Here is a 52,132-nt window from a genome sequence, read left to right on the forward strand (position 1 = left end):
AGGAGGGGTTTAGGGAGAGTCTTGAGGAGGAGTCTAAGGAGGATCTTGATGGGACTGCTGTGACTGGGGTGAGGTCAGACTCCAGGAATCAAGAAAATGGGATTTTGATGGGATCAAAAGTGGGAAGTAGCTGGACGATGGAGGACTAGGCTAGGTTAAGAGTAACAAGAGATTTGGGCCTAGAGATAATGAAAGGCTTATGGCCACAGGCAAATGCCTCATCAAGTGGGAAGCTTCAAGGAGAGTTCAGGGGGGCTCTCATCATCTGCAGGTGGAATAACAATATATGAATTTGTAAAAAATGGGGCATCTCCGTGTCATTATGTGTTAGCTCAAGGAAGGCTGTGCGGTTCAGTGGAAAGAACATTTTGAATCAGAAAAGTACAGTTCAAATTCCTCTTCGGCTACTTGGATGACCTTGGATAAATCACTCAAACTGCTGGGCCTCAATTCTTCATCTGTAAAATGAGAGAGTCAGGCAAAATAACTTCTCACTTCCCTTCTAGCTTTAAATTTATGATCCTATGATCTATTATAAAGACCATGTTCTGCCTAGTCTTTTACTGCTATGGAAATAGTCTTTGTCAAATGCAGCATCATTAAGAACTAACAAATTATTTACATAGAAATATATTTATTGTGTAATAATAAATAATCTATTTGCAACAAATTACATCTCTTGCACATGCATGCAAATCGTCCTTGGGGACACAACAGCCCCAGTTCAGGCCCTCATCCCTTTCCCCTGTACTGTTACAATGGCTTCCTATTTGAGTCCTCAGCTTCCAGTCTCTTGCCTTTATAACCCATCCTCCCTCACACAACTTCGAAAATAACCTTTGCAAAGCATAAATCTGACTATCTCACTCCCCTTTTTCAGAACCTTCAGGGGCTCCCTATGGCCTTTAGACTAAAGTACAAACTCTTCAGGGGTGGCTAGATGGCTCAGTGGGGAGAGTGCTGGGCCTGGAGTCAGGAAGGCCTGAGTCCAAATGTGGCCTCAGACAGTCACTAGCTGTGTGACCTCTTTGCATTAATCCAATGGAGAGGGAAATGGCAAACCACTCTAGTATCTTTGCCAAGGAAACCTCACGCACAGCATGGTCAGTGGGGTCACAAAAGTCAGATATGACCGTGCAACAACAACAAACTCTTCATGTTGGCATCTAAGCCATTCACAATCTGGCTCCAGCCCGCCCTCCAGACTGATTTTACATTATTCCCCTCTATGTATCTATGTCCTAGCCAAACTCGGCCCTCTGTCTCCAGCTCATGTATAGAATGTACTCTGTCTTAACTTCTTCCCTTTAGAATCATTCTTACAGAGCTAAGCTCAAACGGCACCCAGCCCAGGAAGCCTTTGATGACTTCTGTAGATCCTAGTGAGCTCTCTCAGTTTCAGTGACCATGTCAAGTCCATACTTATCTGTTAATATGTTCTATTCCCCAGTAGAATGTAAGCTTTCTAAGGGCACAGACTGGTTTCTTTTTTTTTAATTTTTTTGTCTGTCTCCAAAGCCTAGTACAGCGCCTTACTCATGGCAGATAAATTGCAAAGTTCCTTTTGGATTAGATTGAATATGTCAGTTCACAAATTCTCCCATGGAATCTTAAAAAGAAAAAAGGAAAAAAAAGGCCTCTCTTTTTCACTGACTGGATCAGAGCCATTTTCTAAAACTTGCACATTTGTCAAATATGAATAGTATGCAAAGTAAGGAGCTGAACTTAGAGATGATAATAGCAATGGCAAGGTATTATAATTATATAATAGTGCTATTTATAGAGCGCTTTAAGCTTTACAAAGCTCTGTACACATGTTATCTCTCCTATTTTATTACAGCCCCGCCACAGTCCTGTGGGGGTAGGTAATATTATCATCCTGTTCCACAGATAAGAAGCTGAGGTGAAGGGGGGTTAAGTGACTTGCCTGTAGCCAGACAGCTTGACAGAGGTACTCCTTGATCCATCCTGTCTCCTGCCTACTAGGCTACTGTTTTTCTCACTATACCATTCTACTCAAGGCCAAATCATCCTATAACTGGATTACAATAATAGAATCTCTCCGTGATAAACTGACTAATTTTAATCACTAATATCAGTCCTTGAGAAGAGATGATAAGACACACTTCCTTTTGGTAGAAGGGTGGGGGACTATGGGTACAGCAAGTTCTATATACTTCAGACACAGTTGATTTATCATTTGCTTTTGTTTAATAGTTTTTCTTTGTTACAATGGAGGGCTCAGGGAGTGGAAGGACATTGAGAAATTACTAGTGCAAAAAATAAAAGACTTCTGATATAGGAACTTTCCCCCTTCCCCCCAACTTGTATTCATTCTAGTAGGTTGGGCCCACAGCAAGCATGTTCTACTATACTCATGATTCTAGGCTTGACCTTGTGTGTGGCTACTACTACTTTAGATCCTGAGCCCCCACTGGTGGGCTTGCTATTAGTAATTATGTCTTATTTATCTACATCTAAATATTAAAATGACAAAATGCATAATTTATTAATAAATAAGAACAATAACCAAACTATATATTTAACTATTTAAAATATCTTGGCTATGACAAATGTCACCGCCAAAATCACTACAAACCCTTAAAATATCAAGAACTGAATCTTCTTCACAGATCTGGAAACAAGGTAGTAGGACTTCATTCAGTATCTCTTAAGATAGTAAGTAAAATCACTTCTCTTAAATCCTTTCCGTTAAAAAGTTGAAAACATCTCAATCTCTTTTTTTCTTCAGCTTCTCTCCAACAATGACAAATAGAAATATCTCTTCAGCTTCTCTCTAGCTAATATTTTAATATTAATTTAATGTTTGTATATTATTTAATATACTACTTTAATATATTTGATACTAATATTTAATATTATGCTTCCTCATTTATCAAGTAGATCCTCACAGATAAAATGTCAAAAGCACATGCATTCTCCTCGACTCCGTAGGAAGAGGTGCTTTAATTCAAACCATCTCTACTGTTATTCCCATTGCCAATCCCATTATTCTTCCAATATTCCACTGTATCTTAAAATTGCAGTCGCATCTGAGTTCTTATTTAGCTCTTCAAGAGAAAGTAAGCCGATATAGTCTCTATAAGCTAGACACACAGAACAAAGATTATATTTGACTTTGTCTCATTTCATCGGCAAAACTGCCAAATACCCAAATCAAGAAAGTTTTTTTAAAAAAATTCTCTATATCCAGTCTCTCTCTACTTCCATCAATTCTACATATTGTTGTCAAATAATTTTTTTGAAAACAATGCTTCCATACTTAGGAACTTTTAATGATTCCCTATTAATTAAGACCAAGTTTAAACTTCTTAGATTATTCTATCTCATAGTACTTCTCAGTTAGGCCTTGTCTTAATCACATACAGCTATGCCTATACCTGCTATTGTGCCCTAATTCATGTTGTTCTTTCAGCCTGAAATGCCCTTTCTGCCAATCCAAATTTTGTCTCTCTTTTAGATTTCAGGTCAAGCCCAACTACTATACAAAGCTTTACTAGATTTAGCCCTAGCCTATAATTAGCTTTCCCTTGCCTTGATCTTATAAACTCTATTTCACATAAGGGATGCTTCATCAGGAAAGTACTTGACCAATTTCATGAGTTTGCCCAAATCAACTTAGGGAAACATCTATGACTAGTGGATGGATGGAGCATTGGACTTGGGGTCAGGAAGACCTGGTTTAGAACTTCACTTGCTGCTCAGTAACCCTGGACAAGTGACTTAACATCTCTAAGCCTCAGTTTCTTCATCTGGAAAATAAGTGTTTGATAACATCTAAAGTCCTTTCAGGCTCTATCTCTAAGGTGCTATAAATGATCAGATTACAGGGTGTGGACCCAGCAGCAAGTCGTTAAGGTCGGACTGGTGGATTTTACACCTCGGTACCTTACTGATGAGGCTTCTTGAGGCTAGGACTTGTTAACAACAAGAAGAATGTTTTCTTAAAGGAGGAGCTGCCTTCTTTATATTTCTAGAAGCAAAATGTGAAAAGCCCCTTTTATTGTGCTCTCTCTTTTGGTCTTTTAACCTGGAATGTAGCAAAAGGGGAAGGAGGATTTCTACCTTCCTGGAACCAAAAATGTTGACTTTCTGAAGGCCATGACTAGTGGTCTTTGCTTGTCCAAGAAAGCCTGAGAGAGGAGCTAATGAACCTCTAATTCCTAAACTGACTTTCTGTCTTTTCTGAACAGAAGCCAAAGACTAGCAGCCCTGAGAATGTATGTTTCTAGTCTTGGAGTTACCTCATGGGCTATTCTGAGTCTGAGGTTCCTAAATGATCCAGAATTCCTAAGTTAGAAAGCCAGCCTTACAGAGAGGAAGAAAACTTCCTTAAGAGCAAGTTTCTTAGAGAAGAGGCTCTTTCTCAGGAAACTGCCCTCCTATAGCCAGAGGACTACAGCCATTCCATGAAAGAGATATTGACATTGTCAACTCTCCATGAGTTGCTTATATAGTACAGAAGGTGAATGAGTAGTATTGATTTAGGTGACTTTACCTTCTAGGAAGTTTAATGAGCTGTTTGCTTTACTTTTTATTTTTTTTTCTAATGAATTAGAAATTTTTTTTCAATTAGTAAAAATCTGCCTTCACTTCTCCCCCACTGCCCCACTGAGAAAGAAAGGAAAATCAAACATGAATAGTCAAGAGAAACAAATGTATTGGCCATGTTGTGTGTGTGTGTGTGTGTGTGTGTATGTGTGTGTGTGCATTGATCAGTAATTTCAGTCACTTCCAACTCTTTGTGACACCATTTAAAGTTTTCTTGGCAAAGATACTGGAGTGGTTTTCTATTTCTTTCTCCAGTTCACTTTACAAAGGAGGAACTGAGGCAAACAGGTATTTGGGGACAAATTAAACCAATAAATAAAATGAGGCCATTTCTCCAAGCATAATATCAGTTATTAATAAGGACATGTGATCTACTAATAAAGGATAAGTACTAATAAAAGGATAAGGCAATCATGTGCTTCCATTTTCACCAAAGACCCCCAGTGAGAGCTGGCTGGGTCTTTTATACCAGCTGTGTCTGATTGGCCTGACAGTACATCAGTGGGACCTCCCTTGGTAATCCCAATTGGTGGATAGATTAATGTTGTTGTTGCTCAGTCAATTCAGTCTGAGACTCTTCATGAGTTTTCTTGGCAAAGATACTGGAGTGGTTTGCTTTATCCTTCTCCAGTTCATTTTACAGATGAGGAAACTGAGGCAAATAGGAAATTGAGGCAAATAGGGTTAAATGACTTGCCTAGGGTCACATAGCTAATAAGTGTCTAAGGCCAAATTTGAACTCAGATCTTCCTGACTCCAGGCCCAGCACTCTATTTACTGTGCCACCTAGCTGCCCTAAGTATATGTTTGTTGTTGCTGTTCTTTAGTTGTTTTTTTTTTAATCATGTCCTACTCTTCATGACCCTTTTTGGGGGTTTTCTTGGCAAAGATACTGGAGTGGTTTGCCATTGCCTTCTCCAGCTTATTTTACAGGTGAGGAATTGAGGCAAACAGGGTTAAGTGACTTGCCTGGGGTTACACAGCTAGTAAGTGTCTAAGGCTGGATTTGAACTCATGAAGATGAGTCTTCCTGATTCTAAGCCCAGTGGTCTATTCACTGCACCACCTAGCTGCCCTATGTGTGTGTACACACTTGCACAAATATATGTATGTAAGTGCATAAACATATACACACATATGTATACATGTGTGTATTTCTGCACTATGAGTCTTTTACGTCTCTATCAGGAGGTAGGTAGCATATTTCATCTTTAGTCTTCCAGAACTGTGGTTGCTCATTACACAGATCAGAGTTTCTAAGTCTTTCAAAGTTGTTTGTTTTTATAATACTGTTGTCATTGTATAAGTTACTCTCCTGGTTCTGTTCACTTCATTCTCCATTAGTTGATACTAGTTTTCCCAAGTTTTTTTCTGGAACCATATCCTTCATAATTTCTCATACCACAATAGAATTCCATCACATTTATATACCATAATTTGTTCAGCCATTCCACAACTGATAGGCATCCCCTTAGATTCTAATTCTTTGCCACCTCATAGAATTATAAATATTTTTGTACCTCTTTAACATTTGTTTTGCTTAGGACTAATTCTGCTCTTAGTCTACCTTCCTTCTAATCCCCCCCTTTTCCTTTTCTCCTTTACCCCTTATTTCCCTATTGAATAAAACATATTTCGGTATCCAGCTGTGTATGTATTCTTCCTTCTTTTGTCCAGTTCAGAGAAGAGTTCAAGTATTATATACTCCTTGTATATACTCCTTTTTGTTTGTATAAATTTCTATTTGCTCACCTGAATTATGTGGGGTAATTTCACCTAACCTTCCTTTCTTTTACCCTGTCACATATTCCTCTTTTCTTTTTCCATTCTTCTTTTAAAATCATCAAGGTGTAACAGAATCATTCCAAAAACCACTGTCTAATTAGACTCCCTCTATGATGCCTGATGATGAGAGGGTCCAGAGGAGACACATGTATTATCTCTCCATATTAGAAACGTAAGCAGTTTATCCTTGTGTGCTCCCTTATGATTGTTCATTTATGTTTACCTTTTTATGTTTTTCTTGACTCCTGCATTTACATTTCAAAGTTTCTGCTCAGCTTTGGTCTTTTCATCAGAAATGCTTGGAAATCATCTATTTCATTACAAATCCATTTCCCCTACCTTGAGCATTATACTTAGTTTTGAGCATTATACTTAGTTTTGGGGGGTAAACTATTCTTGGCCATAAGTCTATAAACTTTGCCTTTTTGACTACTGTACTCCAAGCTTTCTTCTCTTTCATATTAGCGGCTGCTAAATTCTGTGATCCTGAGTTCCTTAGTACTTGAATTCTTTCTTTCTGGCTGCTTGTAGTATTTTTTTTTCTTTGATGTGGAGGATCTGGATTTTGGCTATAATGTTCCTGGGAATTTTCATTTTGGGATTTCTTTCAGGATGTGAACTGGATTCTTTCTATTTCCACTTTTGCCCTCTGGTTCTGAGATAAGAGCAGTTTTTTTTTTTTGTGATTTCTTAAAATATGACGTCTGGACTCTTTTTTTGGTGATGACATTCTGATAGTCCAATTATTCTTAACTATTTTCTTCTTAATCTGTTTTCTAGGGCAGTTGTTTTTGCTATGATATACCTTACATTTTCTTCTATATTTCTTGTTGTCTCATGGAGTGAGAGTTGATCCATTCTCATTTTTAAGGAGTTTGTTGCTTGGGCAAGGTTTTGTACCTCTTACGTCAAGTCGTTAACTCTTTTTCCATTTTTCCCCCCATAGTGTCCATTTCTAATTTTTTCCTCTAGTGCTCTCATTTCATTTATAAAACATTTTTAACTCTCACTTCATCTGTTTCAGAAATTCTAGTTGAATTTGTGCCCAAGTTGTGTTTTACTTTGGGGTTTTCCTTGTAGATTTTTTTTGGAGTTATTCTCTTATTCTGGGTTTGCTTCTTGAGTATTCTTCTCACTATAACAGTTTTTAATGATGAGATTATTTGTTTGTTCATTCTTCCAGTCTCCTTTTTGACTTTGTACTTTATGTTAGGTCCAGACTCTGCATACTTCTGGAAGGAGTATTTAGCATGGCCCTGCTACTGCTTTCTTGAGATAATGAGAGTGGTGTTATTTCAAGCTTTAAGGGAAAGCTCAGAGGGTTGACCTGCAAGTTTTCAGTGCTCCCATAGTGGTCTGATCCAGAGCATTCTCTTTGCTGCCCACCTTGGTCTGAGTTCTGAAAGGTTCTGACTTGGGTTTAGGTCTGGACAACAATGGAATACTGCTATCAACCAGTTGGAAAGTTCAGCTATTTCAAGGTGACAGAACTCATTCAGTCAGTTATCAAGTGAAGCTTGTAGGCTTCCTTTTAGACAGGGTTTCCTGCCATGGTTATACCTCTGCAGGCTTCAGATTGGTCTAGAAGCTGGAAATGAGATCCTTATCTGCTTCTTCAGTCAGAGCTACACAGCTGCTACTTGCTTCTGAACTTTCTTTTATCTCAGGGCACAGCACAGGGCCTGCAACAGTTCCTTACCACTGAATGCAGGGGTGTGCTTATAAATGTTTAACAATTGGCTCTCCAGAAAAAAAAAAGGTATGCACAGCACGCTTTTAGGTTTAATATGCATCATTAACATTTTTTCCATTGCTTTCTTAAGTCTAAGCAATCAGTTAAACAATAAAATTAAGTCTTGATGTGTAGTGTTTGCCTATTTCTAAGGTGCAAATACTCATGCTGAAAATTTGATAATCAGCTCTCTTGGTTAGAGCTGGCTCTAGCACACTTCTGCCTGAATGCCTCCCTTGGACATATGTCCCTTACTCTCTTAGGCCTGAATGTCTCACCTCGAATTAGTTGGTAAGTGACAAAGCTGCCAGATGGCACATGGTTCTGTACCCTACGTGAGTCTAGGTGCTTCCATGATGGGTCTAGAACCTCTTATTGCTCAGGTGCACAACCTCTTTCTGAGCCTGAATGACTGTTGTTGAGTGCTCCTGGTTTGAATCTAACCCCAGTGTCTACAGACTTCTCTCTCTGTGTTGTCTTGGGTTGGAAAAATTGCTGTGATTTTTTCTTGAATTTCTCAATTGGAAATTGCTCTGGTGCATTTTCTAGCTCTGTTTGAGGAGTTTTGAGGGAGAGGTACCTCCTTCTACTGTGCCATTTTGGACTCACCTCCAAGTGTTTTCCTATTCTATATTTGCTCATGGGATGCTATGAGTTCCTTGTGTCTTATATATTTTCTATAGTGGGCAAGATAAAACTATCTTTTACCTAATACCAAAATTGCATACTGAGCACCTATATAAGAGTGAGGCATCTTGTTATTCACATTGGAAAAAACCTAAGATGAGAAACACCTAAGTTTTATTCAGATTTCCTTAGAGCTTTACTCAGAGGTGAGGACAATAGACCAAAGAAAGAAAATGGTACCTTGAGGTCAAGCCCATTCCTGGACCCAAGTCTGTATGATCCCAGAGCTGGTGAGGTAGTGAGGAAAGAGAACAGTCAGTGTATGCTTATTTATTATTTTTAATTTTTTTTTGGTTACTTTATCTATGTACATTTTATCTATCCAACTAGACTCTGTATTTTGTTTCTTTTGTCTCTTCCACAGTGCTTGGGCCAAATGCCTATGGATAGACAAGGTAGATAGCTACATAGGATGCAATATGCAGTGGTGTACAAGGGACATTTCAAAATGTCACTTTTTATAAAAGTATATCTTTTTTAGTGCTGGAAAGTTTTTATCACCACAGCTCATAGACATTTATTTTGTGATATCAAGTTGTGTGTGTAAAAGGCTTAAAACTGATAGATAGGGTCATATCTTTTGAGGTTCATAACAATAAAGTTAAAAAGCAGGGTCAGGACTAAGGAAAGAGGGAAAGGATGGGGAAGGGAACAAGCATTCATATAGCACCTACTGTGTGCCAGTCACTGTGCTAAGTTTATAAATATCTCATTTGAGCCTCACAACAACTCTCTGAGGTAGGTGCAATTATTAAGACAAGATAAAGTGGAATAAACACTATCAGAAAGAGGGCCATCAAAGGCTGCAGAGGATAACAACAGCATTGATAAGGGGACCTATGACAGCTGACCGAGGTTCAGGAGAGGCAAGCTGCCTAGGAAAGAACAAAGTGTCTCAGACAAAGACACCTGCCTATCTTATAGAGGTCAAGCCTGGCTTCTGGCTGGTGCCCCACCTAGGGTGGTATTGTCAGGCACAGAGAATATACAGACCTCTGAAGGATGGTGGCCCACCAGGGTGTTAGTCCTTCCTTGGTATTTTATGTTTGAGCCTTATGAGCCCATGTGTTTTAGGGGAGTGTAATATCAATTAAGTTGGATGTCTTTGATTGAGTCTTACTAGTTGCTAAACCCCAGGCCCAAACCCCTATTAGGCGCTAAGCCTATGTGGGCGTGAAGCCCTCAGGGTCCTAAGGCGAGTTGCTAAGACCAGAGCCAATAGTAAGAGCTTAAGTTCTGGTCTCTCAGATGATGTTTGATGACAGCTAAAGACTGCATAAAAAGAGAGAACAGAGCTATTTGCTTAGGGCTCTCACTCTTGGTGGTGTGCTTATGTGGAGACTCTGGGCAGCTGCAGTTAAGAGCCCTTCAGCTTGTAAACCTGAATGTTCAGACTTTGTTAAACTCTGGTAACTAGGCATTGAGATTTGAATCAGACAAGGTCTGTCCGTTGATGTTTGTAATTTGTATTTGCTCTGAAGTTCAGGGTGCTGCCTTTTTCCCCTGAACTAAGTGAATGATATTTGTATGCTGGATTAAAGTAAGATTGTTAACCCTTTAACGTTGCTTTCCTTAGTAAAGCAGATCAAAAGAACCTGGGCTTGCAGCATTCTTGTTGTTGGGCTCCTGTTGGTTTTTCACCCCCACAGCAGCTGCTAGCCGAATTGTTGAAACCGGGAGCTAATTGCTACCCTTGGGAGAGTGCCAGATACTGAAACTGGCATGTTCCTCTTGAGCGGGGACAAAGTTTCAGAGAAATGAGAGGTTTTCAAAGAATAACCAGGCCCATTGAGTAAGAAGAGAGCCTCTGACAAAATGAATAGAAATGCATATGTGTACACACACCTATGAAAGCATTTTAAAAGGTGTAAAATGCTAAAAATGTTGAAGGTATAATAGAGGGTAGTCTGATTGAAGAGGTTTGGTTCCCCATGAGGCACTAGGCCTCAGGCATGTGCCTGATTGTAATTCCCAGTACTGAAATCTTGTGAGACATGTTCCACATCCTGGTTTCAGAGACTGGTTCCATGATCTCTCCCCACCTTAGATCACGACTTTATGGAAATGTATTCTCTTCTCTACCCCACCCTCACCCAGGACCACCCTAATTCCTTGAGTGACATTGAGATTATTTTCCTACTTGTTTTAATCCTAAACAAATGCTTTACTTTTAAAATGCACACTTCTTGTCCTGGGTTGCTAATAAGTTTCTGTAACTGTTTAGATGATTTTAAAGATTTCCAGCTTATCTGAGACTTGGGCTAGTTGAGGCTTACATCATTTAAGTTATTTTTATATTGAACTCAGTAACCTGTGGGAATTTGAAAGTGAATGGGAAAAAAAAAGGTTCTACAACAAGATTTAACAATAACAGCAGACATATCTGTAGTGCACTAAGCTTTGCAAAAGTATTTTACATGCATGATCTCATCTGACCCTCACAACAATCCTGTGGGACAGAGGCCATAAGTATTATCATAACCATTTTGCCGATGGGGAGACTGAAGCTTAGACAAATGGCTTGCCCATGATTATAAAGCTAATGGGTATCAGAAGTAGGACATAGGCCCTCTTCACACCAAGTCTAGCATTGACTATGACGTGCTACCTCTGCCTTTATTTCTAGTAAATCTCATCTTTTAAAATAAAGACCGAAAAGAAGTTATAAATGAATGAATCAGGGAAGGCAGAGAGACAAGAGATGTAGTAAGAGTATAACTAGAGTTTGGTAGCAGAAAGGTGCTTCATTGAAATAGTTTTCATAGCTGTACAGAAAACTGTATTTTTGCTATTTTGCATGAGATCTATATATCTTGCCCCAGTCTTCCCCCCTGAACTTCAGTCCTGTGTCACCAATTATGTATTAGAAATTCCAAACCAGACATCTAGGAGGCTTCTCAAATGCAACATGTCACAAACAAAGCTTTCCTCTCTCAGGGCCCAGGTCAGCTACACCTTTACCTCAGGATTTCTGAAATGGAAAATATCTTTTCTGATGCTTATTTGGTATGCTGACTTGTCAGGGTTTTGCTTGACTAGGTATGTGGAACTGGGGGGATTTGGGGGGAAAAGTGTCAGTTTCCTGTTTAAGGTGGCCATCTTGTCAGGATCTCCTCTCTTTAGCGTTAAAAGCCACAGATGGCATTCCATCGATGCCCAGGCACTAGAATACAGTCTCTCCTCATTTGTATTTCACTGAATTTCTCTCTTCCTTCAAGATACAGCCTAAACACCATTTTCTACATAAAGCTCTTCCTAATTTCCTCAATTGTTAGTACACTCCCCTTCCTAATTTGTACTTTATTCTATATATATGTACTTAGTGTCTCCCCATTAGAATATAAGCTATCTGTATTCTTTGTATTTGTATACCCAGTGCCTAGCTCATAGTAGGAGCTTAAATAATTCTTGTTGACTGACCACAGATTGATGATATCAAGATTTCAAAGGAGTATTTTCCATTTATCTTTACATTTGAGGTTCAGTTGTGTCTGGCTCTTTGTGACCCCTCTTGGGGTTTTCATAGCAAAGATACTTAAGTGGTTTGCCATTTCCTTCTCCAGATCATTTTACAGATGAGGAAACTGAGGCAAACAGAGTTAAGTGACTTGCCCAGGGTCACACAGCTAGTAAGTATCTGAAGTCAGATTTGAACTCAAGGAAATGAGTCTTCTGACTCCAGGCCCAACACTCCATCCACTGTGCTGTCCGCCTGCCCCTATTTTTATATTATATAGTAAGAAAAGGACTTGTTTTAGTATTCTGGAAACTAGGTTTGAACCCCGGTACTGAACTTATTTCTTTTGTGATCTTGGGCCAGTGGATAAAGCTTCCTGAGTCTTAGTTTTCTTATCTGTAAAATGGGGATAAGGGGATTATTGCACTTTCTGCCTCACAGGAAAATGCTTTGCCAACTTTAAATAAAGATATAAATGAATTGTTATCTAGTTTTTAAAGTCTATCTAGGGTATTATAGTGTAATGGAAAGAACGCTTGAAAAAAAAAGAAAAAAAAAAGAACACTTGACTAGAAGTTGGAAGACCTGGGTTCTGTCTTTAATCTGTCACTAAGTGTGTGACCTTGGGCAAGTCACTGGGTTTTCTCTGGGCAGGGCAGTCTTTTCATCTGTAAAGTGAGCAGGCTAGACTAGATAATTCCTATGGTCCAGCTTTCTGTGACTCTGTGTTTCTAATGATTCACATAAATGAAAAGATCAAAAAGGCCCACAGGTTAACATTACTAGACTTTCTTCACCCTCCTTTATTTGTTTTTGGGTAAAGAGAGGAAGAAGGAAAGGAAAAAGGGGGCTATCTCATTCTAATATATTACATAGCTATGTAGAAACACACCCTTGAGCCTTAAAGAATGGCAAAACTACCCATAAACAGCACGAGAAAGCAAGGTGTTAGTTCCATCAGCCAGATTCTGAAACAGAAATTGAAACCACAGAAGTTCCAAATACCCAGCTATCAAAAACAAATGTTTGTTGCTCCACCAGCTGCCCCAGGTGGTTTCCACGAGAGAGCTGGAGAAAACAAGCTTTAAAACTCCCATTCTCTAAATGAGGCAGATGAAAATGAAGGATTTGTTTCTTTACACAAACAAGTGATTTTTTTTTAAAGGGGAGTATTTGGAGGCACAATCTGCCAGTGATAATGTCTGTATGCTGGCACATTTTGCATTAAACCCACACTCACAACTGTAAGCATCAGGACTGCCACCTGCATTTACTTCAAGATTTAACCAGCTCCTAAAGAGGCACAGTTGAGACATACCTCATATAACCACAGCCATGTTAGTCGCCGCTATTAGCTAACCTCGAAGTGACAGACACACCAGGAGGTGAAAGGCAAGAGACTGAAACAATAGGGCTATAATGAGGCTAGGAGATTGGCCCTGTCTACACTGATACAGACCAGTGTTAAGAAGGAAGACTTCTCGTACAAAGACCTCACATCCCAGGAACCTTCTAGCAACTGAGTTACTTTTTACCTTCTGTTTTAACACTTGTCTGTACAAAATGTGAAGCCAAGTTTTATTTATTTGGTGATTTGTTTAGCAGTTGAGATGTGATGTCCAAGAACCAGGAAATAATCCCTATGCCCTTCAAGATGGGTGGTGACTTGTGCTAAGAGGATAGATCATGTCTAGGCTTTCCCAAAGGAAGATAACATATGAAAATGAATATAGCATATAAAAGTGAAAAATGCAAAGTAGTTCAATAAAAGGTAATTTGGAATGGAGGGCACTAGCATTAGGAGGGAGCAGGAAGGGTTTCATGTGAAAGATGGCACTTGAGTTGTATCTTAAATAAAGAGATGAAGGACTCTGAGGTGCAAGAAAGGAAGGAGTACATTCCTGAGTAACATTTAGAATACATACAAAGTTTTCAAGATACATGTACACAAGAGCAATAATGATAAATACATGTGAACCAAACAGAACAGAAGAGAAAGTAAGTGCATGTAACTAATTATATTTATAATACAATTGTATATATGTAACGCATGTTCTAGAGTTACTCTTCCAACTTCTATTGATACATGGCAGATCTGATCCCCAGATTTGAGCTCTCTTTTCTCCTTTAGAGTTTAGTGTGTGTGTTGTATCCTTAACACTAAGTAACAATATGAGTTATGGAATATATGAGAGGGCAGCTAGGTAGTACAATGGATAGAGATGGGCCTGGAGTCAAGAAGACTCATTTTCCTGAGTGGCCTCAAATGTGGCCTCAGACACTTATTAGCTGTGTGACCCTGTGCAGGTCTTTTGATCCAGTCTGCCTCATTTTCCTCATCTGTAAAATGAGCAGAAGCAGGAAATGGCAAACCTCTCCAGTATCTTTGCTAAAAAAAAACATAAATAGGGTCATGAAGAGTCAGACACGACTGAAAAAGACTATCCAACAGCGATGCGAGTGTAGAGTATAGGATAACTTTTATTTCAATGCACAGAAAATGCGGAAGATGCAAAAGATTCCCAGAAGCCCATAAATAGATAAAACAGCCTAAAAACTGCTCAGATAATGAATCAGCTCTCCCAGAAAGGGAATTGAACTTGAGGGGGTTACCAACCTGTTGATGTTCCTGGGAATCCCCTCTCCCCCGAGTTCTACATAGTTCTTTCAACCTCTGTACAACTTTGTGGTTTAGGTTCCTTCAAAAAGGAGAAATATATTTTGGGGTGTGTATGCGGTTGACAAATAATCTCCTCCCCATCAGTCATTTCCTAACCAAATAATTCATAGCAATATCAGGGAATGGCAAAGTCTTACTGCTCCATCCCCTCTCCCACCCCCAACCCCATACATGGTGTTAGGCTTTTCCTTCTACAAGGATCCTGTTAAGTAAATCTCTGGAATGCCAATGACTGAACTCTCAAACCCAGTCCCTCTACAGGAAGCCTTCCCAGTGCCTTCTCCTGTAGATTATTTCCTAATTATACTGTACATAGCATGTTTTGTCTATATTTGTTTGCAAGTTTGTCTTCTTTTGATTAGATTGTGAGCTCCTTGAAGGCAGGTACTGTCTTTTACCTTTCTTCATCTTTTTTTTTTTTTTCGAGGCAATCAGGGATCAAGTGACTTGCCAAGATCATGTAGCTAGTGTCTGAGGCCAGACCTGAATTCTAGTCCTCCTGACTTCAGGGCCTGTGCTCTGTTGACTGCACCACCTAGCTGCCCCCTTTCTTTGTATTCTCAACACTGAGCACAGTGTCTAGCACATAGTAAGCACTTAATAAATGCTTGTCACTAAACTCTAAAGGAGAAAAGAGAGCTCAAATCTGGGGATCAGATCTGCCATGTATCAATAGAAGTTGGAAGAGTAACTCTAGAACATGCGTTACACATATACAATTGTATTATAAATATAATTAGTTACATGCACTTACTTTCTCTTATGTTCTCTTCTGTTTGGTTCACATGTATTTATCATAATTGCTCTTGTGTACATGTATCTCGAAACTTTGTATGTATTCTAAATGTTACTCAGGAATGTACTCCTTCCTTTCTTGCACCTCAGAGTCCTTCCTCTCTTTATTTAAGATACAACTCAAGTGCCATCTTTCACATGAAACCCTTCCTGATCCCTCCTAATGCTAGTGCCCTCCATTCCAAATTACCTTTTATTGAACTACTTTGCATTTTTCACTTTTATATGCTATATTCATTTTCATATGTTTTTATTGTCTTCCCCAATAGAATATAAGCATAGGGGTTGATTTATTCTTTGTATTTGTATACTCAGTGCTCAGTACAATGGGTGGAACAAAGTAGGCCCTTAATAAATGTTTGCTCATTGAGAAAAAAAGGTCTTAGTTTTATCTGATGGACAGCCTTTCTTCTAGTGGGCTGAACAACCCACTCACTAAATGGTTTTAACCATTGTTAAGGGGTCCCCTGAACTTGTTTTTGAGTTGCCACATTTTCCAGAAACACTGGATCCAGAATATGCAAAAGGCTCTGAATGTGTCAAGAATGAAGCTCCCCCAAGCTGACATAATTTGTTGTTTGCATCCCAATCTGGACTCCCTGTGTGTCCTTGGGAGTCAAGATAGATACCAGTTAGTCTGAACTAGACTGAGAAACTGTTTGTGCAGCTGGGACCCTTACAGATAAGCAGACCATTCTATGTTCATAGTCTGGCAATCCCAAGGGAAAAAAGAATGCCACTTTTGTCATCAACCTATGGGAGGTGGTGAGGGTGGAAGGGGTAGTACTTTTTGTCCCTTCTGCTCTTTTCCTTCTCCCATGCCACTCCTACTTAGGAGGAGATTTCTGTTTCTTCCTCCTTCCTTTGTTGTAATCTCATAAATATCCAAGCTCCTGTTTGGATTATGAGCTCTTTGCACTTGCATTGGGACCCATATCCACATTCATTTCTCTTGTAATAAATCCAGTTGCAACGCGTATCTCATGGACTTGTGATTTTTTTTTTTTTTGGTTAACACCATTCACATAATATCAAAGAAGAGAGCATTGTCATCTAGGGCCGGTGGACAGAGCCTGGCCTTGGAGTCAGTACAACCTGGATTCAAGATCTGCTTGTAATTGTGTATACACTGTGTATAAGTCTGGGCAAGTCACTTAACCTCTCAGTGCCTTATCCCCCAAACAACTCTCTAACACAACAAGTTAGAGGAGTTACATTTGTAGATAAATTTTCATGCCAAGATTCCCTATACCAATCAATGGATGAATTCACCAGTCTGGGCTAAAATATAATAACAAGAAGAAGAAGGGAAAGCTAAATAAGCAAAAAATAAGATACCGTTCCAAAATTCTTCTCCAGTTTGTGGTATTTTGCTCATTGGAGAAAGTAGAGGCATTTGGTTTTTATTTGTATTATTGCTTTTGGTATAAAAGTTCCCAAGAGTGGTTAAAGTTTTTGTGATTTCTTGCCCTACATAGTAATGATGATAATAGTTTATTTTTTAACTTTATATAGTACTTTGGGGTTGAAAAGTTAACCTGCTTTAATTAGCATATATTAAATGCTTACTGTGTGTCAATGACTGTGCTAAACTCTGGGAATATAAATAGAAGTAGAAAGTCCCTGTCTTCCAGGAGTTTATATTCTCTTATCAAAACAGTATCTTATTTTTTCCAATTACATGTAAAGGTAATTTTTAACATCAATTTTTAAAAAATTTTGAGTCCCCAATTTTTCTGCCTCCCTCCCTTGCCCCCTTCCTAAATGGTAAGCAATTTGATATAAGTTACATATATGCAATCATGAAAAACATGTTCTCAAAGAGGACCATGACTTCAGGATGACTTGCAAATGAATTGGATTGAGTGAGGTAGGGCCATGCAAAAGTCACCAGCCTCACTGTCTCCTCCGGAGCCACATGGGTCCAGTGGTCAGATATAGATCAGAACAACCGGAGATGGCCCAGGATGCAGAGGGAGGCCTTGGCCTTTTTAAGCTAAGGGTCTTTCCAAGTTCTCACTTTGACTGAGGCAATGTCTATCCAGTGATTAAGGCTGTTTAAGAAGTGAGCCAAGGGATGGTCCCTTTAAATAAAACAATAAATGTAAAAAAAAACGTCAAAATCAAACTGGGAGGGGAAGACCCCCAGGGTTTCTGGCCAAAAGAGAAACAGCTACTATTTACATTCACTCTGAGCCATGGGGTGGGGGAATGGATGGATGGAGGGGTGTGTGTGTGTGTGTGTGCGCGCTTAGCCAGTAAACTCCAAGATATCCGGGTAGGTTTCAGTCATCAAAATTTACCTTTCTTTGGGTAGAGCACCCTCAGGCAAGGGTATGATACCCTATGTGGAGAAAGGAGAAAAGAGGAAAGGAGAGGAGAGGGGAGGGGAGGAGAGGAGAGGGGAGTCAGTTGGCAAACAAAATGGGCTCTGAGCACTCACTTCAACCAAGTGCCCTTGAAGAGTTTGGCTTTTGTTTCCTTTGATTAATTCAGTGTATTTCATTTCATTTCATTTCTTACTAGGTGCTAAGCCCCAGGCCCCAACCCCTATTAGGTGCTAAACCTATGTGGATGTGAATTGGTAACTAAGGTGGAGCCCCAGATGGGGCTAACTAAGAGAGGCCTGATTAGATCTTTGCTCCTAAATTTGCCCCAAACCCCTAATTACTAGGTGCTAAGCCTATATGGGTGTGAAGCTCCCAGGGTCCTAAGGGGAGGTGCTAACTCCAGAGCCAATCATAGCAGCCTAAATTCTGGTCATTCAGATGACATTTGATGACGTCTGAAATGGTATAAGAGGAGAAGACAGACCTATTTGCTCAGGGCTCTCACTCTTGGTGGCTCACTGATGCGGAGACTCCGAGACTCCGGGCAGCTGTAGCTAAGAGCCCTTCAGCTCGTAAACCCGGATGCTGGGACTTTGTTAAACTCTGGTAACTATGTATTGGGATTTGAATCAGACAAGGTCAGTCTGTCGATGTTTGTAATTTGTTTGTATTTTGCTCTGAAGTTCAGGGTGCTGGCTTTTTCCCCTGAACTAAGGGAATGGTATTTGTGTGCCAGATCAAAGTAAGCTTGTTAACCTTAACGTTGCTTTCCTTAGTAAAGCAGATCAAAAGAACATATGCTGGCAGCATTCTTGTTGTTGGGCTTGTGTTGGTTTTTCACCCCCCCACAACAGCTGCTAGCTGGCTTGTTGGAACAGGGAGTGGAAGGGAGCCATCTGGGTCCAGTGGCCAGATACAGGTCAGGAAGACTGGAGATGGCCCAGCTATTTCCATATTAGTTTTATTGTGAAAGAAGAAACAGACAAAAAGGAAAAAACCATGAAAAAAAATAAAGAGAAAATAGTATGCTTTGACCTGTATTCAGACTCCATCAATTCTTTCTCTGAATGTGGATAGCATTTTCTATCTTGAGTCCTTTGGAATTGTCTTGGATCATTGTTGAGAAGAACTAAGTCATTAATAGCTGATCATCTTATGATACTGCTATTACTGTTTACAACATTCTCTTGGTTCTGCTCATTTCATTTTGCGTCAGTCATGTAAGTCTTTCCAGGTTTTTCTGAAAATTGCCTGCTCGTCATTTCTTATAGCACAATAGTATTCCATTACTATCATGTACTGCAACTTGTTTAACCATTCCCCAACTGATAGGCCTCCCTTCAACTTCCAATTCCTTGCCACCACAAAAAGAGCTACTACAAACATTTTTTGTACAAATGCTCCTCCTTGCCTTTTAAAAAAAAATCTCTTTGGGATACAGGCTTAGTAGTGGTATTGCTGGATCAAAGGGTATACACAGTTTGATTGCCTTTGGGGCATAGTTCCAAATTGATCTCCAGAATGGTTGGATCAATTCACAGCTCCACCAACAGTTCATTAGTGTCCCAATTTTCCCACATCCCCTCCAACATTTATAATTTTCCTTTTCTGTCATATTACCCAATCCAATAGGTGTGAGGTGGTACCTCAGAGTTGTTTTAATTTGCATTTCTCTAATCAATAGCGATTTAGAGCATTTTTTTATATCACTATAGAAACAGGAGTTTATATTCTAATGAGGGAAACCTACACAAAAAAGGAAGCCGAAGAGGAGGGAAAAAAAGGGAAGAAAATTTTGACTTCTGGCCCTCATTGATCTCCCTTTTCTCTTTCTTTTTGACCAATCCCTTGGTTATGTTAATCTCATTTCTAACTTGATTATCGACTTCTTGAGGGGCAGAGAATACATGTCCTACTGCCTCACTCCTTCCTACCTTTCCAGTCTTTTTATACTTTACTCCCTCCCAAGTGATGGCAGTAACACTGGCTTCCTTACTGTTCCTTGCACAATACACTCCATCTCTAGGCTCAGTGTTTTCATTAGCTGTTCTCCATACCTGGAACTCTCTCCCTCCACCCCTCTACCTCTAGGCTTTCCTGGATTCCTTTAAGTCTCACCTTAAGTGCCCCTCCTTCTCCAAACAGCCCTTTCCCTGGGGTTCCTTAATCTTAATACCTTACCTGTATGATTATCTCCAGGTTATCCCATATTTATCTTATTTGTACATAATTATTTGCATGTTGTCTCCTCCCATTGGATTACATAGATTGTGAGCTCCTTTAGGATAGGGACTATTTTTCCCTTTCTTTATATGCTCAATGTTTAGTCCAATGCTGGCACATAGTAGGTCTTTAATAATGCTTGTTAATTCATCTTGCTGACTTTGATTTCCCCCAGCACATAGAAGAACAGTTGCTGCTCAATGAACCCTACTTGTTTACTGATTGAGACCCCAAAATACCAACGTGCCGGGTCCTGCTCAAATGAATTCGACTCAAGCCTTTGCACAACCAAAGTGAAACAGAGTTTATTAAAGGTTCGCCATAATGGGTTGTGTTAAGAAATCTCACCATTTGTGACACTCCTTTTCACAAGCAGGCTAGATTCCATCTCAGGTAATGGAATCTGAGCAACTTCATGTAGGCAAGATGAAACTTATATACACAAAGATTGTAGGAGGGACCTAGGGTAGTCCTGGGGTGATAGGAGGAGGGATTTAGGGAAGGTCTTGAGGATGAGTCTAAGGAGGAGCTTGATGGGACTGTGGTGAAGTCAGACTCCAGGAACCAAGAGAATGGATTAAGGATGGGAAGTAGCTGAAGGCTACCTGGAGATAACAGACAATGTAGGGCTAGGCTAGTTTAAGGTAACAGATTTGGGCATAGACACTTTGATTGGATCAAGGATGGAAACTAGCCAGATAATGGAGGGCTAGGTTAGGTTAAGAGTAACCTAGCCTAGAGATTTGGGCCTAGCAATAATGAAAGGCTTATGGCATAAGATTCAAGGGGAGTTCAAGGAGGCTCCCACAGTCTAAACCCTATCATCAGTACTAAGTAATATATGTTGGTTTCTTTCTTTTGGAACCTTCCAGTAAGCAGCCCACCATCTTGTTTTCTATTTGTTGCTCCACAGGCAATATGACTTAGTAGCACCCTCAGGAACAAACCAGCATGGCAGTGACAGCAGTCATGCCAGTGTATGTACATAAAACTATGATACTGGCAGCATTATCTCTAAATGAACCTGGTTTTCCATTGCCCAAATCAATTCTATTGTCGTAGATAAAGAAGAGGAGAGAGTACCTTAAAAAAAAAAAGCAGCAGGAGTCTAAGAGCTAGGACAAAGCTCATAGATGGAATTGGCATAATAACAAGAGAAATCTCCATGAACTAAACAGCAAACTGATCCTGTGTTTCTGTAGAAATTGACTGACTTGGGGGCGGAGCCAAGATGGCAGCTGGAAAGCAGGGACTTGCTTAAGCTCTCCCCCAAATCCCTCCAAACACCTGTAAAAAATGACTCTGAACAAATTCTAGAGTTGGGGAACACATGAAATAGCAGAGGGAAACAGGTCTCTAGCCCAGGACAGCCTGGATGGTTGCTGGGAAGGGTCTATCGCAAGGTGCTGGGAGCGGAGCCCAGCCCAGTGTGGACCTCGCCAGGACAGACCAGACCAGGAGTCAGCTGGCTGGAACAGGCCTTAGGGCCATGAATCATTGAGCTGTGGCAGTTACCAGACTTCTCAATCCACAAATGCCAAAGAGCAGTTAGTGGGAAACTGTGGGATCAAGTTTAGAGCCATCTGGCCCCATCCCTGGGGGTGGCAGAGGTGGTGCAGTGGTGGCGTTGGCAGCAGCAGGGGGCTCCTGAGGCTGCTTCCAGAGCTCCAGCGTCAGCTGCTTCCCGAGTCCCTGGCTTACACTGTGGGAGGAATCTAGCAGTGGATCAGAGCAGGAGTGCAAGGAGCACTTTGTGGGTACAGAGGCAGTTTCTCTTGCTGTGCCCTGCTTGGATCTGGATTGTGGTCCTGGTTGGCAGTTCTTGGGGGAGGAGGAGCGCTACTGTGACAGAGCCTGTGGTGACTGTGGAGTAGGAGTAGCTCTGAAAACAGCAGTGCTTGGACCCTAAAGCTTGGGATAAAGTACTCTCTACTCTACAAGCAGTCATACCCTGACAAAAAACTCAAGGGTCAAGTAGTTGGCTGGGAACATGAACAGGCAGAGAAAATGAATTCAGACTCAAACTCAAACTCTAGATTCCTTTTTTGGTGACAAAGAAGATCAAAACATACAGACAGAAGTCAACAAAGTCAAAGAGCCTACATCCAAAGCCTCTAATAAAAATATGAATTAGGCTCAGGCCATGGAAGAGCTCAAAAAGGATTTGGAAAAGTAAGTTAGAGAAGTAGAGGAAAAATTCGGAAGAGAAATGAGAGTGATGCAAGAAAATCATGAAAAACAAGTGAATGACTTGCTAAAGGAAACCCCAAAAAATACTGAAGAAAATAACACCTTAAAGAATAGACTAACCCAAATGTCAAAAGAGCTCCCAAAAGCCAATGAGAAGAAGAATGCCTTAAAAGGCAGAATTAGCCAAATGGAACAAGGAGGTCCAAAAGACCACAGAAGAAAATACCACCTTAAAAATCAGATTGGAGCAAGTAGAAGCTAGTGACTTGATGAGAAATCAAGATATTATAAAACAGAAACAAAGGAATGAAAAAATGGAAGACAATGTGAAATATCTCATTGGAAAAACTACTGACCTGGAGAATAGATCCAGGAGAGATCATTTTAAAATTATTGGACTACCTGAAGGCCACGACCAAAAAAAGAACGTAGATATCATCTTTCAAGAAATTATCAAGGAGAACTGCCCTGATATTCTAGAGCCAGAGGGCAAAATAGAAATTGAAAGTCTCCACAGATCACCTCCTCAAATAGATCCCAAAAAGAAAACTCCCAGGAATATTGTCGCCAAATTCCAGAGCTTCCAGATCAAGGAGAAAATATTGTAAGCATCCAGAAAGAAACAACTTGAGGATTGTGGAAACACAATAAGGATAACATAAGATCTAGCAGCTTCTACATGAAGGGACTGAAGGGCTTGGAATATGATATTCCAGAGGTCAAAGAAGCTAGGATTAAAACCAAGAATCACCTACCCAGCAAAACTGAGTATCATGCTCCAAGTCAAAATATGGATTTTCAATAAAATAAAGGACTTTCAAGCTTTCTCAGTAAAAAGACCAGAGCTGAATAGAAAATTTGACTTTCAAATACAAGAATCAAGAGAACCATGAAAAGGTAAACAAGAAAGAGAATTCATAAGGGACTTACTAAAGTTGAACTGTTTTGTTTACATTCCTACATGGAAAGATGATGTGTGTAATTCATGAGACCTTTCTCAGTATTAGGGTAGTTGAAGGCAACATACACATATATAGACTGAGGGCACAGGATGAGTTGAATATGAACGGATGATATGTAAAAAATTAAATAAAATTAAGGGGTGAGAGAGGAATATATTGAGAGAGGGAGAAAGGTAGAGATAGAATGGGGTAAATTATCTCACATAAAAGTGGCAAGAAAAAGCAGTTCTGTTGGAAGGGAAGAGGGGGCAGGTGAGGGGGAATGAGTGAATCTTGCTCTCATCAGATATGACTTGAGGAGGGAATAACATACACACTCAATCAGGTGTCTTACCCCACAGGAAAGTAGGGGGAAGGGGATAAAAAAGGGGGGATGATAGAAGGGAGGGCAGATAGTGGGAGGAGGTAATCAAAAGCAAACACTTTTGAAAAGGGACAGGGTCAAGGAAGAAAATTGAATAAAGGGAGACAGGATAGGATGGAAGGAAATATAGTTAGCCTTTCACAACATGAGTATTGTGGAAGTGTTTTACATAATGATACATGTGTAACCTATGTTGAATTGCTTGCCTTCCTAGGGAGGGTGGGTGGGAAGGGAAGAGGGGAGAGAATTTGGAACTCAAAGTTTTAAAAGCAGATGCACAGATGCTCAAAAAAAAAGTTGTTTTTGCATGCACCTGGGAAACAAGATATATAGGGATGGAGCATGGAAATCTATCCTGGCCTACAAGAAAGTAAGGGGAAAGGGGATTGGGGGGGGTAGTGGGGTGACAGAAGAGAGGGCTGAATGGGGAAGGAGGCAATTAGAATATATGCCATCTTGGAATGGGGGGGAGGGTAGAAATGGGGAGAAAATTTGTAACTCAAAATCTTGTGGAAATCAGTGTTGAGAACTAAAATATTAAATAAAAATGATTAAAAATAACAACAACAACAACAAAAAGAAGTTGACTGACTTTCCATAGGCCAGTAGCTGAGACAGAATACACAAAGCAGGTGTGGTGTTTAACTCCATGATAGGACCACACTCCTAGACATTTGAGGTCCTCTCTGCGGAAATTGTATATACTAGATAAGGGTGAGCTGGAAAAGTTATGAATCAGAAAGTGAGCAAACACAAAGATAATTAGCTCCTAGATAAGTTTGTGGACTCAATTACCATAAAAAAACCAGGGTTAGGACTCTGTTTTGCTTAGCTTTATCTTTTTTATTACAACACAAAAGATCACTGGATTTAGTGTTGGAAGGAAACTTAAGGGGTGATCTAATACAACTTTCTCATTTAACAGACAAGGAAAATGAAGCCCACAGAAGCGAATCATCAAAGGTTATGTAGAAATTAAGAATCATGGTAATGATTCAAACCCTGGTTCTCAGACCCAAAATCCAGGCCTCTTTCTAGTAACATGAAATTATTTTGCATTTTGATTTTAACCATACTAAGCTTTAGATTTATTTAGTCTAGACCTGTGATTTCATAAGCATCCCTGAAAGGCAGTCTTGCATATCTTGAGTGGAGAATAATTCAAAACTATCTCTATTTTAATGTTTAGCTGCAGCTAGTCCCAACAGCTATATCATACTTCTTACCCTCTGTCACTTAGTAAATATTCTTTGAGAGTTTCTGTGGCTAAAAATATGATCTGTGGCCAATATGGTAATTCACTTCTTCAAATTTAGCTACACTAGTTGGTTCTGAGATGACAGACACATCGTCTCTGGACCAGCCCACCATGTGCCAAAGTTGCTACTTGACTATGCCTTTAAACCCAAATCACTCTGGCTTTCATTGAATAGCCAATAGCCCCCAGCCTCTATGGCTCATTGTTTAGTTTTTGATGACTTACAGGGGTGGTCTCAGTTCTGTGAAGGTTGGCAGTCAAATGGCCCCACTTGAGGACCTAGAGGGCCACATGAGGCCTCAGGTTCCCACACCTGGCTTAGAATAAGTGTAAATATCAATTGTTTTAGGTTCTGCCCAGAAACTTTGAAGGTCTTCCCCTTCCAGACAGATATTTTTGTGATGACAAAATTTTGTTGTTTTTGTTGTTGAGTCCTTTCAGTGCTATCCCATTCTTCATGACACCAGGAGAGGTTTTTTTGGCAAAGACACTTAAGTGGCTTGTCATTTCCATCTCTAGCTCATTTTTCAGATGAGGAAACTGAGGCAAACAGGGTTAAGTGACTTGCCCAGGGTCACACAGCTAGTAAGTGTCTGAGGCTGGATCTGAACTCAGGAAGATGAGTTTTCCTGACACCAGGCCCAGAACTCTACTGCTCACCACATGGCGGCCAAGCTGGAATGTCCTCACCTCTCCTTTCTAGTGTGAAAAGCAACTTGGCATCATGGGAACCCTAAGCAGTCAGGAATCAATCAATCAGTCTATGGCTGATTAATTGCCTATTCTCTGCTGGAGACAGAAATACAAAGCAAATCAACCTCTGCCTACTAGGAGTTTACATTCTAATGAGAGAGAGTATGCACATTTGTAGGTTATACACAAAAAACAAACAGAAGTACTAAGTAGTTTTGGAGAGAAGGGCAGAGAAAGCATTATGCAGAAGGTGGAGCTTTCTTAAAACTTGAAGGAAACCTGGGATTCCAGGAGGCACAAGTGAGAAAAGAGGGCATTTTAGGCATGGAGGACAGCTAGTACAGAGTCATGGAGGTGGGGGATGGAGTGTCATGTGTGGGGAATAGGAAGAAGCTCAGCTTGTCACAACTATAGACTGAGTCTCTGGAAAAGCATTTCTTAAAACACTAGGTGATGCAACAGATAGAGAGCTGGGCCTGGAGTCAGAAAGAACTGAATTCAATTCTATTCAGTTGCTGGCACTGTGTGACTCTGGGCAAGTTATTTAACCTCGGCTGGCTGGGCTGTTTCCTCAGTTGTAAAGTGGGTATCAAAGCACGTGCTTCACAGGGTTGTTGTGAGGCTCAAATGAGTAAAGTGCTTTGCTAAGTGCCTGGCATACAGTAGGAGATTAATAAATGCTTGTTCCTTTCCTCTTCTCCCTTACTATGTAGCAAGTACTGTGCTAAGCATAGTGGATATAAATGCAACCAAAAAGAAAAGCAGTCCCTTCCCTCAAGGAATTTACATTCTGATGATGGAAGGCAACCCATAAAAGGGGAACTAACAAATGGGACGGTGGGACATGGTGACTCTGTCCACCAAATGAGGGTTAGGTTGGGCCCTTCTTCAGATGGAAATTCCAAGAACTCCCCAGTGGAAGAATGGATTGACAGGACTGCAAGGAAGGCAGTAATGCATATAATAAAGTTTGAAAGGTAGGATAGGGCCAGGTTGCTAAACAGAGGAGTTCATATTTGATTCTAGGGGTAATAGTGAGCCTTTGTAACTTATCAAGCAAGTGGGGGTCACACTTGCCACAAATCACCCCTGTACTTTACGAAAATCACTGGTGGCTATGAGAAATGAAGTATAGATTACAGGGAGTGTTGGAGACTTGAGGCAGAGAGACCAATTAGGAGGCTGCTGTAAATTGTCTTGAGAGGTAATCTGGACCTGACACAGGATGGTGGCTGAGTGAAGAGGTGACACATGTGAAGAGGATGAAGAGGTTTGAAAAAAAAAAGACAAGATTAGGCAATTATTGGATATGTGGAGTAATTGGCAGGAGTCAGGGATGAGAAGGAAATGGCAAACCTGGATGACTATAAGGAAAGCAGTACTTCCAATTGAAACAAGGAAATCTGGAAGAGGGATGGGTGTGGGGGAACAGACCATGAGTTCTTTTCTGAATATGTTGCTTTTGAGATGCCTACATTTAAACATGACACAAGCTGTGTGACTACGGGCTGGTCACCTAATGTCTTTGAGTCTCAGTTTTCTCATCTGCAAAATGGAGATAATAGCATCTTCCTTAGAGTTGTGAGCATCAAATGAGATAATGCATGTAAAGGATAATGTACATAGCAGCTGCTATTATTATTAGTATTATTATTCCAGTTATTCAAATCTTATAATCCTTCAAAACTCAGTTAAAGTTCTATGGACCCTTTGCAGGGGGGCGGGGGGGGGTGGGCAGGACAATACAAGGTGAGACAAGACAATATGTTATAATATCTGGATCACGTACTAGGAACACCTATGTTTGTCCAAAAAAGGCAAATATCATTAGTTCTATTGCTAGCAATCCCTGAAGTCAGACAACAGCCAACATTTATTGTCTATCCTGAGTACAGAGTGATGTACTATATCCTGAGCCAAGCTATGCTTTTAGTCTTTAGAGCAAATGATAATAATGGCTAGAATTTATATAACACTTTTAAGATTTGCAAGACATTTTACAAGTGTTCATTGCTGTTGTTTGTCCTTCATTTTTCAAAGAGGTACAATGACATCACAGGTGATGTCTTGACCTTTGAGTGAACTGGATTTAAGTGAGGCAGAGTTGGACAAAATCGTTGAGTCACTGAAGTAGCAGGACAAAAGTCAAGGTAACTGGGGATGGCCCAGGATGCAGTGGATGACCTTGGCATCTGATGCCCGACCAAACTCTAAATGCTCCAGAGTGTGTCCTTTAGCCACTTACATGGCAGGGAAAGCATGTTCACGGAATAGATTGTTCTCATCGGACCATTCCACTAGGGCAAGATCCTCAAGATATCCCTGTGAAATAGCCATTGTTATTCTCATTTTACAGAGGAGAAAACTGAGGCTGAGAGACATTAAGTGATTTGCTCAAGGTCACAGAGTTAAGGAATGTATGAGGTCTTATTTGAACTCAGGTCTTCCTGACTCCAGACTCAAGCGTTCCACAGTGACACCTCTCCCCCACACAACACTTTTCTGCTTCCTTTTGTTTGTTGTAAATATTAAGATTGTAAACTCCTTGAGGGCAGGGACTGTCTTTTGTTTTATCCACTGAGCTAAAAAATGTTCCTGGTACTCAGTAGTTGCTTAATAAATGTTTATTGACAACTAGGTGGTACAGTGTATAGAGTGCCAGGTCTGGAGTCCAGGGAGACCAGTGTTCACTTATAAGCTGTGTAACTCTGGACAAGTCATTTAACATGATTGCCTCAGTTTCCTCATCGGGTAAATGGGGTTAATAATGACACTTACCTCCCAAGGTTGTTATGAGGATCAAATGAGATAGTTGGGAGTTTATATAAATGTTAGCTATTAGTGGTAGAAAAGTACAAAGTAGTATTAGCTCTGTTTTACAAGGAGCTTACCTTCTGATGGGACAAGATAATATATAAAAGGACGAAAAGGGGAATGAGAGCAGGCAGTGGTTAAAGGAAGGTAAATGCAGCCATGCACTGGATGAGACAGGGTGGCCTGTTAGGCTTTCTTAAATGGAGGTTCTGGAAGGCCCACTCCAATCGGAGGGAGTGGACCGAAAGGGCAGGTAAGTTCAATTCCAGTACTGGATTGAGGCTTCAGGATGAAGAGGTGGAACATGGTAGAGGAAGTCCTCCTGCAGCACAGAAAGGAATAAGGGCGTACCCTTAGGTGACTTTGCTACTGTGGCCCTTTCTGTTATAGGAGCCACCTGAAGCTAAGATTTCATCACATTCACATCAATTCCAGTTTCAGTGAGCAGACTCAAGAGGCTTCTTGTATACTAGCATACCATGCATGCTGGTACTTCAAGGAGATGCCAAATTTATAGAAGATACAATACTGATTACTGATCTCAATTTTTCTGATTTCACAGAGTTGTTTGGAGTCTCAAATAAGGTAATTTTTGCCATTGCAAACTTTCAAGGGCTGTATGTGAGTTATCATCACCATCCTTAGGGTTATTGGTTCTTGGAAGAGTAGTCTGCAAAAATGGCCCTAAATCTTGCGGATTGATGGGAGTTGGATTCCATAACCTCTAAGAGCCCTTCCAGCTCTAATTCTGAGCCTGTGAGCATGATGCAATGCCTGGGTCTGAGTACTAACTCTGACACTAATTAGACTTTGAGAAAGCCACTTAAATTCCCTGATGCCATTTCTGTATATAAAATTGGAATTTGAACTTGTACTGCCTATCTTACAGGATTCTCGTAAGGAAAATGTTGATCATATTGAACTTTATAACCACAACTGTTCATATAAGCGAGTTACCGCTGCTACCTGGTCCCAGTTTCCTGTGGGCATTCCTGTCCAGGGTATATAAATGGAGGCTCCATATCCTCTCCGAACGACTTACACAAGCTTACTAGGTAATAAGAAATTACATTTGTCTAACACTTTATGAATATGAAGTTACTGTTACTTTATCCTCCCCGTTACTACCTTGTGAAATATTTTATCCCCATTTTACAGATGAGGAAACAGGCCCTAAGAAAGTAAGCAGCTTGCCCCAAAGTCACAAAGTAAAGTGAGAGCCCAGGACACGCGGGGAGACTCGTCTAGGCGGGAGGTGGAGCTCCCTGTAACCCGCTGTGGCTGAGCACCCAGGGGGGACCAGCTCCTTCCCCACCGTTGCGGGGCTTCCCGGTGCAGACAGCGGGTTCAGACAGTTTGCAGGGCCTTTCTTCCAAGAGGAGGGGGAGCCTGGTCTTGATCTTAATTGGCGGGAGTGGGGTGGAGGGGGGAGTGACGCGCACACCTTTCTGCTACCACAGACCCCGCACTGACTGTCCCGCTGTCCAGTCATGCACAGGACGCTGGACCGGAGAAAAGGCTCGGAGAGCAGCCACTGCACGGAGAAGGGGCCCCAGCTCACACTAGACAAGGCCTCAGCTCCCGCGGGCCTCGGTTTGCGAGGACAAGACGCCTAGGCCTTTGCCCCGGGGGGTCGCGAGGAGGCCGCCCAGCCTGGCTCGGTAACTCTCAGGGGCGCCTCTCAGAAAGTACTTCTTGTCCTCCTCCTTCTCTCGCAGGTCCTCACGTCCAAGCCTTCTTCGACTCTCCTCCCCCCGTCTCCCGGCCCCTCCCCTTCCCATGCTGCAGCCCCCCAGTTTCCCCCGCCCCCTTCCTCCTCGGCTCTTCTCTCCTTTGTTGCCCGGGCTTGTTTCTAACTTGAGAAGGTCTTCCGGCCTCGCCGCCAGGTCACGTGCGTTGGTGACAGCCTCTCCCCAGGCGGCCCTGCGGCTCTCTCTCTCATCATTGGCCGCCGGGCCCGGGGGGCGGCACCGAGGGCGGAGCCGGGGGCGGTGCGGCCCATCAGCTGTTCCGTGCTCTCTACAACAACAAAAGGACCCGAGGCGGCGGCTCCGCAGCTACGGGCACAGCGGGAGCGGTGGCGCTGGTGCTGGGAGGGAGGACGAGGACACGGAGCAGGACGCCGCTCGCTCCCCTCGCCGGGCCCCCCGCAGCTACCTCAGCCGCCCAGGGGCGTTCCGAGCCGTGCCGCCTTAGCGCCTTAGTCCCCAGCTGCAGTTTCTGAGGCCAGCGTGAGTGTCCGGGCGCGGGAGGGGAGTGGGTGCAGAGGGCGCCCCGCCGGCTCACGGGTTCTCCTCCTGGTTCAAACCTGGCAGCTGGCGGGAGGAGGCTGCCCCCAGCCGCCCGGCTCCCCCAACCTTCCCTCGGCCGCGCCCGCATCGCTCTTTATGGACTTCGTTGTCTTTTCACTTCCTCTTCCCGGGCCGCTGGGGTCAAGCCCAGCTACCTCAAGCCTCAGAAGACCCTTCGGCTGCTGTTGCCCCGAGAGCGCGGCGTGGGGGGCCGAAGCGGGGGCGCAGGGCGATAGCCCGGGCTGGGGGCTGCCCCAGGAACCGCTGGAACCGAGTGCGCGGCGGGTGTCCGGTTACTCCCTCCTCCCCCTCTGGGTGGCCTGTTTTCTCTGCCTTGATGGGCTGGACCTTTTTCTCCGCCTCCTCCTTGGGCTCTCCTCATCTCCTGCACCTCCTTCTCAGGCTGGCTGTCGGGGCACCTCAACCAAGACCCAGCTCCTCCCCCGGGCCCCCTCCCCCCCTCATCTCCGCCTCCCGGCTTCCTTCAAGTCCCAGCTACAATGCACCTTCTGCGGGAAGCTTCCCCCAAGCCTTGACTACACTGCCTTCTTCTGTTGATCATTTCCCTGTTTATTCTGTCTGTAGTGGTGCATAAATAGTTGTTTGCATTTACTTTCCCTCCTAATGGATTGTGAGTTCTCGAGGGCCGGGACTGCCTTTTAAAGGCTTTTCTTTGTATCCCCAGCGCTTAGCACAGTGTCTGGAACATGGTAATTATTTAATAAATGCTTTTTGACGGACTTCCCCTGCGGAGAAGAAGCGGGGCTCTACCCCAGCTCCTCCGGACTGGGCAGCCTGGCCTGAAGTCATGGCATCCTCTGCTTCTATCGGCACTGTTTTCATCTTTTTTCCCACTGACATTATTATGTCACGCAAATCAATAAGCATTTGTTAAGCACATACTATGTGCCAGGCTCTGTGCTAAGCGCTCGGGATACAGAGAGAGCGAAAGTCGGTCGTGTACACTTCGTAAGCCCTCGATATTTTTTATTTGCTTTCTTTTGGCTCCTCCCAATAGACTGATTACTTCTCAGGATACTCTTGAGTTGGCTGCCCAGTCCGTTGGTCCATTCTTTATCCATAACAATCTTAAGGCACTTAAACCTCACCAAACCTTAGTGTCCTCATCTCTAAAATAAGATAATATCTCACAAAATGTGAGGAAAATAATGTGTCAACCTTAAACTAGTATATGTTCATTTTTTGCAATAAGCTCGTGGAGGTGATCCTAGAGCAAAAACTTGGCAGGATCGGTATGGCCTTGGTGACAGACATCAATCATTCTGTTTGCCCAAGGACTAGCCTAGTGTTTCTCTCTAGGTTGACTGATCACTTTCCGCCCAAACAGTATTAAGAGCTTTCTGCTTAGAGGAGCTCCTTGCCTCAGGGAAGTTCTCAGAGATCATGCGGAACTGCATGGAGTATTACTGCTTTTGTATAACTCAGCTAGTTGCTAGTGCTGTCCTGATGCACTGCTTTTCATTTAAAAAACAAGATAAGTTGTTAGTGTTAAATTAGTCCTCGTGTTTACTTTCTGTATTGAAGATTTGAGGCTGGGAATAGTAGTGAAGAGATTAAGGAAAAAGGCCCTTAACTGTCATCTCTAGGGAGTTAACAGTTGTTGTCCACTCTAGTTCTTCTGTATTTTGAGTAGTTTTGAGGGAGAAAGGGGTGAAAACTGATCTTTCATGTTTAACATTTTATTCCTACTTAAATGTCCTGTGATTTAGTGTGCATTGTATATAGCCTATCCCCAATAATAGCTTTTTTTGCTTCACAGAAAACCTGTAAATAGGTTCAAGTATGACCTTGTTTGAGGAAAATGTGGCTTAGAGAAATTCAGTAATTTGCCCAATTGCTTTTTATACTTTCTGCCATTTTAATGGATCTTAGAGATGATGAAGTTCAGCCTTTTCATTTTGCAGGTGAAGAGACTTTGTCTACTGTTAGAGCTAATTTGTAAGGAGCTTAGACCGTACAGGTCACCTGACTGACTATTCACTTCTCTTCCAGACTGCATTAAAAAATAAAACTAAATGGTCTTTAAATATTTGATTAATGAAGGGCCATAACTCATTGCTTTGGGCCACTAAAATTATTTGTTTGGTTCTACTGCCCATACACCAGAAGAGAAGATAAGTTCACAATCCTTCGGAGCCTATAGTGTAATCTTCTGGAAAAGAAATGTTTTGAACCCAAGTCTTAAGCTAATGTTATTCATGTGACTGGTTTATCTCCTAACCCCTCTTCCTTTTTTGTTTGTTTTTAATGCGTTGTCTTTCTCATTCTTCCCTAAGGAGTGACCTAACTATGAAAACTCAAGGTTAATGGGTGGGAATTATCACTTAAATGCTATCTTTTTGTATTGTCTTTCATCCTTCTGGGTAACTGTAAGCCTGGGTGAAGTCTCAGGGGAATAACCTCAGTTTAAAGTCTGGCTGAACCCGGGAAGCAAAACAGAATGGAAAATACAATTTTTTTTTTTTACCATACAGTTGACTTCTCTGAAGGTAGTTCAAATTAGCTTTTAAATTACTAGGATCAGCATGACCATTTTCTTCCACAGCTAAAATGCTTCATTATTTCATTATTTTCGCGGAATGGGGACTCCTGCCACTTAGACGAATAAAACTCCTTGCTTTAGTTGAGTTCAGAGAGGCTTACTTCCCAAGACCGTCTGACGACCCTTTGAAGATGAATTGAAAGTCTTGTCTGGATATATACCTGAAACCCTTCTAGTGTTCAAGGGTCTGTCAGCTGGAACTCTAAATGACTCAGCTGAGGCATGAGAATAAGACTTAAATGGAAGCTGTAAAAATCATGGTTTAAGTAGCTGACAGAAATAAAGGATATGAAGAGAAAAAGGGTAGATGAATACTTTAGCCTGGTAGTCTGAAAGCTAAACCAAGCAGTGACTGTGTACACACAGATTGAAAACTTTGATCAGTAAAGGTTTGTGATTTTTTTTTTTAGGTTTGTTTTTTGGAGCCGCCTACTGGCAGCTGAAGTGCAATTGAAAAAAAAAACTGATCCAAGTGAAACTAGTGGGTTGTAAAAAGTAACTCTAATTGAGCCTACATAGTATCTTAGGCTTAAATTCTGGGACACCAAACAAAATATTAAAAGCTCCTCTTTGTCCACTTTAGTTATAAAATAAATCACAAGGGGAAAAGAGTTTTTACATAAGTTTACCTTGATTCATTCAAAAGTGTTTTAGAGGCATTAAGTGGCATAGTTATAGTCATATAGCAAGTGGGTCTTTTCCACTGTAGAGCCATAATCTTTACACTATACCAAATCTGAACAGGACAAGGCAGAATTCCTTTGTTTTGTAAATTTAATCCCAGAAATATAGACTTGCTCCATTGCTAGCTGTTCTTTTTAGTCATGTTACGTATAATCCAAAATCTACTAGTTCAAATGTAATTTGTAATTCCTTTTATTCTACTAGTTGAGAAGAGCTGATACCATTTCTTGTAATTCTGCTTCATTTCCAAGGTTATGTTTTTAAATTTGTTAATTTGTGGTTTAACAGCAGGGATCCATTTCTATTTGAGTTTAGCAGGTAAGGTAGATGGTGAAGTGGATAGAGTGCTGGGCTTAGTCAGGAAGACCTGAGTATAAATCTGGCTAGCTATGTGACCCTGGGCAAGTCACTTAATCCTGTTTGCCTCATTTTCCTCATCTGTTGGAGAAGAAAATGGCAAACCACTCTAGTATCTTTGCAAAGAAAATGCCAAATGGGTTCACAAAGAGGCAGATATGACTGAAAATGACTAAACAATTTTTAAATTTTATCTTTTTAGTCATGTAGGTTAGTCTGGGAATACTGGTTTAATTTGAGGTAATATCCAATATAGCAAAAATAACTGGTAAATGTGCAGAATCAGTGAATGCATGGTGAGCTCATGAAAACACCTCCCTTGTGAAATGAATACATGTTATCTGAAGTACTAGGCCGTATCAGTTTTTTTCTAGAGCCAGACCATTTAGCTGCAGGGCTTTTTAATAGCAATAATAGATAACATTTGAATAGTACTTGCTATATGGCAGGCGCTGTGCTAAGATGTTACAAAGACTATCTCATTTGACCTAACCTAATTTATCCAAAGAGTATTCTGCTTAGGGGTGACAGAATGGCAATGGAAGGACAATGACAATACTTATGTTAAATCATAAGGTTTAATAGGTAAAACATTTCTCAATTACATTTTAATCTGGTTCAGGCCACACTTGGGAGTTCTGTGGGTCATGAGTTTGACACTTAGATGTTCAAAGATCCCTTCTAGCTCTAAACAGATGATCTTCTGAAAGCCTGCCATTCTTAAGTTTTTTTCTTTTGATAACCATTTTTCCTACTAGTCTCTTATTGCTGACTACTCCTGACTCCTCTTTTTCTCTTTCTAGTCCCTCATCCCCACCCCTACACAATCAGTTGCTAGCAGTAACTTCAGTTGGTCTCACCAACTCACCCAAGATTTCTCCCATCAGACTATGCATTTCCACTCTTAAGTCCAGGCTGAGTAACCTTCCAGTTGATCATTATTCAGTCATGTCCCACTCACTGTGACTTCACTGACCAACTGTCCATGGGGTTTTCTTGGCAGAGATACTAGAATAGTTGGCAGTTGCCTTCTCCAGGTTTTTTTTTTGTTTGGTTTTTTTTAATTGCAATCAGAGGATAAGTAAATTGCCCGGGGTCACACTGCTAGCAAGTATCTGAGGCCAGATTTGGACTCATGAAGATGAGTCTTCCTGAGTTCAGGTCCACTCTGACTGTCCATTGCATCACCTAGTTGCCCCTGGTTCTACTCTAATTGGTGAGTCCTGACCATTTGTTTAGGAGGAGCCCATCTCATGCTAACTTTATTCAGGTACAACCTATTCTGTGGACTCAACTGCCCTGCCAATCTCCTTACCCCTCCATGGTTACCAATCATCCAGTTTACCTTAATGTCTTCTTGCCCCCCTCCCCCATTACAAAGTAAGTCTCTTAACAGTACAGAGTCTGTTTGCATCCCCTGTGCTTAATATAAGTAGTTCCAATTCCAATTATCTAAATCCCTTTACAGTCTTCAGCCTATCTTGTATGTCTTCTGCTATATTTCATTTGACTCTTCTTTGTCCAGCCCATATCTTGAGGCCCATCTCTGGTGCTGATTCTGACCACACTTTCTTGCTTATCTATCAAATGAAAGTGAATTTTTTGAAAGTTCCCAATTTCTTACCACTTTACACCTTTTATTTGCACTTACATGTTTCTTGATCATATTGTCTGCTTTTTTTTCATATGTCCTTTCCTTTCTACTAGATTATGGACTTGTTTTGAACAAGTCTGTGCCATGTCTTGGTGCCTCAGTTTCCACAACAGTGTCTTTCATGCTGTAGGCATTTAGTGAATCTTGAAGACCTGTAGAATCCAGGCTGAGTATCCTTGCCCAACTGAATCCCATGGTTGGACCAAACTGGCTTTTATCTTTCCTGTGTATTTTATAATATCAATCTGTATTTTAAAAAAAATTTCGTATTAGTTATGTTGTAGAATTAGAACCAATGGGAGAAATCATGAGAAAGGAAAAAAAAAAAGAGCAAATAGTATGCTTCCATCTGCATTCAGACTCCATAGTTCTTTTTCTGGATGTGGTTAGCATTTTCCATCGTGAGTCTTTTGGGGTTGTAAGGATCTAATCCTTACAATGCTAAGAAGAGCTAAGTCTGTCAAACATCACACAGTGTTGCTGTTACTATGTACAGTGTTCTCCTGGTTCTGCTCACTTCACTCAGCATCAGTTCACTCAAGTCTTTCCAGGTCTTTTTGAAATCTGCTTGCTCATTTCTTACAGAACAATACTATTGAATTACATTCAATTATATTCATATACATTATATACATTCATGTACATTACACATATACATCAGATATACAATTCAATATTCACATTCAGCCATTCCCCAGTTGATGGGCACACTCTGAATTTCTGATTCTTGGCTACCACAAAAAGAGCTGCTATAAATATTTTTTCATGTGGGTCCTTTACCCATTTTTATGATCTTTTTGGGATACAGCCCTAGTAGTGGTTCAGTCTGCATACTATACGTTAGGCACTGTGTATAGTATCTGGTTGCCTTAGAATCAAGAAGTCTTAAAAACAATGGATTTTAGAGATGAATAAAAACTTTATAGATCTAGTCGAAAATCTTTATTTTTAGAGGTAAGGAAATGAAGTTCTAGAAGAGAAAAATGGCATCCAATAATAATCAATATTGCTAGGTCAGAAGTTTGCTGCTATTAAATACAATTTGTGAATAAATAATGTTGAGAATTGAATAGGCTCCCCATTAAGTGGATTAAGGAGGTCAAAAAGGCTTGGGCACCTCTTTCTGGAATTGTGTTTTTAAAAGGTTTTGAAAGAATATCTGGTTGCAGAGCAATGAGTGTTCCCAGCGTAAAATAGTTTCCACTAAATAAGCATCATAGAAAAGCTGACAAAGTCAACTGCTTTTGGGCCACACCCTTGTTCCTTATAGTAGGAAAATTTACCAGGAGGCCGGGAAGCCACTATAACCAGCAGTTTTTTCCTGGGCAGGATTTCCTGTCCTGTAACTGAGACAATACTGAGCCTATTTGGGGCCTCATCCCCAGGCTTTTTCTCTGAAGCAGTTTGCCAGAAGAGTAAAATAATAATAATAGCTAGCATTTCTTGTTTTATCCTCATAACAACCTTAGAAGGTAGGTGCTATTATTCCCAATTTATAGATGAGAAAACTGAGGCAAGCTGTCAGTAAACTTTTATTAAGTGTCTACTCTGCCCAAGTGCACTGGTGATACAAAAAGAAGCAAAAGAAAGTCCCTGTCCTCAAGAAGCCTCATAGTCTAATGGGGGACATAGCAAGCAAACATATTTATAACCCAGCTATATATTCAAAAAGTAGGAAATAAAACAGAAGACTTTAGAACTAAAAGGAGTTGAGAAAAGCTTCCTGTAGAAGCTAGGATTTTAGCGGAGACTTAAAGGAAGCCTGGGAAGCCAGTCACACACCAGAATCAATCTGAGGAGGGATTTGAACCCAGGTGCTCCTGACTCCAACAATCACTTATCCATTTGTGTCCCTAGGACCTAGCCTGGAATCTTTAAAGTAGTGTTGGCACTTACTGTTAAATTAATTGAATGCAGCAGGCATTGGAATGATTTTTGGAAGCAATGTGCCAAATAGTTCCACCTAAGTTGAATTTAGTATACAGGACACTTATAGAAGAGGGTAGTTTGAAATGTATTACTTTAGAGAATTGCATTTTACTCTTATCTAGTAATGAAAAAAATGCATGAACATGATTGTTTTCTGTATGAACTTATTTTTTAATCCAAAATTTATTGTTGTTGAGTCGTTTTCAGTCATGTTTGACTTTCTGTGACCCCATCTGGGGTTTTCTTGGCAAAGATACTGGAATGGTTTGCCATTTCCTTCTCCAGCTCATTTTACAGATGAGAAAATTCAGGCAACCAGGTTCAAGTTGACTTGCCCAGGGTTCCTGTAGGTGTTTGAAGCCGTATTTGAACTCAGATCCTCCTGACTCTTAAGGCCTGCACTCTATCAACTGTACCACCTAACAGCCCGATCCAAAATTAACTTCTTCATAAATCTGAGTGCTATTAACAGAATGGCTGTGCTGGATGATGTTGAATCCTAATTTTGCATAAATAAAATGAACATTTTGTATCTAGCTTTGGTCTTTTCAGTTCAATACCTGTAGTAACCCCTCAGTGACTATAGAACCACTCTACCTGCACTGTGCCATCAGTGGGGCTATGCTTACAAGTATGTATTGGGGCAGTCAGAACTCTGGCTGTGGCTTTGGTTGATCATGTAGAACTGTATTGGCCACTACAGCAAATACAGTATAGGAAAGAAGTCATTTTCCCCCCAATCCATGGAAGAGCATTTGGCTAGTGCCCTAGAAATAATGGGAAGACACGAGACTAGAGGGTTATAAATAAGTCCATTTAGCAATAATTATTCTTTTTCTATTTCAGCTGAGGATAATGATTCTTCGCACTCCATACTTTATTTAAATAAGAATTTTTGCACTTTAATTTCCTGTCTGTGCCATTGGGCTAATTGAAGACAGTGTTTTGAAATCACAGCTACAGAACCAGCCAAAGTCTCCTTCTTGCCTTAACAATGTTCCAGAGATTGAATAGTATGTTTGTGGGTGAAATCAAGAACTCCAATAGCAAAGAACCAGAATTTAGTGAAAAAGAAGATGATGAATGGATTCTTGTTGACTTTATAGGTAAGAGATCTTCAGTATGTAATCATTATGAGAAATGGTAAATATTCTCAGTTTGTGCATAGATAAATCAGTAACCATGAGGTATTACAAGTCTAAAATGTAAATACACAATAATTTGTTGGAAAAATAACACATAGTATTTTCTGCCAGGGGACCAATTTGACTTTGACTTACAAGACCTTAAAAAACTGACAAAATTAGAGCTAGCTATTGGAAATCCACTTTGATAATGAATGTAATGAATGCTTTCATTTTTTGTTTTTCTGGCAACTTATATTTGCTTAAAAAAAACCCAGCACAAAAAAAATCAATAAGCCGTTAGGCACTCAGTAAGTCATAGTTGATAACCATTTCTCTGACTTGAAGGGATAACCAACCAAACCTTTGTTAGGAAAATAGAGGCATGTGAACATAATGTGTGATGTTAATAACATTTTCCCTTTTTTTCCATATGCCCTATGAATTTGATTATTTAAATAATCAACATGACATCCATTTCCACTATGGAACTGTTCAACATCCTGTTCAATTTGGAATACAACCTAGACACAAATTTTTCAACAGAAGTAGAAGAGGAAGACATCAGTGAAGAATCGCCTACTGAACATCCTCCAGTTTTTTCCTGTTTACCAACTTCCCTGGAATGTTTAGCTGATACTAGTGAATCTTGCTTCGTCCAATTTGAGGCCTGTCCTATGGAGGAGAGCTGGTTTATTACCCCTCCCCCATGCTTTACTGCAGGTGGATTAACCACTATCAAGGTGGAAACCAGTCCTTTAGAAAACCTTCTAATTGAACATCCCAGCATGTCTGTTTATAATTCCTCCAGAAATCTTAATGAGGGCAGCTGTGAGACTGATGAATTTCATAATTCAAACAGTCCTAGGTAAGTTGTAAGTAACTTTACATGATCCATATGCAATACAAATAATTCTCTTTAACTGTAGTACAAAGTCTAATTTGAGATGGAAAGATTAACATTTCAAAGAAAAGATTTATTGAAAGGATGTACATGTTAGCATAATTATGATAGGGTGCTCTGTTTTAGGTTTTTTAATCACGTGACCATAATCTTTGTATTAAACTAAAAATCATCTAGAAATAATATTAAAATAAAACAATTGAATTGTAGTTGACCTCGGTCTGAGGTTGTAGGTAGCATTACTAGAATTCCCCCCTCCACCCCATCAATGTTATAGAGTGTTCTTAAGTTAGACTTTACATAATTCAAATAGGAATCACTGTTATTTACTCCCAAATGGTGACCAGCTAACCTGGATATGCTGGGATTTGAGTTTTGGATACAGCCTTGTATTTATAGAGATTGCAATTGGACCAAAATTATTTTGCCAAAGCATTTCTTTGCTATCAACATCTTAACTCACATTAATATAGCATGTCAGAAATCACAAAATGCTTTATATCTGCATAGATTTATAGTCTTATGAGGTGAGCTTGGCAGGGCAGTTATCCCTAGTTAAAGAGCCACTTATTTTAGATTATGGAGAGCCAGATTCCTAGGGCTTCAGTCTATCTAAACTACTTAATCCAAAACATTTAAGTTTATAAACAAATTGAAACATTGTTTCATTCAGACTAGAACAGTTTGGGGAGGAGGGAATAAGATGTTTGGTTACTTTCATTGCTTTGTTAATTAAAGCAGTTTCTTTTAAAATGTTGAAACCACATGTGATTTCTCTGTTAGGAGAGTAGTAAAGGATAAAAACCTGGTTAGACATTATTAATACATAAATGACAGAAAGTTGTCCAGTTTTGCACTTTAAAGACCCCTTAAATATCTTTTAAAATATGTCACCCAGTTAGTGTTTTATGAACGAGCTTTGCATTTCATTTTTTTTAAAGTTTTGAATTGTAGGCACCTCCCGGCTTACACTCAAACAGGCCTTGCACCCAACACTTGGGAGGTCTCATGCTTCCTTCTTGCTGTCTACCTGACCAACCTCCCCCCAACCCCCTGCCACCCCGACCTTTACTGGCTCTTACCTGAGCCTGCTTGGGAACCCTCTGGTTCTCCTCTTACCCCAGACCTGGTCTGATTCTAGGCCTGGAGGTGGTGAAGGGGAAGTAGAGGGAGGAAAAACTTCAAACCCAGCAGCCATCCCTCTCTCAGACTTCCTTCTGACTGCAGTGTCCTAGTAAGGGAAAAACCCTGATTGGAGGATGGCAGTGGAAAGGTAAGCACTAAGCCAAGCCCGTGGGCCTTAGGAAGGGAACAAATGAGGGGAGGGGGGTGGGGGTGGGAGCTGGGGTGTCTGGGGTTGAGAAGTTAATGAATGTTAAACACGCAGTATTTTACACTGAAGAACACCCCCCACCCCCATACACACACAAAACCTTACAGTTAGGTATTTAAATAACTGACTTAGACATTTTCAGATTCTTAAAGATCCATCTATCCTAGTATGTGTGCTAGGTGTCATTTTTAAACAAGTAGATAGGCTATTTTGATCCATTCTAGCTGTGTTACTGATTAGTCTCTTTTAGTGATATTGCTATAGAACATTTTACTATTTCATCATTGAACTGAAGGGACTGTATAATGCTGTGAATTAATGACTCTTGAGTCAGTGTTCACACCTGATTGCTTTTAAGCCCTACAGGTTTATTTGTGATTAATTATGTTCTGCCACAATCTTAATTAGTTTTAAGTATATAAATTTGAGTAAATCAGTTCTAAACAAAGAAAATTTGACCAAAATCATACACTAAAGTTAAACTAGCATTAGAAATCTCACCATTTGACATTGTAGGGCCAGGAAAAGCTGTTTAAGGCTCAGTATTTCATCACCTTGTGAGCCATGCTACATTTTAAAGTCTCCTAGTAGAATTTGTAAAAATCTTTTTTACATTTTAAAAAGTATTGATTTTATAACTTAGAATTGACAAAAGTGGAAGCATCTTTATTTTCTATTGGCTCTGCTGTATTTGATTATGAATTCTGCTATTTAGAAAAATCCATATAGTCAGATATTTAAGCCATTCAGCAAATCTTGAGCCTCTATTTTTGATGATCATATTTTTCCTAAACATACAAAACCGAATTTAAACAGATGAGTGAAAATAGCCATGTAAATTTGGCTGTGTAGACATGATCCTCTTCTGTAGTATGTATTGGGAATCACAGATTTCACATTCTTGTTATAAATACAGTTCAGATCAATACTATTTGATCTTCAATACAGAAAGCATAGTGCTGCTGTTTGTGCTATCATATTTAACATTTCTGCTAACATAGTAGCTTGGGTTACATAATCTATTCCAGATCATCATCAGATTTATCATTTTATTCTAAACTAAAAATTATTTGACCAGTAATTTTTTGTATACCTGGGAAAATATTCGTAAGAATCACATGGACAGTTATTATTTGTATGTAACATTGGTCAAATCATATACCCGCCCCCCCCCACCAGTGTTCAATTCTAAAGGCTTTTTACAGCATTGTTAACCAATAGCAGATGTTAGTTCTTCTCCTGAGGGGTGTTCTATACTATGAAAATATATAGCTGCTTTGTCAGTGAATCTCATGTATGGAAATTTTAGCTAAATCTTACCCCAAAGACTAAAACAGTATTTGCTGCACAAAGACTAATACAATGCTAACTAATACTTAGGAGTACAGAAGGGTAAATTTTCAAATTTAACTAAAAAGTAAGATGAATTTCCAAATAACTGATAAGATTTAATTAATAACATTCTGTTTATGAACATCTGACATGTTTTTGCTATTTCAGAATGGAAGTACGGAATGAAGTGGGGCAACATGTTCACTGCTATGTTACAGCTCTTGCTGCTCATTCAACTTTCCTTGAACAAACCAAGAGCTTTCGTCCTACCCAGTGGATAAAGGAACATGGTGAAAGACATTCTCTGAATAGAAATAGCCTCCGTCGCCAAAATCTTACCAGGGATTGCCACTCTCGGCAAATCAAGCACAATGGATGGGTTGTTCACCAGCCTTGCCAGCGTCAGTACAATTACTGAGGATTCCAAGTCTTAATCATATCAGTTTGTTGGTATATTGCTCTTGGTTTTATGTGTGAGAGTGTGGGTGAGTGTGATGTGCATACATGCACTCAAGTAACAAAGGTGTGTATTTGCAGGTTGACTGATGATCAATCATTTAAATAGAATCGTTTCCTTAGATAACTTTTTTTAAAATTACATTCTGTGTATCACACAATGCCTTGCTCTTAAGAGTTAACTTTTTCAGAATGTTTTAGAAACATCAGTATGATTGCAGTGTTTAGTATTTTGGGAATGTCTTTGACTCAACTAAGTTATGTGAGTTGGCATTTTAAAGAAATTTCTTACTGAGTGATGGAATAGTCAGGTTTCAGCTGAATTCCTTTCCTTTTTTCATTAATCAAAAGTTTGAGTAAACAAAATTTCTCAGGGTCAGCCATACACTTTAATGACCAGTACTTGATAATCTTTTCTGTATATAACGAATACTTTTTTTTTACACACTAACAAGCATTAAAAGGCAATGGTTGCCATGGGCATAATGGAATCATGGCTGAACTTTGTATTGAAAAAGAACTTGATATTTTACTATTTCCTCATCATTCTTACAGTTAATTTTGATATGTCAGGTACATTTAGTTCATAGATAGGATTTAGCTATCTTTCTGATTATGACAATGATGTGGTACAAATATTACAGGTTATTGTGGGACAGAAATACCTGTTTCATTTAGTAAAATTAAAAGCAGATCTGTGGTTTATCCTTAGAAGTGTTCACTTATGAAAAGATGCTCATTTGTTCCAGTGTTTTTTGATTACTTAGAGGTCTTCTTTTTCCCTATTGTCTAGTTGCAGAATTACAAAATAGCCATTATTATTATGTAGAAATTAATATAGCCTCTTTACACAGTGAGAAGTACAAGTCTTTATTTCTAGCCTAGGAATAGAATTATTAAATTCTGCTTTTCCACCATTGAGCCTGTTCTGATATATGTAGTGTGCATGGATTGACCTCTGACAAACACTGCTTCCAGACTAAGATTGTCTTGAATGAAGATTAGTAGCAGCTGGGGTTTTCTTTATATGTTTGGTTCTTGCTCTATGGGCTAATTTTTCTGTTTTGGGCAAAATCTTGAACTACTCTATCCTCTGTTTTCCTCATTCAATAGGTGAATAAAAATAACCTACCTCACAGGGGTGTTGTGAGGATTATGAATAAGGTTGAAGTGGAGTTAGATTTCTAGAACTGGACCTTCCATGTAATTCCAAGGGGCTCTCTCTACTGAATCAGTTGTTATTTGGCTGTATTTCTGCCAGGGCTGGGTAGGTAGTTCAAGAGAGCATGGTGCTAATGAAGCCAAGCTCTGGTTTAATTTCTCTTCAGGATAATCATTTAGCTTCACAAAGGAAAAAAAAAACCATGACAGACTACCATTAATCTGTAGCTAGCTTTACTTTTTTAATATTTAGTGATGGCTTTTACTGAGCTATCCACACTACAAATTCTCAGTTCCTTATATGACCAGGGACACATAATTAGAACTCAAAGTCCCATTTCTACTAGCAATAGAAGAGTATCATCATGCTAATAATTTGTCAGTCCTTTTTCCAACTATAGTCCAGCCCTAAATAATAAATGCAGGTTAAAATGCTTTTGAAAGGAAAAGCATTAAATCATGCAGAGTATTGTTTTAAATGGCTCTGTGTGGACTTATGTTGCCAGGAACTATGGGAGCCCCGCCCGCCCCCCCACCCCCCCCCCCCGCCCGCCTCCCCCCCCCCAAGTGTGAAAAGCTGTGTCGAATAGCATAGAGTGATTGTAATTCAAGAGGTCAAATGGTTAGTGTGTTTAGATGCTTAAAATAGATTGTTCTTCCAATAGCACTAAGTGTCATTTTTCAAAACAGGGGATTTTAGTCTGCTTTTCGTGGCTTTCCCCATTATTTATTTATTTTTCCTGATTAGGGGCCAAGTCCACAAAGCTCTGTCAAACTGGGCTAGTATTTTGTTAAATTGCTTGTGTTTACATGGGAGGAGAATGACTTAGAAACTGTTTGCTAATAGGGCAGTACAGTTGGATAACTTGAAAATAATATGGCGTAAAGCTTCTCAGTATTGAGAAGGAAGATTTCGTATACATAGGTTACATGAAGTGCTGGTACCTCGAGCTATAGATCTGACATTCAGTTGTGAGAATTTGCTATGGCCACATGAACAGATTTGTGTATAAAATTACTGTATTTTCTCCCCTTTCTAGAGGGTTTTCATTTCATTCACTTCTATGTTAGCTACTGACCCTTTGTTTGCTTATCAGCTTAGTTTTGTAAGCTTAAAATTCTTTTTTTAAAAACTGGGAATTTTATAGGGTGAGTGTTACCAAGATGTAGTCTGTACTATAAGCATGCTATGGTATTTATGTTGGCATCAAAATTACCCACCTACAACTTAGTTGAAGTTCTTGCTTATTCAAGGTGCAAGGCCAGTAGCCTACTTGGAAATCCGATTGATGCATTTTTCGAAATATGGCCAAAGAGATTAGATTTTAAAGTTTGTTGATAAATGCTAGTGATCTGAAATCACTTATTCAGCCTGTACTCTCTGAAATCACACAAGGAGAAATGTGCCCCTTTTAAAATTTCTTAAGACTTTTTTCCACTGTCTGCAGTTAAGAGTTTTTGTTAATAACACCGTGATACATAAAGATGTTACATTCTTTCATATAGCATTATTACTGCAATATAAATTAAAAATTAACTGTCCATGGTTTCTCTTCCATATGAATGCATTTATAATTCATTTAAAGTTTGGTTTGTTTGGTGTTGTTTTTGCAGTCCAAAAAGTGATAGAATTACAAAATTTCCTACTGTGGGGAATTTTTGTTATTGTCTTTCATTTGATTTGTGTTGCATGCTTTGGTTTACATACTCTTCTGTCATCAACACAATTCTGTCCCAGCCCCTAAACTAACCTCTTCTAGTGGGAGAACAGTAAGTTTGCCATCTGATAAAGCCTTTTATCATTTACTTATTTTATATTTTCAAAGTGGAATCACACTTTTTTTAAAAGTCCTTTTTATTTTCTTAAAAGGAAAAAAGAGCAAAGAAGAGTATAGCCTAAATCCTGATTTCCCTTGAGTTGGAAAAGACAAAAATGAAGGAAGATTAAATCTGTTCACCTCAAATTAGACCACATAAATTATCATTTTAAATAGTGAGATTGAATAATGAAGGGAAAGGAACTTCCAAGTCTTAGGGCTTTTATTTTTACTATAAAGACTGTTTGAGACTGCTCCTTGCACAGGGAGATACTACCAATCTGTTGGGTGTTTTTTATTTGTTTTTATAATGTTATTGCAGTTTTTTAAGGCCTGTTCTTAGTAATTCTTGTAAAACTGGGTCACCAGAATTGAAGGTCTTTTGTCAGCAGTCAAGTTAGGTAAGGTGATTTCATCCCTTTCCAATGTATGTTTAAAATGTTATTTAAATTTTTATATTTAGAAAAATATTCACATTTTTGTGGTGGTGAGCCTTGTCATATACCACAATTTTCTTAAAACTGTTCAAGTTTAAGCAGTTTGAAAACAAGGAAAATTTACGCAGCTAGAAGGACATCTCTGTTTTAATGTCTTTATTTTGGGAGGAAGAAGTTACTTTCAGAAAAGGCAGCTTCCGTTTGAGATGATATATATGGTTGCATGTCATTGGGGATTCTTTTAACGTGTATGTTGTGTTTTTTTGTTTTGGATTTAAATCTAAATGTTGCGCTCCATGTAACAATGATCTTTATTTTTGTCTGGAATTTTAAGGGATTTTTATTTTCTAACTGGATGGCTGTTTACAAACCAAGCCACTAGAGGGGAGGTTGGGCTTTCAGGTCTGGTGTGTGTGTGTGAAGGGTTTCTGCTGACACCTTTGGTTTGTTTTCCCCAGAGGTTCTGGACTTTAACTGTTATCCTTATGTGTTTTATTTAAAGTAAAAGAAGTGGCTTTGGTATTGTTTTAGAAATGTTGTGAACACATTGATTTTTTTTTCCCCCAAGACAATACATTTTATAAGTAGATTAAATAGTATTGTCACTTGGACTATGTGCCTTGTAAATGTGTTTCTATACACAGAAAATTTGAACAACTTGAAAGACTCAAGGACATTCATTTAGGAGAAATACTGTACATCAATCTATGCATAAACGGCAGCTTATTACTTGAGCCACTCACTGTCTAGTTTCTGTTTTTGTAGAAAATTTGATATTGATTGGTTCACAGAGGAATGACTGGTTTTTACAAAACAGACTGAATAATACAATACAGCACTTTGCCAAAAAAACAAGTGTAGCATTGCTTAAACATGTGTACTAACACCAGTTTTTGTATTGGGGGGAGGGGTCTTTGGTGCATTTTGCACTTCTTGAAAGTGTATGGTCTTTACCTGTCAGCAAATAAAATGTCTTTTGCTTCAAAATTATTTGTCCACTTTTTTTATTTTAAAATCTTTTTGTATAGCAATAAAAAATATATAGCATTTCACAAAACATGAATATCAAGTAAATCTCAGATCCAGAGTGGGGTAACCAGTTTGCACAGATGAAGCCTTTACCTGAAAGTGTATATTGTGAATTCCAGAAGAGATAGAAAACAGATGAGGAAGTCTTACATAGCTGCTAGATTTCTCAAACCCAGTACTTCAAAGGTCCTAAGGATACTATTTCTCTGGGTCATAAGATAATTTTCTTGACCATCTTTGCCAAGTGACCGTTCCCTGGTACCTACAACCTGACCCAACATGGACTTTGTATTCTATAGGGAAGTATTAAGGTCTGTCATATGGGAGAAAATGGGCAGACTATAGGAATTATTGAATATTAGCACAGTAAATGTCAAACAAGCCCTCACTCTATCACAGTGCTTCAGTCGCTAATTCTTACTAATTTTCAATAATAGCTTCCATTTTTGTATCACTTCATTTTGCAAAGTACCACACGCTCCCCCAATTTTTTAGCTTTGTTCAGGACTCACTATTCAGTTTTTTTTCTCCTAGTGGGTTAAGCATTTAACCTATGTATATGTTCTACTCTAGAATAAATTGTTTCCTGATCCCTCCCCAGTTCTAACCTTCCCAACTGCAACACTAGGTAACCAGGGACTTCCAATATTCATACTGAGGACCTCCCCAAATCCTGACCACATGATTCTCTGATATTTACCTCCTGCCAAAAAGTCCAACATTATTTGTAATGTTTTAGACCCATAATTCCCCACCTCTTCAAAGAAAGGAGGCGAGGCACATGAAGTCATTTTTCTTTGAGGCCAAACCTAGTCATTACAATTTCATGTTTCAGTTACGTCCAGCTCTTTGCTAAGAAACCCCAAATGGGGTCACAAAGATAACTAGAGTGGTTTGCCATTTCCTTCTCCAACTCATTTTACAGAGAAGGAATTGAGGCAAAGAGGTTTTAATGACTTGCCCGGGGTCACACAGACAAGTAAATGTCTGAGGCCAGATTTGAACTCATGAAGATGAATTTTCCTGATTCCAAGGCCAAGGCATTTTTTAATACTTTAAGAGTTAACCAAAAGAGTGCTTCTCTGATCAGGATGATTTAGAAATATTCTTGCTTGAAAAGGAGGTAGGTAGAGACTTAGAATTCAAGTCAGTTCAATTAAACATTTAAGTGAGTACTTTGGAGTAGACATGGAAAGACAGCAACTAGTCCCTGGCCTTCAGGAGTTTATGGTCATGTAAGTGGATATGACACATATGATCATTAACATACACAACTAATACAAGTTAAAATGTGATACATGCATGGAAGGAATCACACAAGGTAGGAGAGTTGGACAAGAATTGTTTGTAGGTGTATAATCATTTCCACCTGAGGGATCAGGGAAAGTTCTGAGGAGGAGGCAACACCTGAAGTCTCTGAAGAAAGGGGAATGCAGTTCTTTCTAGGTAAAGGGAATGGTGTGCACAGGTATATGGAAAGGGCGGAATGGGATGGGGAATGGCTAATTAGTCCAGTTTGGCTATTGTAGATGAAGAAGCATGAGAAGGGCTGGACAGCAGAGAAGGCAGATTGTGGAAGGTCTTGATACCAGAGATGTCAAAATTGAACCAGATTAACGTGTAATTGGGAAATGTTTTTAACAATAAAGTGTAACATAACAATGTTAATTAGTGGTTTTCTAAGTCAATATAAAGCCCACAGGGATCATTTCTATTTTGAGTGATACCATTGCTGTACAATGGAGATCATTCTCAAGTTTCTGATGCTAATGTTTCTACAAGAATGGAATGGAATGGAAAAGCATTTATTAAGCACTTAGTATATGCCAAGCACTTCTAAGCACTAAGAATACTAATAGAAAATAGAAAAACAATTCCTCAGGGAGCTCACATAGTAATTAAGAGTCAAAATATATTGGAAGGTTTAGCTTCAGGGCAAATAGGAAGGCCCAGTGGACTTTGAAGGAGAACAGCAGTGGAGTGGGGCTTTGGGCTAACTAAGGGATGGGTTGGGGTGGAGCAGGGGTAGGGAAGACTCCATGTAAACTTGAGTAAAATAGGTCTAGCGTACAATTTCAATAGTATTTTTAAATTGGTAAAATGTTTTTATTTGTCAATCGGCAGAAGTCAGTACTCACTGTTCATACTCAGTCCAAACCAACTTCCTTCTCAGCCCCAACAATTCCCACTCCAAAATGTAGGGTAGATGGCCTAATCTTCACAGAGAAGACAGGTCATCCAACATGAACTCCTTTCAGCTCTCCCAAAGCCAAGCCCTCCTTAGCCTAGGCTTTATCACTTACTTGTTCTTCCTTCTCCCTGGTCACAGACACAAAGATATCCCTCTTCTACCTGTTCTCTAGATTCCACCCCCTCTAGCCTCAGTGACCTTGCTTTAGAACTCTTCTGTCATGCCTCTTAAATCTCTTTCCACTGATTAGCTCTTATGTACCTTCAAACATGCTCAGGGGTCCTAATCCTAAAAATCAAAACAATGATGAGAAAAAAAATTTCCCTTGGTCCTATTTTTCCTCCCATTTATCACTAAACTTCTTTCATATTTTATTATTTAATATTTTAGTTTTCAACATTGATTTCCATAAGATTTTGAGTTACAAATTTTCTCCCCATTTCTACCCTCCCCCCACTCCAAGATGGCATATATTCTGATTGCGCCGTAACCCCAGTCAGCCTTCCCTCATCACCCCCTCCCTCCCCCCCTCCCCATCCCCTCTCCCCTTACTTTCTTGTAGGTCGAGATGAATTTCTATACCCCATTGCATGTATATCTTATTTCCCAGTTGCATGCAAAAACGACCTTTTTTTGAGCATCTGCTTTTAGAACTTTGAGTTCCAAATTCTCTCCCCTCTTCCCTCCCCACCCACCCTCCCTAAGAAGGCTAGCAATTCAACATAGGCCACACATGTATCAATATGCAAAACATTTCCACAATAATCATGTTGTCAAAGACTAACTATATTTCCCTCCATCCTATCCTGTCCCCCTTTATTCAATTTTCTCCCTTGACCCTGTCCCTTTTCAAAAGTGTTTGCTTTTGATTATCTCCTCCTCCTATCTGTCCTCCCTTCCATCATCCCCGCCCCTTATCCCCTTTCCCAGCTTTCCTGTGGAGTAAGACACCCAATTGAGTGTGTGTTATTCCCTCCTCAAGTCAGATCCAATGAGAGCAAGATTCACCCATTGCCCCCTCTTTCCTTCCAACAGAACTGCTTTTTCTTGCCACTTTAATGTGAGACAATTCATTCCACTCTATCTCTCCCTTTCTCCCTCTCTCAATACAATCTTTTCTCACCCCTTTATTTTTTAGATATCATCCCTTCATATTCAACTCACCCTCTGTTCTCTGTCCATATATATGTATATTCCCTTCAACTACCCCAGTACTGAGAAAGGTCCCATGAATCACAAACATCATCTTTCCATGTAGGAATGCAAACAAAACTTCAACTTTAGTAAGTCCCCTGTGACCTCTCCTTCCTGTTCACTCCTCCCTGTCTCTCTTGATTCTTGTGTTTGAAAATCAAATTTTCCATTCAGCTCTGGTCCTCTCATTGAAAAAGCCATTTTATTGAAAGTCCATATTTTGCCTTGGAGCATTATACTCAGTCTTGCTGGGTAGGCGACTCTTTGGTTTCAATCCCAGCTCCCCTGACTTCTGGAACATCACATGCCAAGCCCTTCAGTCCCTTAATGTAGAAGCTGCCATATCTTGTGTTATCCTGATTGTGCTTCCACGCTACTCAAATTGTTTCTTTCTAGCTGCCTTCAGTACCCTTTCCATCACCTGGGAACTCTGGAATCTGGTGACAGTATTCCTAGGAGTTTTCTTTTTGGGATCTTTTTCAAGAGGCGATTGGTGGATGCTTTCAATTTCTATTTTACCCTCTGGTTCTAGAATATCAGGGCAGTTTTCCTTGATAATTTCTTGAAGGATGATGTCTATGCTCTATTTTTGATCATGGCTTTCATATAGTCCAATAATTTTTAAATTATCTCTCCTGGATCTATTCTCCAGGTCAATGGTTTTTCCAATGAGATATTTCACATTGTATTCCATTTTTTCATTCCTTTGGTTCTGTTTCATAATATCTTGATTTCTCATAAAGTCATTAGCTTCCACTTGCTCCAATCTAATTTTTAAGGTAGTATTTTTATTATTTATTTATTTAATATATTTCGTTTTCAGCACTGATTTTCACAAGAGTTTGAATTACAAATTTTCTCCCCATTTCTACCCTCCCTTGCACAGTAGTATTTTCTTCAGTGGTGTTTTGGACCTCCCTTTCCATTTGGCTAATTCTGCCTTTCAGGATATTCTTCTCCTCATTGGCTTTTTGGAGCTCTTCTGCCATTTGGGTTAGTGTATTTTTTAAGGTGTTATTTTCTTCAGTATTTTTTTGGGTCTCCTGTAGCAAGTCACTGACTTGTTTTTCATGATTTTCTTGCATTACTCTCATTTCTCTTCCCAATTTTTCCTCTACTTCTCTTACTTGATTT

At 39.9% G+C, this 52,132-nt stretch overlaps 1 protein-coding gene across 2 annotated transcripts; it reads left to right on the forward strand.

Moving 5' to 3' along the window:
- The first annotated feature begins 30,688 nt into the window (after positions 1–30,688).
- TP53INP1 (tumor protein p53 inducible nuclear protein 1) lies at positions 30,689–47,571 on the forward strand. 2 transcript variants are annotated; one of them, XM_036734556.1, is made up of 5 exons: positions 30,689–30,773; positions 38,867–39,126; positions 39,673–40,012; positions 41,190–41,321; positions 42,882–47,571. In XM_036734556.1, the coding sequence occupies exons 2-4, from the start codon at positions 39,015–39,017 to the stop codon at positions 41,281–41,283; spliced, it is 546 nt and encodes a 181-aa protein (XP_036590451.1). In that variant the 5' UTR covers positions 30,689–30,773; positions 38,867–39,014; the 3' UTR covers positions 41,284–41,321; positions 42,882–47,571. The 2 variants fall into 2 exon arrangements, with proteins under 2 accessions (XP_036590451.1, XP_036590444.1); XM_036734549.1 differs by lacking the exon at positions 41,190–41,321.
- The last annotated feature ends 4,561 nt before the right edge of the window (positions 47,572–52,132 follow it).

The sequence above is a fragment of the Trichosurus vulpecula genome, chromosome 1 (assembly GCF_011100635.1).
Source record: "Trichosurus vulpecula isolate mTriVul1 chromosome 1, mTriVul1.pri, whole genome shotgun sequence".
NCBI lineage: Eukaryota > Metazoa > Chordata > Mammalia > Diprotodontia > Phalangeridae > Trichosurus > Trichosurus vulpecula.

Bases quoted from the DNA above. Each gene is read 5' to 3' on its own strand.
- TP53INP1 (XM_036734549.1), top strand. From the start codon at position 39,015: ATGTTCCAGAGATTGAATAGTATGTTTGTGGGTGAAATCAAGAACTCC. The intron at 39,127-39,672 runs GTAAGAGATCTT...AATACAACCTAG, and splicing joins GATTCTTGTTGACTTTATAG to ACACAAATTTTTCAACAGAA. The intron at 40,013-42,881 runs GTAAGTTGTAAG...TTGCTATTTCAG, and splicing joins CATAATTCAAACAGTCCTAG to AATGGAAGTACGGAATGAAG.